At 38.9% G+C, this 72,089-nt stretch overlaps 4 protein-coding genes and 1 long non-coding RNA gene across 5 annotated transcripts; 1 reads left to right on the forward strand and 4 right to left on the reverse strand.

Moving 5' to 3' along the window:
- The first annotated feature begins 11,321 nt into the window (after positions 1–11,321).
- LOC107776238 (uncharacterized) lies at positions 11,322–38,255 on the forward strand. Its single transcript, XM_075240206.1, has 5 exons — positions 11,322–11,500; positions 34,914–35,025; positions 35,132–35,248; positions 37,480–37,587; positions 37,709–38,255. Exons 1-5 carry the CDS (start codon positions 11,322–11,324, stop codon positions 38,144–38,146), a joined length of 954 nt encoding a protein of 317 aa, XP_075096307.1. The 3' UTR covers positions 38,147–38,255.
- Positions 38,256–42,889: 4,634 nt separating this feature from the next.
- On the reverse strand, positions 42,890–43,267 carry LOC142174415 (putative mitochondrial protein AtMg00860). Its single transcript, XM_075240207.1, has one exon. The coding sequence runs from the start codon at positions 43,265–43,267 to the stop codon at positions 42,890–42,892; it is 378 nt and encodes a 125-aa protein (XP_075096308.1).
- A 5,614-nt stretch (positions 43,268–48,881) lies between these two features.
- Positions 48,882–53,055, reverse strand: LOC107776237 (uncharacterized). Its single transcript, XR_001645907.2, has 2 exons — positions 51,614–53,055; positions 48,882–51,449 (listed from the first exon to the last, which is right to left on the reverse strand). It is a non-coding gene; the product is annotated as an uncharacterized LOC107776237 (long non-coding RNA).
- Positions 53,056–62,665: 9,610 nt separating this feature from the next.
- Positions 62,666–63,148, reverse strand: LOC142174416 (uncharacterized). The gene has a single exon (XM_075240208.1). It carries the CDS (start codon positions 63,146–63,148, stop codon positions 62,666–62,668), a length of 483 nt encoding a protein of 160 aa, XP_075096309.1.
- A 50-nt stretch (positions 63,149–63,198) lies between these two features.
- On the reverse strand, positions 63,199–63,951 carry LOC107761051 (uncharacterized). Its single transcript, XM_016579221.1, has 2 exons — positions 63,658–63,951; positions 63,199–63,459 (listed from the first exon to the last, which is right to left on the reverse strand). The coding sequence occupies exons 1-2, from the start codon at positions 63,949–63,951 to the stop codon at positions 63,199–63,201; spliced, it is 555 nt and encodes a 184-aa protein (XP_016434707.1).
- Positions 63,952–72,089: the final 8,138 nt, after the last annotated feature.

The following is a 72,089-nucleotide window of genomic DNA, read 5'->3' on the forward strand; positions in this document are numbered from 1 at the left end:
AGATACGAGTAGGAAGTATGAACATGAAGGCATTTGATGGGTCACAAAGGGCCATAATTGGGGAGATTAACCTTTGTCTGCAGATGGGCCCGACTTGGTTCGATGTTGAGTTCCAAGTATTAGACATATCTGCTACATACAATCTTCTGTTGGGACGACCTTAGATACATGCCGCTGGGGCTGTGGTTTCCATGCTACACCAGGCCGTGAAGTTCAAATGGAACCATCAGGAGGTAATCATTCACGGAGATGGAAGTAATCATATTTACACCAGACAAACTGTCCCGGTTGACGAGAATAGAAGAAGTCTGGGTGGAGAAACTTATCACCGCATTGAGCATGTCAACGCAATTGAGAAAGATAAGTGGTGGAGTAACAAAATAGAAAGCATAGTGGCATGGTCTGGGTATGAACCTGACAAAGGGCTTGGGAAGAAACTCCAGGGCATTACTAAACCGATACAGCTGAAACGTCACGGCACAACTTTTGGGCTGGGATATCCATACACCTGGCAAGAATATAATGATCGGTAGCCACCATGGCGTGGTTCTTATCACCCCCTCGAGCAGCCAATGCCACATCTAAGTTAGACTTTTCACCAGGCCAACATAATATGGGTGACCTGTAGAGGAGGAAGCTTTGGCTGGGTTGAGGAACTTGTTTCTAGAAGATGATAATATGTATTGCAATGCGATAGTTGAGGATAAGGAGGAAGAAGGCCTCACCATTCAGACCGTGGAGGAGGGAGCTGTTCTCAAGAATTGGACTGTCGCACCATTCCGGACCCATCGAGTTCCTGGGTAGCTTGGCAATTAGCTTGATCTATTTTAATAGTCATTTTAGGCATTAAAAATATTTTCAGTGTTATGTTTTAAAGACGCATTTTGTTTCGAAATAATTGCTCGAGTCATTGAGCCGTACCTATTTTGGATATTTTCAAAATTTTATTAAGCCATTGTTATTTAGTATTCATTATTGTCTTTTACATTTTTTTCTTCTACAACATTGTTATTACTTTTCCTGATGAACTGATGACTGTGACATGTAATGAGACAATGCAATATAAGGATAGTGACTCAAAAGAAGAGGATGAAATACCTGAGGAGGTTGTCAGAGAAGTTGAGAATTTTGAGAACAAAACTAAGTCCAACCTAGACGAAACCGAGGCATTCAATTTGGGAGACGCCGAAACCATCAAGGAGACCAGCATAAGCATTCACCTATCGTCGTCATAAAAGGATGAATATACTCGTTTCCTGAAAGAATATGAGGATATTTTTGCATGGTTGCTGATACCCAATTTTTTCCTGTATATTTTTAATATGCAAAATACTTTCAAAATAGCATGTATATGCATATATAAGTATGTCCAAAGGTTTTCTCATTTTTTCTTAATTTTTAAAGTTTTTTAAAATCAATTTATTGCCCTATTTTATCAAGAAAAACCCAATAATTATTCCCAAAATTATCTTTTTGATAATGTATTTATTGGATTCTCATATTTATACTAATATATAGTGAACATAATTTTTTCCGTATTTTCACAAATTTATTTGGCATTTTTAAAGCTAAATTGCATATAATTGCAATATTGGCCTCTTTAAAAATATAAATTGTATTTATATTTATAAAATTGACTCCAGTATTTTTCATTTGATAATTATGTATTATTAATTATTTTAGTGCTTTTAATTTATTCTCAGAAAATATTTTACTATTTTTATAAAATCAAGCAAGGGAAAAGTGGCTATTTAAATACTAGCCCCGTTTATTTCAATTATAGCCCTAAATCAACCCTAATTTGAACCCAATATCAAACTCAATTACCTAGCCCAAATCCTAAATCTACCCAACCCACGACCCTTTTAAATGACCAGCCCGGATGCCCATTCAATCCAGGTCGTTGATCGAAATGATCAACGGCCACCATTTGCCCCTTCCTTTTTTTAACCTGGACCTACCCCCAAACCCTGGTCATTTTGCACCTGCAGCCGCCCTTGAATTCCCCCTTCTCCCAACTCTCTCTCAGAAACCCTAGCCGCCACCTTCAATTACCACCTAAAATCGACCAAATCCATGGCTTCCAAAGTCATTGATGGCCTGTATCTACCCCTTACGACTCCTACATGCTCTATTATCATGGCTTCAAGGCTAGACCTTGAAGAAATTTGGTCCAGACCTCGGATGTTTTCAGTGCTATGGCTGTCTCCGGTCATCTTCGATCTTGCTCCGACCAGCTATGGCTATTCAGGCCTGATCTCGACCTCTCCTACTTAGATCGATGATTTCCAAGCCTTTCTCACCCTCTGAGTTTCTTCTGAAACCCTAACCTTCGAGGTTCTTCCGATTCTTTTAGATCCGTTATAGATCTTTGTTCTCTCTAAGCTTTTAAACGTTTTCTCAAAGTCTCTTTCAAAACATTACCTTCAAAACCTTTATCTTTTTTGATTTAGGTTTTTTTAAGATAGTTCGAAGCCTTCTCTGATTTTTAACGTGTTCTACTGTGTTTCTTATGTTGATTCTTCTACTATGTTCTTATGTTGTTCTTCTACTGTGTTTCATTATGTTAAAGTCTTTGTCATTTCTTAAGGTTTCTGATTTATTCTCTTCGTTGATATTTTGCCTGATTCTCTTGTCTTTCATCTCTATACTCGATTGATGGTAAAAACCCTAAAATTTGGGGGTTCATTCGAGTTTTGAGACTATTTGCTATGTGATTTGTTTGTTCCTCATCTCTGAACTTATTTGGTTTCAAAACCCTAATTTCTTTGGACCTATTCGAGTTCCTGAAGTCGTTTCATCTACTACTCGACTGAGTTTCGAAATCTTTGTTTCAACTTTTGTTTCTTTATATGATTCTGACTTCCTGCTAAACCCTATAAGATCTTTTACTTGACCCTTTGCATTTTATTTAATGCTCTCTCCCTTCTCCATTGCTGAGTTACTGAAACTGACCTATGTGACCACCATATTCCTATAGTCCACTACTTACTGATTTTGCAATTGCATGACACTTTTCTTTGTCCTAAATTCAGTGTCGCATGCCTAATACTTGTGTGCTCTTTATATATGTTGAGCTTCTTCTCTAAAATGACTTTCGATTTTTGACTGATTTCAGACCTTTTTTTGTAAGTCGGATTGATTCTTTCCTTGTTTTACTAATTTCCCTAATTCTTGGTTTGATTTGAAAACTTTCCTTAGCCTTTCTGACTTGGTTTATTCATGAACCAATAATTTCGAATCTCTGACTCCTTGATTTACTATGTACTGATTGATTCTTGCCTTATTTGTTTAACCGTGCATTTCAAAGATCCTTCCCTTAATTAAACTCCTATGTATTTACCCCTAATTGTCTAATCTGCACAAGATGCTTATTCGATCTCTTTCCTTAAATGATTTCTGCTCATTACCGTTAAGTTTGAACTCCTTAATTAAAGGAAGTTCTTCTGCTAATTGATTTTAATTGGTACGTGGTTATTTTCTTGCCTTATTCTCTGCCTGTTTTCAAACTATAAATACCATGCTCTTTCATTGACACTAGAAGACACGAACACTCTTAGTTTTCTGAACTCACACTCACATTCAAAAAGTACTTTCTCTTTTGTTACTTGTATTGTGGCCTGTTTTCTTTCAAGTACTGCTACTGTTGTATTTTACTTCTTTGAACTGGTATGTTCTGATTAAATTTCCAGCATCACAACAATGTGTTTACTTAATACTTTTACCTTCTTGTCTATCTACTGCTTGTGTTTAGCTCAATACTTATTTTAGCATGCTATAGTTTTCTTCTGCCTGTTCTGAATCTATCATGAATCCTAAACCTCCACTCTAATGTGTTTGATGCTATGGTTTGCTTGAAACATGACAGTACTGAATATTATTGCCCATGACTCAAGCTTGATCCCCTACTTCTATGTTTCTCTGATATTGTATGTTCTGGTAGGCTTAAAGGCATGCCAACATTATCTATTGCTATGCATGCCCAAAGCTTACCCTTGCCTAAGCACATAGGCTCTATACAACTTCCTTATTCCCCTGAACCCCTTTTGTGTACTTGTTTGTAGTTGTTTCCCTCTCCTTCATCCCTTTAGAACTCTGCTCCTCACTTGCACTCTCTTAGACTTTAAATTCTGCCCCCCTCTTGTGAGCCTTGCCTTGGGACCCCTTGAGTTCCCTCTGAACTTGGACACTTGAGGGCTGGTACTTCCACACTGCACTTGCCCCTATTCTGATAATACAATTTAGGTGTGAGCATTGCGCGGAGTCCCATTGAGGCTCTTAGGGAACTCTGAAACACTCAAATTGGAGAAAGACTTTGGATTAATGGTCCTAGAGTTGGGTTTATCTTGTAACTCAGAGAGGAAGTCAGAATCATGCTTCCTCTAGTTGTACTTTTTTACTTTTCCTGACGTAATTTTATTTGTTATGGTTTGTAATAATTTGTAATAAACATTTGGGCTGGTTAGTGAAAAGGGGTGGGTAACTATGTATGCAAAGGGTAGAAATCATGACTATATGACCACTATATTCCTGCATATTCAATCTTATATAGAAACCATGTCTATAGGATTCTGCATATTCAATTACATCTAGAAATCATGTCTATAGGGTTCTGCCTATTTAACTTCATATAGAAATTATGCCTATAAGATGTTCTGAATTCTGCATGTTCAAACATCACTCAGAAATCATTTGTATAGGATTCTGCAGATTTAATTTCATATAGAAATCATGCCCATAGAAATGTTCAATTCTGCATAAGGTTTAAAACAAGGTCCGCACTTAGACACCACGTCTACAAGGTCTTAAATCAGTAATGCCTAGAAAGCATGCCTATAGAAGTTTCTAATAAAAAATCTGATTCGCCTCACTCAGTGTTAGATATAAACCAGTAGTAATGGCTGCTATCGTTTGCAGAACTTGCAATCAATTCTTTTAAATTTTGCCTCTCTCTTTCAATAATCTAAGTCTCTCACTTAGCGAGTATGCATTCAAACGGTTCATTTCGAGTCTTACTATTTCATTGCTTTCTGAATCCAGTAGATACCATGCTCATAGGATCTTTGTCCAACACTTAGGCGAGCCTTAGGGTAATAAATATAAACTGAATCTACTTCTGTTAATAATTACAACCAGCAGGCAGGCCTGATTCAAACTTCTTATCTGAGTTATGTGATAAGCTGAAACTGTCTCAACAATTTCCTCTCACTCGTCTTTAATACCTTCTAAATCAGACCTAAATAGTATGTGTAAGTCATGCTAATTACGTGCTTCTTTGTTTAAGGAGGTATATCTGAGCCTCTGCTCGTTATATGTTTTCCTCGATTTGCAATGCGTATTTTGTATGTCGCCTAGAGTTTTACCTTTGAAACTCCAAATAAGCCCAGCATCCTTCCCTTTTAGAATTAGTAGTCCTAAATGCCTCTGGGACTGATAGGATTGGGGCGGGTAATAGCATGCAATAAGTAAACGAGACCAATCCAAGCTTTAAATACCTTAACGGGGTGGAAAGGGTAAATATGGATATGATGACCACGTGATAATGTCACGTGTAGCCCCTCATTGAGGAGTGATTACCGAGCATTGTGTGGGGTGATCCATATTGTTAATAAACATAGGACCCCCTTTCCCTTACTTCTTTGTTTCTTTTATTATTTCAACTCCTTCTTTGAGAATTGTCACACCTCCTTTTTCCGACCCCGCGAAGGGCGTAGGAGTTTTTTCCAATTAAAGGACAATCGAAACGGGATTTATTTATTTATTTCAGAGTCGCCACTTGGGAGATTTAGGGTGTCCCAAGTCACCAATTTTAATCCCGAATCGAGGAAAAGAATGACTCCATATTACAGTCTGCGTACCAGAAATTCGGATAAGGAATTCTGTTAACCCGGGAGAAGGTGTTAGGCATTCCCGAGTTCCGTGGTTCTAGCACGGTCGCTCAATTGTCATATTGGCTTATTTATCTGATTTTAATACAATTATGAAACGATGTGCCAATTTTAACTTTTTACCACTTTATTATTATTATTATTTTAAAAAAAAAAAGAATTGTGAACATCGTTTAAAACATGTCTTTGGATTACGTCACATGAAATGCACCCGCAATTCGGAACACATTTTTATTCAATGTTTTAGGATTTAGATTTGGGTCGCATGAAATGCGCATCCGAGTTTAAGAAGGTAAAATTAATTAAATCGCGCCTAAAGAGTCTACCGCATCATTATCTTTGGGAAGGAAGTGAAATTCACTAAACAATCCATCCCAAATTCTAAGTAATTTTTTTAAAATAATTAAATAAATAAATGAGATTGGAGAATCCTGTAAATTTTTGTATTATTTACATCTATTTATTTTTAGCGAAATCCTTCTTTATTTTAAGAATATCCTTTAATGACTACCTTTTTATTATTACTAAGTTTGTCTATAAATATAAAATCAATATCTACATTCTTGAAAATAACATATTAAATAGAAGAGAAAAACAAATATTAACAGAAAGTAATAAAAATTATAATCATAAATACAACATGGAATTGTCAAAAAATAAAATAAAAAAAAATAAAAAATAAAAACTAATTATCCCATAGTTGGATTAAAATTCAAATTGTTAGTAAGACTTAAGCTTATTGAAACTAATTATTTACAAATACTGAAAATTGAAAGAAAACAAAAACTTGATTACTAAACCATATTTCTAAAAAATTAAACAATTTAACCTTAACTAACTTTGTTTTAATTCACATCATGTCCTAATACTTGATTCGCAAACTAATTCATGTTTTAACTAAAATTAACTACATGATTCCGATTAACTTATCGTTGACGAAAAACCTTATGAATAAGGAACTTAGTCAATTTTTGCCAAACTGATTCAATAACGCCATTTTTTACGTTATTTCTTCTATTTTTTATTATTAAACAGTTTTAATTAGTAATCAGGCTTAAATATATTTCCTAATAATCTGGTTAAGGCGTTATTTAATATGTCGCTATAATATGCCTAGTTATTCCAAATGACAGTGATTTACAGAATAATAATACATGAATAACCTAAATACAATACAAAAAAAAATTAAACTAAATTAAAAATTTAACACTCCATTCTTCATTTCAGCTTACAAAATGCCAAAATTACAGTTGTGTACCTGATATTGTCAATATAAGAAGAAGAAAGTCAGCAACGTAATACGTAACACAGCAACAGCAACAATAACCAGCAATAACCAGTCAACGAAAATCCCAGTGACAGATTTGAAAAATTCAAAATAAAATCCAGGAATGCCAAAAATAACGGACAGAAACCAAGGGAAATTTTCAGATTTTTGAAAGGCTAGTTAATCTTCAACCCTTAATTTCTACACCTGTATACCAGAATATTTATCAGGTGTGTACTACTTTCTCTTCTAATTTTCAACTTTTTTTTTATTTTCTTTGTAGGTTTTTTTTCTTTTCTTGAGAGTTTCAATATTTTTTCGGAATAAATGTTCAGCTCCTTTTTTTCTCTAATCTCTCTGTCCCCTTTTTTTTCTGTCTGTCTCTATATCTGATTTCAAGACTTCTACTTATATCCCATCCCATAAATCTTTTAATCAATTAAAATCAACCCATTTTCTCTACCAAACCCATTATCTTTCCACTCATCCCCATTTCATTAAATAAACATATCACACCACCCCATTATATTTTGTCCCCCATGCCTAACATAAAATAATGCAAGATTCCCCCCACTAAATTTTATCTTGTCCCCCCTTTATATTAAATAACCATATCACAACCCACCCCATTTCATTTTGTCCCACATGCTTCAAATAAACAATTACAAAATGTACAATTCCTAAACTACCCCTCCGACCCTATTGCAAATTACTATTTTACCCCCGAAAGTACTATAAATTACCAAACTACCCATCAGCTATAACACATCAATTAATCAAACTTAACCAAAATATAGACAATATGATTAATTTCTAACAATGTTCAAACAACAAATTTCATGAACATGAATTCTTCAACATTTCAACAACAAATCACATGAACATGATTTCTTCAACATTTCAACAACAAATCACATGAACATAAATTGAACAACAAAAAACAACTAAAATTTGATTGAACAATATTTTAGCAACAAACAATCCTATTTTCGGATTCAACAACAACAACAAACAAGTATATTTAGATTTCTAAATTCAATCATATTGAACTTAAAATCCACTCTAACAACATTACAACAAACAATTCTTATATTAAACTTTAAACAAGATTATGAGACCAATTCAAGAAATAATCACAAATGGTAAACAAGAAATCAAACTATACACATTTCGGATTCAAAATCAAACAAACATAATATGAACATGAATTAAATCTAAAAATAAAAACGACGGATTCAAATGACTAAAACCAACATACTTCCCTTATTACAACTAAATTCTTTTAGGCAAATGACAAAACAAAAACTAAGAAGAAACAATTATGAATTTAAACTTGAACTTAACAATATTAACAATTTCCGGAAAATACATCAAATACATGAAACAAATTGAAGAAACAATTAATTAAATTTCAATTTGAATCTAACAAATATTAAACTAACAAATATTCACTTAAACAATAATACAAACATGAAATAAACATGAAAACAACTAATTAAACTTCTATTTTGAAATCTGAAAATTAATTTTAACAAAGCACATGAACATGAACAAACTAGAAAAACGATTTCAACGATGAACAAACAAAACAAGAATCGAATCATTTAACGATTTTGGGTCCGACAAATATCAAACAAAAAATATGTACAAAATTTGAAACATAAACCAACTAACCGATTCAAAAACAACGACGAAGACGAAGATGATGAAGCGGCATGAAGCAGTGATGGGAATTGCTGCGACGAGCAGCAGCAACAAATGGAGCAGCAGCTGCGGCAACCATGGCAGCAGCTGTCTGTCGAGGAGGACGACGGGGAGAAGAAGAAACATCGGCAGAAGCAACGTGGGCTGAAACGAGCAGCAGTGGCGCGTTTGAACGATGAGGAGACAGCTGCGGCGAGCAGAAAGAGTAGAAGAAACAGCCGCGACAGTAGTACGAGCAGTTGACGCAGCAGCGTGGAGAAGATGGCGACGCTCAAGCTTTGAGGAAGACGAAGTGAGGCAGCAACTCGTCGATGACAGAAGCAGCTGGAGCGAGGTGGAGGAGTCGATGGATGCTGGACGAAGAAGAAGAAATAACGAAGGTGTTCGGCGAATGGGTCATCGCTTTGTTTGAAGGGGACGGAGGCAACGGGGTCGTAGCAGCCATGAACGGCTGCTGCGTGCGCTGTGTGTGTGCAGTGAGGGTGAGGAGGATGGAGGGGCAGCCATTGATGTGTGCTTGAGGAAGCTTGAGGAAGAAGAAGAAGATAGGGAAGGGGGGGGGTGGCGGATTGTTTAGAAATTTTTTAGGGGTTTTTGTCTTCTTTTTGTTTTGTTTTGTTTTGTAAAATGTAAGACAAAGGGGTTTGGGTCTTTTGGGTTATGGACTGGGTCGACCCAGTTCGAAATGGACTGGATTGTAGGGAAGATTGGGCCATTTTTTGGGCCTGTGGCCTGAAATCGAAGAAGAGGCCCAATTCCAATTTTCTTTATATTTTCGCTCTCTTTTCTTCTTTTATTTTTTTAAAACTAAAATACTTAAACTATTATTAAGAACTAAATTAAGTTATAAAAGCGCAAATTAACTCCAAATAACAATTAACGTACAATTAAGTAATAATTAAGCATAAAATTGTATATTCGGACATTAAATGCTAAAAATGCAAACGATGCCTATTTTTGTAATTTTTTATTTTTTTGTAAACAAACTTAATTACTAACAAATTGTAGAATTAAATCCTACATGCAAAATGCGACATATTTTTGTATTTTTTATTAATTTAGCAAATAAACATGCACAGACAAATACAAATAATTATTCAAAATATCACAAAATTGCACACCAAGGAAAATTATTTTATTTTTTGAATTTTTTGGGAGTAATTCTCATATAGGGCAAAAATCACGTGCTTACAAGAATCAGCTTCCTTGGCTCTTTCAAGCTTTGTTTGCTTGCAAACTATTATATGAAACCCTCTCTTATTTGAGCCTTATTTGTCTACATGATAATTTCACCCCAAATTTACAATCGGGAACCACACTAGTGGATTCTGAGGGGTGCCTAATACCTTCTCCTTGGAATAATTTCAAGCTCTTACCCTAATCTCTGGTTATTCAAAATCAAACTCTTTTGGTGTCCTAATGCACCTTAAATCATTAGGTGGCGACTCTTCAAATGCAAACCCAATTCCCAAAAGGAATGAGTTGTCCCTCCAAATGTCATAAACCCGATTTTGCTTTAGAAAAAAGGGGCGCGACAGCATGGCGACTCTGCTGGGGACTTTTAGGGTTTTACCATTTCAGACTATTATTGTGAATTTATGCTTCTTTATGCGCAATTAGCCGTTTATTTCTTTCAAGAATTCAATTTTTTTTTCGATTGCAGAATTGACTTGTCTTTTTGTTTCTTTCCTTTATTGCCTTCCTTTACTACCGCTTTAAATTATGAAGGACTGTTGTATTTACTGCTTTCCTAACGTGCAAATATGTGACAACCTGCTTTAATTATTGCATAATCATGCTCAACATCATACTCCACTCGTGCCAAACAAAATACCATAGAAACGCTTATAATGAGTGGTTGCGCTCTTTCGATATTATCACCTACTAAATCCGAAAAAGGCGTATTTATGATAAAACCAGTCGATCAACGGTGTAGTCGATGGTTCCGTGCCTTTCCCCCTTGAGTTGTCCACTTAAGGATACCAGTCTAAAACCCCATAGAAACCTTACTCTGTTTAACTGTACATGCATCATGGTCAAACCTAGCCGAGTCAGTTATGTTGTCTGCATAATGACTCTTTAAGATAGCCTTGTCCAAAGTCCACTAGGTTTCCCTAAAACCCAAACGGACGTTACCACGTTCTGTGCATTTATTTGAAGAATTAAATGCTTTTATGCTAATTGTTGATATTGAATAGTCAAGTCTGGTGGGGGTAAGGGCCTAACCCTTTTGTCTTGCAGAAATATGAGGCACTAAGTCCCCAGATTTGGCATGGTAACCAACATCCACCCAAAATTGCTAAGCTGGTGGGAGGATCTTCACTCTAGTGATCAAACCCTTGTCCGTAAATATCTGGGCAGCCTACCTTCTCTCTTGTAATCCAACCCAACAACAAGATCATAGAAGCTACCACGTTATACTGGGATTGTGAGAGGTCCGTGTTTCACTTTGGGACATTGAAATGACACCCTTTCTAGAAGAAATAGGAGGATTGACCGGTATACCATGGGAAACACTGGGATTGTTAATGCCTGAGAACCGCAAGGGCAGGGGTTTTCTCAAAATAATGGGTCTGAAGAAGAATCCAGAATTGACATGTCTGAAGGAATCTTATATTCCCTTCGACTATTTGTATGAGAGGTATGGTCACAGCAAGTCCTACCATACCTATCCTGACGAATTTGCCATCACATCATTAGGGCATATTCACCAAAGGGTCTTTGTATTTATGTTTTGTTTCCTGGGGTTGATAGTGTTTCCAATGAAGAAAGCAAAGATCCATACCAGGCTGGCTATGGTAACTAAAACTCTGATGGAGGGCATTAGTGGGCAACCTTTCAGTATTGTGCCCATGATTATTGCGGAGATATACCGAGCTTTGGAGAAGTATCAATAAGGAGCCAAACACTTTGAGGGCAGCAATTTGCTACTTCAGCTCTGGCTCATAGAGCATCTCTAAAGGGGTGAATACCGACAGGAAATTCAGCGAAGCGACTGGGATGATCATATCGCTTTCCATCATCCGAAGCGAATGAACTATATGCCCAACATGTTTGCCCAGCCGGAAGATGCTAGAGGATGGGTAGGCTTATTTGATAAACTTACCGAGGACCGGGTACAATGGATGTTCGAATGGTTCCCTACTGAGGAGTTCATCGCCTAATCCAGGGATGCGCCATTTCTGATATTAATCGGTCTGAGAGGAACCTACCCTTATGTCCCTCTCCGAGTTATGAGACAGGCTGGTAGGAAGCAGGTTATACAAAGGGTCGACAAGATGAATCACTTCCGGGCTGACTTCCAAGCTGATGACAGTCCTTATAAGTGCCAAGCTCAACATATGTGGCATTGCAAGATCAACATGGGAAGATATACTATCGAACCAGACAGATACCACTCTGGTTGCCCTCCTTACTATTCAGGCTAGTTAGAATCTAGTCACGATGGTCTGGGTCAGCCAGGACTTGCTAGGGGCCACAAGATCAAAGATGAGAGGGCCGAGGCACAGGTCAAATACAATCGACTGCGCAAGAGGATTCGGGAATGTGAAAACGAGCACTGTGAGATACAAGAAACCAACCAAAAGCTGATCGAGGAGTGGAAAGACATGGATGTCAGTGCCAACAAGCGACTGGGGTACTTGGAGCGGGGCATAGTAGAGCTGGAAAGGAAATTTCTCAAAAGAATTGAGGATTGCCAGAATGCTGAGGGAAATGATGGCGGACATCTAGCTAGAGCCTACCAATTGTTGGAACTTCGCAAGTTGGGAAAGCTGTTCGACGGAGCCAAAGATGCCGAGTCTGGGGAAGGTCCTTCTGGGACCAAGTAGATAGGAATTTACTTTTTTGTTTTATGAATGTAATAAGGCCAATGGCCACTAGTGATATTTTATTTCTTGTTATTTAGTGTCGATTTGGGATTAGTCTTACTTTCTATCAATAAAATGAGCATTTAGCATTCTAAGTTCTCCAAATCAACTTGTCGCCAGGCCTACCTCGGGCACAAAGAGGTTCCCAAATAGGACACGATTTACATTCTTGCAATATATTTAAATATCACAACATTTTATTATAATCCTCACTAACTTGTTACCTTTTTTATTTTAATTTTGTTTTATTATTCCCCTCCCCAAAGGTTAGTTTGTGCATTCTGGTAACATCATCTTATTACATGAGATCTAGGGGCCCTCCACCCACTCCTCCTTTTAGTTCTGTCAAAAACAAGAACAAAAGGAAGATAGAAGATTTGAACAACGCCAGAAAGGAGAACTCAACTGAACGGGTAGAGGTCACTGACGGCCATGGTACTCAGGTTTCCTAAGAAAATGCATCCCAACTCGAACAAAAGCTGCTGAAATTCCAAGAGAAACTTGATCAGGTTCGAAATCTGGCAAATCTGTCATTTTTCCTCACTACTCCAGATGTCAATTTCCCCAATGCTCAGAACCCCACTCCTCCACAAAATATCCCGAAGCCACAGAACCATCCCGCTCATCACCACCACTGTAACACCTGCCATACTTCCAACAATACCCCACTGCTCATCCTGGAACCCCAAAACTCCACAAATGACCACTTACACACCCATCATAACACCCCCATCTACGTGGAGACCATGCCACACTCAACCCAACCCATCTCAAGCACACTTGGGTCTGATGATAAGGACTTGCTCATCAGGAATCTGGTTGAAGAACTTAAGAAATTAACTAGCCGGATTCAAGGCGTCAAAGGAAGCAAAGGAATTTAGGGGTTGAACTATGAAGATCTCTGCATAGCCCGATGTTGAACTACCCAAAGGGTACAAACCTCCGAAGTTCGAAATGTTCGATGGTACAGGAGATCCAATGGTCCATCTGAGAACATACTGTGACAAGATAGTTGGAGTAGGGAAAGATGAGAGAATCCGCATGAAGCTTTTCATGAGAAGTTTGAAAGGAGATGCTTTGTCTTGGTACATCAGCCAGGATCCAAAGAAGTGGTCAATCTGGGTAAGCATGGCGTCCGACTTTATGGACAGGTTCAGGTTCAATACAGAAAATGCTCTGAACGTGTTCTATATTCAAAATCTAAAGAAGAAACCTATAGAAACATTTCACGAGTATGCTACTCGCTGGAGGTCCGAAGCTACTAAGGTCAGGCCTGCCTTAGAAGAGGAACAAATGAACAAATTCTTTGTTCGGGCTTAGGACCCGCAGTATTATGAAAGATCGATGATGGTTGAGAGCCACAAATTTTATGAAATTATCAAGTTGGGTTAAAGGATTGAAGAGGGCATCAAAAGCAGTATGGTTACAAACTTCGAGGCCTTGCAAGCCACAAATAAGGCCTTACAGTCCGGTGGTGTGTCCAAGAAAAGGGACGTAGGAGCCGTCATGGTGGCATAGAGAACCAAATCTCCTATAAATACCAAACCTACCCAATGAATCCACTCACATATCAGCCTACTCCAAACTACCAAGCACCCTCACCCGCTTACCAAACTCCACCATCCACTCATCAGTCATCTCCACCTCCCATATATTAGCCTACTTCACCCAGATATTCCCAACCTGCACATGTTTACCAAGCCTACAATACTCAACCATCCCACTATCAATCACCTCCTGCACGCCAAAACCTCCTTAGACCTCGACCAAATTTTGACCACAGACCTCCTAAACAATATACAGCAATTGCTGAACCTATTGACCAGTTGTACGAGAAACTCAAAGCCACTAATTATGTCACCCTTATCCCTGCTGCAACTCCTGAGAACCCTTCTCAGTGGGTTAACCCAAACAAATCATGTGCATACCATTCCGGCATGAAGGGGTACACCATCAACGAATGTCGTTCTTTGAAGAACAAGATCCAGGCTTTGATTGACAACAAGATTATTGTGGAAAAGGAACCCACTCTGAATGTCCGCAATAACCCGCTTCCAGACCATAAGGGTGGAGATGTTCACATGATTGAAATAGAGGATGATTGGGATACCGAGGGGTCTATCGGGTTGATCGCAGAAGGTGATGACCCAAAGAAGCCAATAGTTACCCTTAATCTAATCATAGTCCAGATTCAGCCCTATGGGGATGCCGAGGTAAATATGCCTGTGCCACTTGAGTTTGAAACAACGTCATCTGCAAAGACAGCAGCACCAATTGAGGTCGAATTCATGTCTCCGACAAATGCACCTATACCATTCGAAGTTTCAGTTTTACCACCCAAGGGACATGCTCTGTTCGGGTTGAAGGTAGCCACGCCGATCCCAGTGATGATGTCGGCCATGATGCAATTCCACACAAAGGCTATACCATAGGACTAGATAGCTGAGGCAAGGAGGAAGGGCTAGGTCAGGTTCGAGGAAACTGTTGCCGCACAGGGTATGACGAGAACGGGTAGGGTCTATACCCCAGAACATCTAGCTGAGTCAAGCAAGTAGGCCTTCAATCGGCCGCCCATCATTGAGACAGGTCCACACGATCTTTGGAGAAAGATACAGGCCAAGGAATACTCAGTCATATACCAATTGAACAAAACACTGGCACAAATCTCCATACTTGCTTTGCTACAAAATTCTGAGGCACACAAGAATGCTCTGTTGAGGGAGCTGAGTGAAGCATACGTGCCAAGTAACATCACTGGCGGGGAAATGGCCAACATGGTAGGACAGGTATTGGAAAGTCACAAAATTACTTTTCATGAGGACGAACTACCGCCTGAAGGGCTGGGACACAACAAAGCACTACACATCACTGTGCAATACGAAGACTAGAGCCATCAACGTGAAAGCTTTCAACGGTTCCCAAAGGTCCACCATTGGGGAAATTAGTCTGTGCTTACAGATAGGGCCAACTTGGTTCGATGTTGATTTCCAAGTGATAGACGTGCCAGCATCTTACAATCTTCTATTGGGACGGCCATGGATCTATGCTGCTGGGGCCGTAGCATCAATACTACATCAGGCGGTGAAGTTTGAATGGAATCACCAGGAAGTGATCATTCACGGTGATGGTAGCAACCCCATATACAGTCGCCAGACCATTCCATCAATCAAGGGGAGAAAAAAGTTGGGAGAAGAGACTTACCATCACATCGAATGGGTGAATGTTGTTGACAAAGACAAATGTTGGGATAACAAAATCGAGAACATGCTGAATTGGAGTGGGTACGAACCTAGCAAGGGACTCGGAAAAATCCTCCAAGGAATCGTTAAGCCCATAAAACTCAAGAAACATGGCACCACTTTCGGTCTGGGATATGAGTACACCTGGGAAGAATTCAACAACTGGTCGCCACTATGGCGCGGTCCTTACTATCCACTGGAGTAGCCAATACCAAATTTAGAGCAGATTTTCCAGCAGGCTGACATTGTTTATGGGTCAGAAGAAGAAGAAGCACTTGTAGCGGTAAAGAATTTGTTCCTAGAAGATAATGACATGGTCTGTTGTGTTGTTCTCGAGAAGGAGGGGGAGGAAGGCCCTTCCATATAGGTCGTAAGCAGAGGGGCACACCTCAATAATTGGACAATCAGGACAACCAGAGCCCGTCGAGCCTCGAGGTAGCAAGGCTAAAACATGCATCATGCACTGTTTTTATTTATTGAATGATTTTCCTTTCGCATTTTAATTCCTGCAATAAGATCTCCAATGTTCAAAACGATTATGTGATTTATTAAAGCATTTTGACTTTTCTTATGAATCAATACTCATTATTTTTCTCTCATTACTTTACTTATATAGCATTACTATTACTTATCTTGATGAACCAATGACTGTGACATGCAATGAGACAATGCAACAAACGGACATTGATTTAGAGGAAGACGACATACCAGAAGATATTGTAAAGGAATTTGAGAATTTTGAGAACAGACCTAAGTCCAACCTGGATGAGACCAAGATTGTTAACTTGGGAGATGCAAAGAACGTCAAAGAAATGAGAATCAGTGTCCACTTATCGCCATTAGAAAAGAAGGAATACACAGAATTTATAAGGGAATATGAAGACATATTCACTTGGTCGTATGATGTCATGACTGGTCTGAGTACATCTATTATGGCTCACAAACTACCAATCGATCCAACATGTCCACCGATAAAGCAAAAGCTCAAAAAGTTTAAGTCTGGCATGAGTCTGAAAATCAAGAAAGAAGTCACTAAGCAAGTCAAAGCCAAGGTTCTCAGGGTAGTAGAATACCCAACATGGTTAGCCAACATTGTGCCAGTACCAAAGAAGGATGGGAAGGTCAGAGTTTGTGTCGACTACCATGATTTCAATTGGGCCAGCTCGAAAGATGACTTCCCCTTGCCAAACATACACATCCTGATCGACAATTGCACCAAGCATGAATTGCAGTCATTTGTGGATTGTTTCGCTGGGTATCATCAGATTTGGATGGATGAAGAAGATGCTGAAAAAACGGATTTCATTACGCCATGGGGAATGTACTGTTACATGATGATGTTGTTTGGCTTGAAGAATGCAGGGGCCACCTACATGAGGGCCATGACTACCATCTTCCATGATATGATACACAAGGAGATAGAGGTGTACGTAGATGATGTTATTATCAAGTCCATGAAAGCCATTGACCACATGGAAGATTTGAGGAAGATCTTCAAGAGATTACGAAGGTACAACCTGAAACTGAATCTCGCGAAGTATGCATTTGGGGTTCCTGCCGGAAAACTACTTGGGTTTATTATGAGTCGTCGAAGAATAGAACTGGATCCATCAAAGGTTAAAGCTATTTAAGAATTGTCACCGCCAAAGAATAAGAAGGACGTGATGAGTTTCTTGGGGAGACTTAACTACATTAGCCAGTTCATAACACAATCTACAGTTATCTGTGAGCCAATCTTTAAGATGTTAAAGAAAGACGTTGCTACAAAATGGATTGATGACTGCCAAAAAGTTTTTGACATAATCAAGGAGTACCTGTCAACACCACCGGTTTTGGTCCCGCCCGAGCTAGGAAGACCTCTATTACTCTACCTTGCAGTATTAGATGGAGCTTTCGGTTACGTTCTGGGGCAGCATGATGAGACAGGAAGGAAGGAGCAGGCCATCTATTATCTCCGTAAGAAGTTCACCCCGTACGAGGCCCGGTATTCTCTTTTAGAATGCACCTGTAGTGTTTTGACTTGGGTAGCTCAGAAGCTGAGGCACTACTTCTGTGCCTATACTACATATCTCATATCAAGGATGGATCCCTTGAAGTACATCTTTCAGAAGCCCATGCCCACTGGCAAGCTAACCAAGTGGCAAATCCTGTTAAATGAGTTAGACATTGTTTGCCTAACTCATAAAGCGATCAAGGGACAGGCATTGGCATATCACCTTACTGAAAATCCTGTGGGTGGAGAGTACAAATCCCTGAAAACATATTTTCCTGAAAAAGAGGTATCGTTCATAGGAGAGGACATTGCAGAATCCTATGATGGTTGGAGAATGTTTTTCGATGAAGCAACAAATTTCAAAGGAGTTGGCATAGGAGCAGTCCTAGTATCAGAAACTGGTCAGTATTATCCGGTGTCTTCCAAACTCAAGTTCCCGTGCACCAACAACATGGCCAAGTATGAAGCCTGCATCTTAGGGCTCAAGATGGCCATTGACATGAACATTCAAGAGTTGCTAGTGATCGGAGATTCAGACCTACTTATACATCAGGTCCGAGAATAATGGGCAACAAAAAACTCCAAGATACTCATGTATCTGCATCATGTACAATAATTAAGAAAGAGGTTCACAAAGAAAGAATTCCAACATATTCCCAGAATCCAGAATGAGTTCGCCGATGCATTGGCTACCCTATCTTCCATGATACAACATCCAAACAAAAACTTCATTGACCCCATTCCGGTAAAGATCCATGATCATCCAGCTTATTATGCTCATATTGAGGAAGAAGCAGACGGAAAACCTTGGTTTCATGATATCAAAGAATATTTGACGAAAGAAGAATACCTAGAGCTCGCAAATCCTACTCAGAAGCACACACTTCGGAGGTTATCCAACAATTTCTTTTATAGCGGAGGAATCCTGTATAGCAGGACTCCTGATTAGGGATTGCTAAGGTGTATCAACACAAAAGAAGCATCCAGGCTACTCGAGGAAATTCATGTTGGGACCTGCGGTCCACATATGAATGGTTTTGTTTTAGCAAAGAAGATACTCCATGCTAGTTACTTTTGGATGACTATGGAGACGGACTGCATCCAGTATGTCCGGAAATGCCACCACTGCCAGATACATGCCGACATGATAAAGGTATCTCCAAGCAAGCTTAATGCAACAAGCTCACCATGGTCATTCGCCGCTTGGGGAATGGATGTTATTGGACCAATCGAGCCTACCGCCTCCAACGGGCATAGGTTTATCCTAGTAACAATTAACTATTTCACCAAATGGGTCGAAGAAGAATCTTACAGAGCAGTGACCAAGAAAGTCATGGCAGACTTTGTCTGCGACCATATCGTTTATCGATTTGGGACTCCAGAATCAATTATTACTGATAATGGCTCCAACCTCAACAGTGACTTAATGAAAGCTATGTGTGAAACCTTCAAGATCAGACACAAGAATTCTACAGCCTACAGACCTTAGATGAACGGAGCAGTAGAAGCTGCCAATAAGAATATCAATAATATATTGAGGAAAATGATAGAGAAGCATAAACAGTGGCACGAGAATTTATCGTTCGCCTTACTGGGATATTGCACCACAGTCTACACATCAACCGGGGCAACCCCCTATATGATAGTTTACGGTACAGAGGTCGTCATTCTCGCTGAGGTAGAAATTCCCTCCCTAAGGATCATACAAGAAGCTGAGCTCGACGATGCAGAGTGGGTAAAGAGTTGTTATGAGCAGCTAGCTCTTATCGATGAAAAGAGAATGAATGTAGTTTGCCATGGTCAACTTTATCAGAACAAAATGTCCAGAGCTTTCAATAAAAGAGTCAAGCCGAGACAGTTCACACCGGGGCAGCTGGCGTTAAATAAAATCTTTCCACATCAAGATGAAGCCAAAGGGAAATTTTCTCCCAATTGGCAGGGTCCGTACATGGTTCACCGGGTTCTAACATGAGGAACCCTCATACTTGCAGAAATGGACAGAGAAGTCTGTACATAGCCGATCAATTCAGATGCAGTCAAGTGTTACTATGTGTAATCTTTATGCTTTCCTATAAGATATAAGTTGAACTACGCCTGACCTGATTCCCGTTTAAGAGGGGATACGTAGGCAGCCCAATGGGTTCGGTCACAATTTAATAAAACTTTTATTTCCCCCCGCAATTGGAAACTGGGGCAGAATTTTGAGGAAGGCTCTCAAAATTCTGAAGTTAATTTCAGCCAATCATTGCTAGCAGTAGTCAAAAGCATCAATCCATTAAACTGGGGCAGAATTTTGAGGAGGACCCTCAAAATTCCATAACAAGAAGGGTTGCAATGTCTTGAACCACGTCGCAATCGATGGTTCATCTAAAGAAAACTATTCTTAATTATGTATTTATTGTTACATTTTCTTTACTAAATCATGCATGTTTAATTCTGAAATCGCTCTGTTTAGAAACACTACCCCCAACAATACGTACAACGTCACCATATCAAAGCGAGTAGGTCAAGCAGAGCCAGCGGGGATACGAACTAACCTCCCCTCTTTACAAAACTCACGATTTTTTACTTGAGTTGCAAAATCATCAAATATACTATACACTCACGAGACTCACATCACTCAGAAATACAACTCTCAAAACCGTTGCACTTACTCAAAACTGCTATCCGCACACAGTGTCCCCAGCAGACATAGTATCCCCAGCAGTCGCAATAACGCAATCCGCAATCAGCTAAGAAATTCTATTGTCATTTTTGCCCTTTTACTTCTTGCATAAGGCTACCATTCTGCCTTTCGAGACTAAGCTCTGTCTCCATCTGCATTTCTACATTGTATAAGGCTACCATTCTGCCTTCCGAGACTAAGCTCTGTCTCCATCCGCATTTTTGCATTGCATAAGGCTACCATTTTGTCTTCTGAGACTAAGCTCTGTCTCCATCTGCATTTATGCATTGCATAAGGCTACCATTCTGCCTTCCGAGACTAAGCTCTGTCTCTATATGCATACTTGCATTGCATAAGGCTACCATTCTACCTTCCGAGGTTAAGCTCTACCTCAATTTGCATGGCTGAAAGATCGCCACCTTATTTACATTTGCATGGCTGAAAGATCGCCGCCTTATTTACATTTGCAGTGGCTGAAATATTGCCACCTTATTTACATTTGCATGCCTGAAAGATCGCCGCCTTATTTACATTTGTAGTGGCTGAAAGATCGCCACCTTATTTACATTTGCATGGCTGAAAGATCGCTGCCTTATTTACATTTGCATGGGCTGAAAGATCGTCACCTCTACATTTGCATGGGCTAAAAGATCGCCACCTTATTTACGTTTGCATTGGCTAAAAGATTGCCACCTCTACATTTGCATGACTGAAAGATCGCCATCCATTACATCTCATCGGCTGAAAGATCGCCACCTACTGCATCTCATGGGCTGAAAGATTGCCAAATTATCCGAAGGCGTCATTGTTCGGAGGCACCATTTTCATAGCCTGAGAACACCATATCATGGCCTGAGGACCCCTTTTAATCTTTTGCATATCATTATTCAAAGGCATCATCATCATAGCCCGAGAGCATCATTTCATTGCCTGCAAATCCTTTATTATACGCTTTATGGCCCAATAAAACATGGTCTAAGGACGTCATCCTAAACGTTCGAGGACAAAAATTCATGGTCGTGGGAATTTGCATCATGTTTAAATTTACGCACAATATATGCTTGTGTTGCTTATTTGCAGGTAAGACGGCAAGCAATGGCCATCTCAGCAGGAGCAATCCCGCTCCAGTTCCCGCAGCCCTGTTAGACTTTGACTATTCACCTCGTCCTCAATATCACATTCGTTCTTGAAAAGTCTCCATCGGCATACTCTTCCGGCGGATCCTGAACTACATATGGCCTGATTCCTGTAAGACCAGGGATACGTAGGCAGCTCAGCCAGAGCACGGCCAAACCTCTTCAAATCATTTCGTTCAGTCAAAATTGGTCATTATATCTTTACTCGACAACTCTTTCATCCTTTCCGGGTAAAGAGGGGCAGCTGTTGATACCCAATTTTTTCTTGTATATTTTTTAATATGCAAAATACTTTCACAATAGCATGTATATGCATATATAAGTATTTCCAAAGGTTTTCTCATTTTTCCTTAATTTTTAAAGATTTTCAAAAATTAATTTATTGCCCTATTTTATCACGAAAAACCCAATAATTATTCCCAAAATTATCTTTTTGGTAATTCATTTATTGAATTCTCATATTTATTCTACAATATACCTAACATAATTTTTTGCATATTTTCACAAATTTATTTTGCATTTTTAAAGCTAAATTGTATATAATTGCAATATTGGCCTCTTTTAAAATATAAATCGTATTTATATTTATTAAATTGACTCCAGTATTTTTCATTTGATAATTATGTATTATTAATCATTTTAGTGCTTTTAATTTATTCTCATAAATTATTTTATTATTTTTATAAAATCAAGCAAATGAAAAGTGACTATTTAAATACTAGCCCCGTTTATTTCAATTATATCCCTAAATCAACCCCAATTTGAACCCAATCTCAAACTCAATTACCCAGCCCAAATCCTAAGTCTACCCGACCCATGACCCTTTTAAATGACCCGCTCGGATCCCCATTCAATCCAGGCCGTTGATCGAAATGATCAAAATTTGCCCCTTCCTTTTTTAACCTGGACCTACCCCCAAACCCTGGTCATTTTGCACTTGCAGCCGCCCTTGAATTCCCCCTTCTCCCAACTCTCTCTCAAAAACCCTAGCAGCCACCTTCAATTACCACCTAAAATCGACCAAATCCATGGCTTCCAAACACATTGATGGCCTGTATCTACCCCCTACGACTCCTACATGCTCGATTATCATGGCTTCAAGGCCAGACCTTGAAGAAATTTGGTCTAGATCTCAGATGTTCTCAGTGCTATGGCTGTCTCCGCCATCTTCGACCTTGCTCCGACCAGCTATGGCCATTCAGGCCTGATCTTGACCTCTCCTGCTTAGATCGATGATTTCCAAGCCTTTTTCACCCTCTGAGTTTCTTCTGAAACCCTAACCTTCGAGGTTCTTCTGATTCTTTTAGATCCGTTGTATATCTCTGTTCTCTCTATGCTTTAAAACATTTTCTCAAAGTCTCTTTCAAAAATTTACCTTCAAAACCTTTATCTTTTCCGATTTAGGGTTTTGTTAAGATAGTTCGAAGCCTTCTCTAATTTTTAGCGTGTTCTACTGTGTTTCATATGTTGATTTTTCTACTGTGTTTCTTATATTGATTCTTCTACTGTGTTCTTATGTTGTTCTTCTATTGTGTTTCTTTATGTTAAAGTCTTAGTCATTTCTTAAGGTTTCTGATTTGTTCTCTTCGTTGATATTTTGCCTGATTCTCTTGTCTTTCATCTCTATACTCGATTGATGGTAAAAACCCTAAAATTTGGGGGTTCATTCGAGTTTTGAGACTATTTGCTATGTGATTTGTTTGTTCCTCATCTCTGAACTTATTTGGTTTCAAAACCCTAATTTCTTTGGACCTATTCGAGTTCCTGAAGTCGTTTCATCTACTACTCGACTGAGTTTCGAAATCTTTGTTTCAACTTTTGTTTCTTTATATGATTCTGACTTCCTGCTAAACCCTATAAGATCTTTTACTTGACCCTTTGCATGCTATTTGATGCTCTCTCCCTTCTCCATTGCTGAGTTACTGAAACTGACCTATGTAACCACTATGTTCTTATAGTCCACTACTTACTGATTTTGCAATTGCATGACACTTTTCTTTGTCCTAAATTTAGCGTCGCATGCCTAATACTTGTGTGCTCTTTATATATGCTGAGCTTCTCCTCTAAAATGACTTTCAATTTTTGACTGATTTCAGACCTTTTTTTGTAAGTCGGATTGATTCTTTCCTTGTTTCTAATTTCCCTAATTCTTGGTTTGATTTGAAAACTTTCCTTAGCCTTTCTGACTTGGTTTATTCATGAACCAATAATTTCGAATCTCTGACTCCTTGATTTACTATGTACTGATTGATTCTTGCCTTATTTGTTTAACCGTGCATTTCAAAGATCCTTCCCTTAATTAAACTCCTATGTATTTACCTCTAATTGTCTAATTTGCACAAGATGCTTATTCGATCTCTTTCCTTAAATGATTTCTGCTCATTATCGTTAAGTTTGAACTCCTTAATTAAAGGAAGTTCTTCTGCTAATTGATTTTAATTGGTACGTGGTTATTTTCTTGCCTTATTCTCTGCCTGTTTTCAAACTATAAATACCATGCTCTTTCATTGACACAAGAAGACACGAACACTCTTAGTTTTCTGAACTCACACTCACATTCAAAAAGCACTGTCTCTTTTGTTACTTGTATTGTGGCCTGTTTTCTTTCAAGTATTGCTACTGTTGTATTTTGCTTCTTTGAACTGGTATGTTCTGATTAAATTTCCAGCATCACAACATTGTGTTTACTTAATACTTTTACCTTCTTGTCTGTCTACTGCTTGTGTTTAGTTCAGTACTTATTTTAGCATGCTATAGTTTTCTTCTGCCTGTTCTGAATCTATCATGAATCACAAACCCCCACCCCCAATATGTTTGATGCTATGGTTTGCTTGAGGCATGACAGTACTGAATATTACTGCCCATGACTCAAGCTTGATCCCTGGGATCCTAGCCTCTCTGATATTATATGTTCTGGTAGGCTTATAGGCATGCCAGCATTATCTATTGATGTGCATGCCCAAAGCTTACCCTTGCCTAAGCACATAGGCTCTTTACAACTTCCCTATTCCCCTGAACCCCTTTTGTGTACTTGTTTGTAGATGTTTCCCTCTCCTTCAACCCTTTAGAACTCAGCTCCTCACTTGCACTCTCTCTTAGACTTTAAGTTCTGTCCCTTCTTGTGAGCCCTGCCTTGGGACCCCTTGAGTTCCCTCTGAACTTGGTCACTTGAGGGCTAGTACTTCCACACTGCACTTGCCCCTATTCTGATAATACAATTTAGGTGTGACCACTGCCCGGAGTCCCATTGAGGCTCTTAGGAAACTCTGACACACTCAAATTGGAGAAAGGCTTTGGATCAATGGTCCTTGAGTTAGGTTTATCTTGTAACTCAGAGAGGAAGTTAGAATCAGGCTTCCTCTAGTTGTACTTTTTTACTTTTCCTGATGTAATTTTATTTATTATGGTTTGTAATAATTTGTAATAAACATTTGGGGCTGGTTAGTGAAAAAGTGTGGGTAACCATGTATGCAAAGGGTAGAAATCATGACTATATGACTACTATATTCCTGCATATTCAATCTCATATAGAAACCATGTCTATAGGATTCTGCATATTCAATTACATCTAGAAATCATGTTTATAGGGTTTTCCTATTTAACTTCATATAGAAATTATGCCTATAAGATGTTTTGAATTCTGCATGTTCAAACATCACTTAAAAATCATGTCTATAGGATTCTGCATATTTAATTTCATATAGAAATCATGCCTATAGAAATTTTCAATTTTGCATAAGGTTTAAAACAAGGTCTGCACCTAGACACCACGTCTACAAGGTCTTAAATCAGTAACTCCTAGAAAGCATGCCTATAGAAGTTTCTAATAAAAAATCTGATTTGCTTCACTTAGTGTTAGATATAAAACCAGTAGTAATGGCTGCCATCATTTGCAAAACTTGCAATCAATTCGTTTAAATTTTGCCTCTCTCTTTCAATAATTTGAGTCCTTCACTTAGCGAGTATGCATTCAAATGGTTCATTTCGAGTCTTACTGTTTCATTGCTTTCTGAATCCAGTAGATACCATGCTCATAGGATCTTTGTCCAACACTTAGGCGAGCCTTAGGGTAATAAATATAAACTGAATCTGCTTGTGTTAATAATTACAACCAGCAGGCAGTCCTGATTCAGACTTCTTATCTGAGTTATGTGATAAGCTGAAACAGTCTCAACAATTTTCTCACTCGTCTTTAATACCTTCTAAATCAGACCTAAACAGTATGTGTAAGTCATGCTAATTACGTGCTTCTTTGTTTAAGGAGGTATATTTGGGCCTCTGCTTGTTATATGTTTTCCTCGATTTGCAATGCGTGTTTTGTATGTCGCCTAGAGTTTTACCTTTGAAACTCCAAAAAAGTCCAACATCCTTCCCTTTTAGGATTAGTAGTCCTAAATGACTCTGGGACTGATAGGATTGGGACGAATAATAGCATGCAATAAGTAAACGAGACCAATCCTTGCTTTAAACGGGGTAGGAAGGGTAGATATGGATATGATGACCACGCAATAATGTCACGTGTAGACCCTCATTGAGGAGTGATTATCGGGAATTGTGTGGGGTGATCCATATTGTTAATAAACCTAGGACCCCCTTTCCCTTACTTCTTTATTTCTTTTATCATTTCAACTCCTCTTTTGAGAATCAGCTTCCTTGGCTCTTTCAAGCTTTGTTTGCTTGCAAAATATTATATGAAACCCCCTCTTATTTGAGCCTTATTTGTCTACATGATAATTGCACCCCAAATTCACAATAATTGTCTAGCCAGGAATCACACTAGTGGATTCTGAGGGGTGCCTAACACCTTCCCTTTGAAATAATTTCAAGCCCTTACCCTAATTTCTGGTTATTCAAAATCAAACTCTTTTGGTGTCCTAATGCACCTTAAATCATTAGGTGGCGACTCTTCAAATGTAAACTCAATTCCCAAAAGGAATGAGTTGTTCCTCCAAATGTCATAAACCCGATTTTGCTCTAGAAAAGGGGGCACGACAATGCTCATACTATGAAATAACAGGCCTGAGTACATCCATAGTAGCTTATAAATTGCCCACCAATCCAATGTGTCCGCCGGCAGAAGCTCAGAAAGTTCAAACCAGACATGAGCCTAAAAATTAAGGAAGAATTCACTAAGCAGATCAAAGCCAAAGTCCTCAGGATAGTTGAGTACCCAACCTGGTTAGCCAATATCGTACCGGTTCCGAAGAAAGATGGTAAAGTCAGGGTATGTGTCGACTATCGGGATTTAAACAGAGTAAGTCCCAAGGATGATTTCCCACTACCAAATATACATATCCTGATTAGCAATTGCGCCAAGCATGAACTCCAATCCTTTGTAGATTGTTTCGCGAGTTATCATCAGATTTGGATGGATGAAGAAGACGTAGAGAAAACAAACTTCATTACACCGTGGGGAGGGTACTGCTACAAAATAATGTCATTCGGTCTAAAGAATGCTGGGGCTACCTATATGAGAGATGTGATGACCATCTTCCATGATATGATACACAAGGAAATAGAGGTGTATGTTGACGACGTCATCATCAAATCCAAGAGGGCCACAAATCACATAGCAGACTTGAAGAAGTTCTTTGATAGGCTACGAAGGTACAATTTAAAACTGAACCCTGCAAAATGTGCATTCGGGGTTCCTGCAGGAAAATTATTGGGATTCATCGTCAGCAGGCGAGGAATCGAGTTGGACCCGTCAAAAGTTAAGGCTATCCAAGAGCTACAACCACCAAAGAGCAAAAAGGACATGATGAGCTTCCTGGGACGCCTCAACTACATCAGCCGCTTCTTAGCGCAATCCACAGTAATATGCGAACCCATCTTCAAAATATTGAGGAAGGATGCTGAAACCAGTTGGACTGAAGATTGTCAAAGGGCTTTTGACAAAATTAAGGAATACCTGTCCACGCCACCAGTCCTAGTCCCGCTGGAACTTGGAAGACCTTTGCTACTCTATCTATCCATATTAGATGGGGATTTCGGCTGTGTTTTGGGACAACATAACGAGACAAAAAGAAAGGAGCAAGCCATATATTACTTGTGTAAGAAGTTAACACCTTACGAAGCACGATATTCTCTGCTAGAATGCACTTGCTGTGCTTTGACATGGACAACTCAGAAATTGAGGCATTACTTTTGTGCCTATCACATACCTCATATCTAGAATGGACCTTATGAAGTACATCTTTCAGAAGCCCATGCCTACAGGGAAGTTAGCAAAATGGCAAATACTGTTAAGTAAGTTTGATATCGTCTATATAACTCAGAAGGCAGTCAAAGGACAAGCATTGGCAGACCATCTTGCTGAAAATCCTGTGGGAGGAGAATACGAACCACTAAAAACGTATTTTTCCTGCCGAAGAAGTGTCATTCATAGGAAAAGACATTGCTGAAGCTTATGACGGTTGGAGGATGTTCTTCGACGGAGCTGCCAATTTCAAAGGAATGGGTATTGGAGCAATTTTAGTATTAGAGATAGGTCAACATTATCTGGTATCTGCAAAGCTTAGGTTTTCGTGCACCAACAATATGGCAGAATATGAGGCTTGCATCATGGGGCTCAATTTGGCCATTGATATGAATATACAAAAGTTGTTGATAATTGGTGATTTAGATCTTCTGGTACATCAGGTTCAAGAATAATGGGCTATGTAAAACACTAAGATACTAACATACTTGTATCATGTGCAAGAATTGATGAAGAGGTTCACAAAGATAGAATTCAAATATGTGCCCATAATTCAAAACGAATTTGCAGACGCACTGTCCACCTTGTCATCAGTGATACAACATCCAAACAAGAATTTCATCGATCCCATCCTGGTGAGGATCCATAATCAACCGGCTTACTATGCTCATGTTGAAGAAGAAACGGATGGAAAACCTTGGTTTCACGATATCAAATAATATTTGGCAAAGGGAGAATACCCAGAATAGGCGAACCATACTCAGAAATGCACACTGTGGAGGGTGTCCAATCACTTCTTCCAAAGCGGAGGAACCCTGCATAGAAGAACTCCTGATCTGGTATTTTTGAGGTGTGTTGACGCAAAAGAGGCTTCCAAATTGCTCGAGGAGATACATGCCAAAACTTGTGGACCACATATGAACGATTTTGTTCTAGCCAAAAAGATACTCAGAGCGGGATATTTTTGGATGACTATGGAAACAGATTGTATGCAGTACGTCCAGAAATGCCACCAATGCTGATACATGCAGATATGATAAAGGTACCACCAAATGGACTCAATGCAACAAGTGCACCTTGGCCTGTTGTTGCCTGGGGAATGGATGTCATCGTTCTGATCGAGCCCACTACTTCAAACGGACACCGGTTCATTTTAGTGGCCATCGATTACTTCACAAAATGGGTAGAGGATGCATCTTACAAAGCTATAACCAAGAAAGTCATCGCAGATTATGTCAGGGATCGTATTGTTTGTCGATTCGGGGTTCCCGAGTCCATCATCACTGATAATGCCACCAATCTCAATAGTGATCTAATGAAAACCATGGGTGAAACCTTCAAAATCAAGAACAAAAACTATACAACATATAAGCCTCAAATGAACGGAGTTGTGGAAGGTGCCAACAAGAACATCAAAAGATACTAAAGAAAATGGTAGAAAATCACAAACAATGGCACGAGAAGTTACCCTTTGCCCTATTGGGGTACCGTACCACAATTCGCACATCAACTGGGCAACTCCCTATTTACTGGTTTATGGTACCGAAGCTGTCATTCCAGCTGAGGTAGAAATTCCTTCTTTAAGGATCATACAAGAAGCCGAACTCAGTGATGTAGAATGGATAAGGAGCCACTATGAAAAACTAGCCCTTATATATGGAAAAGAATGAATGCAGTATGTCACGGTCAGCTTTATCAGAATAGAATATCCAGAGCTTTCAACAAAAGGGTCAAACCAAGATAATTTACACTGGGGTAGCTGATGCTGAAGCGGATCTTCCCATATCAGGATGACGCCAAAGGGAAATTTTCATCCGACTAGAAAGGTCCCTACATAGTTCACAGGATACTGACAGGAGGAGCACTCATACTTGCAGAAATGGACGGAGAAGTTTGGCCAAAACCTATTAATTCAGATGCATAGATACTGTTTTTAGATTGTTTACATTTCCTCCTCTGATGTAACTGAACTACGCTTGACTTAATTCCCGTTTAAGAGGGAATACGTAGGTAGCCCTGTGGGTTCAGTCATATCTTAATAAATCTTCATTTCCCCCAGAACTAGAAACTGGGACAGAATTTTGAGGAGGACACTCAAAATTCCGGAACAAGTCTAGCCGACACCATCATATACAAGATAGTCAAAAATTGGTTAAGTAATTGGGGCAGAATTTTGAGGAGGACCCTCAAAATTCTAATACAAAGAAGCCGCAATGTCTCTAAAAGTGTCACAGTCATTAGTTCATCTAATTTACTTGATATTATACACTACTATGTTTTATAAAGTGATTATATTTCATCAATAAATTTACATTTTCGAAAAATTTATTTCTGTGACAGCCAGGTGTTACCCAAGGCAACTTGAACAGGGCCTCCAGAGTGAAGCAAAGCAGAACAAGCAGACAAAGGCACGAACCAACCTCCCCGCAAAACTCACGATTTTTCTTTAAATGTAGGGACAAGGAATAACCACAAGTACATGCGCCTTAAAATCATTACCTTCATAACAACTGGACCGCCAAACGTAAATATATCTCCAGCTAAGAAATATTTTGCTCCTATTTGCTATTTGTCCACTACATAAGGCTAAGCTTTGCCTTCTCTTTGCATGAGACTAAGCCCTATCTCAAATCTTGCATAAGGCTAAGCCTTGCCTCCATATTTGTATAAGACTAAGCATTGCCTTCTCTCTGCATGAGACTAAGCCCTGTCTCAAATATTGCATGAGGCTAAGCCCTGCCTCCATATTTGCATAAGGCTAAGCATTGCCTTCTCTCTACATGAGACTAAGCCCTGTCTCAAATCTTGCATGAGGCTAAGCCCTGCCTCCATATTTGTATAAGGCTAACCATTGCCTTCTCTCTGCGTGAGACTAAGCCCTGTCTCAAATCTTCCATGAGGCGAAGCCCTACCTCCATATTTATATAAGGCTAAGCATTGCCTTCTCTCTGTATGAGACTAAGCTTTGTCTCAAATCTTGCACGAGGCTAAGCCCTGCCTCCATATTTGCATAAGGCTAAGCATTTCCTTCTCTCTGCATGAGACTAAGCCCTGTCTCAAATCTTGCATGAGGCTAAGCCTTGCCTCCTTTTTCTTGCATGAGACTAAGCATTGTCTCCCTTATTTGCATGAGGCTAAGCCCTGCCTCACTATTTGCATAAGGATAAGCACTTCCCTCCCTTGCAAGAGACTAAGCATTGTCTCCCTTCCTGGCATGAGGCTAAGCGTTGCCTCCCTATTTGCGTAAGGCTAAGCACTGCCTTCCCTTGCATGAGACTAAGCATTGTCTCCCTTTTCTTGCATGAGACTAAGCATTGTCTCCCTTTTCTTGCATGAGACTAAACATTGTCTCCCTTTCTTACATGAGGCTAAGCCCTTCCTCGCTATTTGCATAAGGCTAAGCACTGCCTTCTACTGCATGAGACTAAGCATTGTCTCCTCTCCTACATGAGACTAAGCATTGTCTCTTCTCCTTGCATGAGGCTAAGCCCTGCCTCCCCAACTTCATAAGGCTAAGATCTGCCTTTCCTTGTCTAATGCTGAATGTTACACTATTTGAAACCTAGCACTATTTTGCCTTTTCAGGGACTAAGCTATGTTTCGATTCTATGCAAGACTAAGCACTGTCTTGTTTGCTCATATGTTCCATCATCATGTCTCTATCCGAAGGCGTCATAGTCCGAAGGCATCATCCTTATAGCCTGAAGACACCATGTCATGGCTTGAAGATCTCTCAATATTGCACATCATTATTCAAAGGCGTCATGGTTCAGAGGCACCATTCTCATGGCCCGAGAACATCATTTCATGGTCTGCGAATCCCTTATCTCATGATTTATGGCCCGCGACGTCATGGTCTAAGGACATCATCTTCACTGTCCAAAGACAACCTTCATAGTCCAAAGGGAATTTGCATCATGTTTAAGTTCTCACAGTAATCTATATATTTGCATGCATCATGTTTTAACTTTTGCAGGAAATCTAGGAGGTAACCGTTCTTCGAACATGAGCAACTTTTGCTCCGGTTTCCACTCATAATATTTTTATCTTGTTGTTATCTAAAACATAATCGATTCTCACAAATTACTTGCTTTTACCCCATGAACGTTTAGATACCTGCCCTGTAATACATCTATTACACTTCAGACTCATATTTATAACTCCGCATAAACCCATCTGATACTATCCTTCCCAAAAGGAACCATTTCCAAAACATACGACCGATCCTATAACAATTCCATCAGTTTCATTCACCGCTGGGTCCAGAACTACACATGGCTTGATTCCTGTAAAACCAGGGATATGTAGGCAGCTCAGGACCAGGGTGCAGCCTATATTTTGCAAAACATCCCATTCGATCAAAATCGGACATCATTTCTTTACCTCATAACTCTTTCATCCTTTCCGGGTAAAGAAGGGCAGCTGTTTATACCCAATTTTTTCCTCATATATTTTTAATATGCATATATATTTTTTAAAATAGTACACATGCATTTACAAACATGCACAAGTATTTCTATAATTTTTCTATAATTGTTAAAGCTTTATATCAATTATTTCTGCATTTTTATTATATAAATATCCAAAATTATCCCTCATAACATTTTTATGATTATTTAATCATCTAAATTTATCATTTAAGCCCATATAATGTTTAAATATTTTCATTGTATTTTTTATAATTATATTTGCATTTTAAGGCTAGAATTGCACATTTTGCAATAGCAGCCCATATATATGCATAATTATATTATCTATATAGAAAATGACTTTTTATATTTTTATAATATTAAGTAATTATTTTAAATCATTTTCATGCACAAATGACATCTTTATCATTTATAAATTATTTTATTAAATTAAATGGGCATTTAAAACATAGCCCCTCTTCAATTGAATTTTCGGACCCCCATCCCAATAATATAGTAAGCCCAATTACCCTACCCATCCATAACCCGCCCCAGCCTAAATTTTATCCTAGCCGTCGATCTCAGAAGATCAACGGTCCAGGATCTACCTTCCTTTTTAATTATACTAAAGCTCCTAACCCTACCCGCAATTTCCCCAACCCGCTGCCTCTGGATCCCTTCTTTACTCTCTTCTCTCTTACTCCCCTTCTAACCCTAGCCCCCCGTCACTGATATCCCTCTTGATTCATGGGGGTTTCCTTCAATTTCACACCCTATCCTGCCTCATCTCTCTATTGGTTGTATGATTTTCATGTTACTTGAGGATAATCTCAAGAGATTCGAACCAGATTTGGTTCAAAGTCTCTCATTTCTCGATTAATCCGTCTATGTTCACTCTGATATCTGCGAGTACAGATAATTTTTGTGTTTTTATTGTTTCAAATCTCTGGTTCAAACCAGCTTTGATTCACTTCTATTTATTTCCATGAACCTAGATATTTCTGGTTGAATCCGTCTAGATCTCTTTAGATCTGAAGTGGTTTTGAGTTTGTTTGGTATCTTTCCCTTAAGATTTTCTATTTTTAATATTATTATTAACCGATTTTATTTTACCCTAAAAGCTAGGGTTTTGATTTCTTATGGGTTTTCTGCAAAAATGCTTAAACGTTTAAATGTTTCCAACTCTGGTTTTCTTATTTACTTTTTTGACTATTTTTTCTTGAGTTTCATTTCTATGCCTTTGATATGTCTTAGGGTTTCAATTATTCGACTATTTATCATACTATTTTGCCTGTTTATTTTCAACTCTATCAATTAAGTACTAATTGATTCACTTACCTAAATTAGGGCTTGAATTTAGTACTCGTGTTTCCTTATTAAGTTCTTACTTCTTCTTACCTTATTTATGTAACTGTATTACTGGCTGATTTTGTGTTCTGACTCTTAATTGATTGTGGAGTTAGTTCTTACTTTATTTAACCTCATTCTTAGACACTGATTAACACTACAAAAAAAACAGCGTTTAGCGACGGAATTTAGCGACAAGCGATATTCCGTAGCTAAATAACGACGGATTAGCGACGCATTTTGTACTTTGTCGCCAATTAAGCTAAAAAAGAATCCGTATAAAATATAGCGACGGAATAGCGACAAAAACTTAAATTCGTCGCTAAAATTGGCGCTAAATGTTAGCGCCTTTATTTTACCTACAAAATTAGCGATGAAAGTGAGGCGACAAAAATTACTAAAACCTAGCGACGGATGTAACGTCAAAAAATCCGTTGCTGCAGTGATTTTACTTATCAAGACATTCCACAGTTGATTGCGACGAAATATTCTGTCGCTAGTTTCCTTAAAATATTAGATATTATTAGCAACAGAAATTAGGTCCGTCGCTATTTCCGTTGCTAAAAATCTAGTTCCACTAAAATAAAATTTCATTAGCTATTATAAGCGAAAGAAATTCGATTTGTCACCGATTCTGTTGCTAAATATTTGTCCTAAAAATGAAATTAGGAAAACATGCCCACTCCTCTCTATCAGACTCTCACACTCAATACAATTAGGGCAACACGCCCACTTTCTTTCCTCTCTATCAGACAGACTCCTACTCTCAATATTCTTCAATAATGTGAGTTTTTTACTTCAAATACAAAAAATTGGGCGTGAATCTAGGGTTAATATCTGAAAAATAGAAGAAAACTTTTGAAATTGCAAGATTTTTGTTGCAGAACTCTGAAATTCTTCAATTTCGGAGCCTCGATCTTGTTGGTGTCAGTAGTGCTTAGTGTATTATTTTCTTGTGTGGCACAGGCTATTAGGTCAAGCCTTACATAGGAGCTTTGGAGAGTTCTGAATGTTACTCACGCCATATCACTCAATTTTTTATTTTTTTTATCTGAATCTTGGGCTTGTTTAGATTCCTCTCCCATATAAGTTTAGGGTTTCGGCAAATTGGCCTTTAAATCCATTAACTTGTTATGCATAAAATTAATCTGCAATTGAAAAATTTATCACTTAGGATCTCTTTTCGTAATATCTTAGTGTACATCACCCCAATACATATGGCCTTGTTGCACTGGAATCTAACATTCTTAGTGATGGGTTGATTCCTGTTGACATATTCATCAATTTGGTCAATAGGGATGATGAATGGGTGAACTAATTAGATACTTTGAAGTGCAAGTTTGATATTGTCTTTGAATTGCACCTTTCCTTGTCTTCGCTGCTTGAATTTTGCTTTGACTTTGTCTGTCAATTAGCTGGTCTTACATTTCTTGTATTGTCAACTTTCAGGGCTTTTCCTTCCTGCAGTTGTAAGGCCAATTCTAGATTCTTTTAAATCATCAAACCAAGTCCCCCAACCTTCTCTAAGTGATGTGAGTTAATCGTCACTTTGATACCAATTTCGCTGCACCTTTTTATTTATCCTTTAATCGAAAATATATGTACTTTACCTTCTCCTTCAAAGTTGGTTTTTATGGATCTCGGTGGTATTTTTTGGGGCTTCCCATGGTTATCATTATCTAAGTATTTGCTTAAATGTCTTCTTCGTACTTGGTTGGTAAATGTTGCGCGTCCCATGCATCTGTAATTGAGGGTTTTGTTTTTTAAATTTCTCAATTTTTGTTCCAAGTTATCTGTGGTGTGCGCTTTATTTTGTTCAGTTTTGGTGATTTTTTCTCTATTCTTGCTTTCATTCAATGTAATTTGTTATTGCTACCGTAGTTTTGGTGTTGGTGGGTATCGGGTACTAGCTATGTTCTTTTGGATAGTGTGCTATTGGATTTTTCTTACTTGGTGTTGCTCCGTTTTGGATCCACAATATCACTGTTTAACCATTCAACGAAACTAGTTACCACATATAAACTCCTTTTTTTTATAAGTGTAACAATCATTAATATTCCAATTACCACAAAAGTAAAAGGAAAAAGATCATTATAACTAGCACATAAACACCATTGAACTCAGTTCTATACTATGTTTTCTTTTGTTTGTTGTAGTATTTCAGAAATGGAAGGTAAAAGAGGGATACCAAAATGGTTCATATTAACATATCAATGGCCATTATTTAAACCCCACAAGTAAATATTTTAAATTTTTTTTTTGACAAATGAACTAAGAAGATTATGTTTATGTGAATTTGAAAGAAATAATTCTAACTAAATGAAGAAGAATACTGATAGTGAAATGATAAAGCATGACCAACATTCTTTTAGCTAGTTTATTAGACAATAGTAAGAGTCTGCTTCCAGATTACAAATAATAGTAATACAAAAACTTAGATGATTTCTCTATAATTCTCCATTCAAATATTCACCATATACTTCAAAATTCAATTAACCCAACAGTACTTATTGCTAAAACTACAGGACCAAAGTGCAACATATACTATTTTTAACTTTATTATCTTCTGAATGATTACACTGGCGGCGCTCAATGTTATCCGGTGTATTTTGTTAACGGATACAAATTTCACACAGAATGTCATGGTAGTGCAAGATCAACAATTAATAGTGGAGTTTGTATCTCGGGTCCAAATGTTGGTGACTATTATGGACGAATACAAGAGATTATACAATTGGAATACCGCGAAGAACCTTTAAAGCAAACTGTGTTATTCAAGTATGAATGGTTTGATCCAACTGTGAATGTTGGTGTCAAGGAGAATAACCAATACAAATTAGTCGATGTGAACCATCGCCGTCGTTATAGAAAGTACGAACCTTTTATTCTTGCGATGCAAGCAACTCAAGTGTGTTATGTGCCTTATCCTAGCACGAAAAAGGACAATGATGACTGGGTAGCTGTTTTGAAAGTTAAGCCTCGGGATGTTATTGAACTTCCTGATGAGGCAATAAAAACATGTCCCGTTCTTTCTTGTTTAATTCTTTCACCTTCTTGGAATTCTTGTCTGCCTTTGCTTCTGATAAAAATAAGTTGTTTTTTCTCAATGGAGTTATGTTGGTCTCTTCCCTTCTTGTAAGTCATTCGACTCTTCTAAAATAAAAATAAAAAGACAATCTTTTTGTGGTCTTAAATCTTAGCCATTTCAGTTGTTTAGCCTGGGACTGTTTATTTGTCTCATAAATTAGTTTTCTTTGTGTACTTTTATGCCTTTAAATTCCAATCTTATACTATGTATATGAGGCATAAAAATGCACTTACCTCTGTTAGTTTATATAAGTGTCCTCAATTTTGCAATGAAGGATTGAACTAAAAAGAGAAGATATTTTGGTTTTATCTGTAAACTTTGTGTGAAGATTCTTTCTCTAATGTTTATTATTCTAATATTCTCCATGTCATTGCACATTTCTATCTCTTTATTTGTTTTTGTTGGATACAAGTAAGTTGGCTACTCGGGATTGAGGTTTCTTATAAAATGAGACGTGGTTGAAGTATAACATCACTGTTGATCTTTCATAAAAGTAGGTGCATTGAATTTATTCATGCTGCTGTATTGAGCAATAGTATTTTGTAATAGCACAACCTGACATAGGTCTTGTGATACATGGTCGTGTGATACATCTCTTACTTAGAGAGAATGCACCATAGTGAAAATTCTGGCACAATTATTGAGAAGCTGCTTAATTGAATAACTTTTGTATAGGCTGTTAAATATGGTCGAGATCCAACACCAAGTGAGTTGCATTTGCACGTCCATACACATGGTAATGATGGAACATCTTTTGTTGCTGAGAAATCCCGAATCGTACATGTAAGATAACTTTTTAAATAATTTTATTGACTTTACTTTCATATATATTTTTTCATTTTGTAAATTGAATGCTCAATATTAATTAGTTTTTTTAGAGCACTAATTATTTACATTTCTACAGGAAAAATATCAGGAGATATTACAACAACAAACACAAACTCAATCTGATATTGATCAGTGTAAAGCATTTTATCAAGCTGCGGGAGGAGAAAAGAAAAGAAGAGTATATGGTCTTGGATCTCAAGCAAAATGCTACTACGGGCCAGATCTTCATGGCTCTTTTGGATCTGATGCTACATCGTCAGCAACACCTCGAAATGCTCAATCAACACCGATAGGGAATCTGGATGAGTTAGTGATGCGATTGATTCCTGCACTGACAGATCATATAGTTCCTGTAATCGTTGAGCGGGTACGCGAATTAGTTTCCTTACCCTCGCATCAGCCAAATACTGATGTGGCACCTACAGTTCCTACATCCTCTACTGCTGCTAACATTGATGAGGTTCATCCATTGGGTTCTGATGATGACCATAACTCTCCAGCCTCACATAGTTAGCCTACTTTATTTGGACTTTATTGTTGGTCCTTATGGATTTTTGTACTTAATTATACGATTATATGCATTATGCTATATATTTTGGACCATGTTAAATATATTGTTAATTTATATTAATATCAGTGACTTTTTATTAAATGTATTTAATTAATAGCTTTTATATAATATGCTTGAACAGATTACATTTAAAATAATAAATAAAAAGAATTTTTAAAAACAACAATATATTAAAAATAAATTAGCGACGGATGCTTTTCGTAGCTACAATTATCGCGTAAAATTAAATCTTGCGACGAATTGGCGACGAAAGATTTTTATTGCAAAATGCCGGGAGAATTAGCTATAACACGTCTAGCGACGGACGATTTCGTTGCTATAGGAACAAACGACGAATTTTGTTATGTATTGCAGCGACGAAAGGCGTCAAAATTGCGACAGAAACAAGCAATACAGCGACGCTTATTTCCCTCGCAAAACTTTGCTACAAATATATTCCGTCGCTAATCCGTCGCCAATTCTGCGACGGTTTGGTTTTTTTCGTCGCTATGAGCTTAGCTACAAGCATTTTAGGGACAAACTTGAATCCGTCGCTAATTCGTCGCTAAACAACTGTAGCGACGGAAAACATTGATTTAGCGACGGAATATGGCCTTCGCTAAACGCTGTTTTTTTGTAGTGTGATTCCATGTGAGATTTTTCTTAAATTAAGTGGTACTTATTTGATTTTGTCCTCTTAATTAATTCATGTTGACCGTAATTTATTGATTAACTAATTTTTATACCTTATTTGTGTGTAATTGATTTTACACCTTATTCGTTTTACTCTATTGTGTGTTATAAAATCCCTTCCCTTGACCTGATTTTAGACACTCAGACAATGAGACACTTACACATTTACAACTTCCCCACTGAACAACTTTTACAACTTAAAAAACTCTCAACCTTTCCGTTCTCTCAAAAACTAAGTTCTCTCTTACTATTATTCTAATTTGCTACACTGTCTGGCCGGCTGAAAGCCAAGGCTAGATTCTCTGAATTCAAATTGCTATTGTATTCCTATTTGCTTTCTTCTCAATTGGTATGTTTTAACTCCTGTTATCCTATTATGTTCTATGTGCTTACTTGGCTAGTTTATTTCAAAACCTCAGCATGATTCTGTTTGCTATATGACTATATGATTCCTTAATGATAATGATAAACTAAGTTATCTCTAATAATGTGAAACCCTGTCTAAATCGGTTGTATGTTCCATGTTCTAAACATGGCTGGATAGTGCAAGCATGTAATTAATATGTGGCTAATTCTGTCTATTAATTCAAGTGTCCTTGCTTTTGTGATTACTCATATGAGTATCCAGTTTGATCAAATACCAATCTGCATGAATCATGTGCTGAATATGGATTCTGTTTGTTCCTTGGTACAACTTTGTTTGCAACCCTGTAACCTGAATCTATTTGCTTCTGAAGATTAAATTGTTTTTCTAAAACTATCCCCCTTACCCTCTATGTACTGGTTTTTAAATTGCTACTCTTAGTCCTTTAGATTCCTACCACCCCCAGTATGAGCACTGCCTAGGGTCCTTGAGACTCCTCTGAACTCTGACACATTGGGGCTGGTCTTCCAATCTTTTATGAACTATTTCTTTAAGTGTGGTACTAGTGTAAGCATTGCTCGGGGTCCTTAAGGCCCTTGGGAACTTTGACACACTAGGAACCTAATCCTGTGTGCCATGGATGGATCCTCCTTTACGCTTCAAAGTTGCTATGTTTGAAGGCCTGGTTCCCAGGTTTATATTGGGCATGCTAAGGCTTCCTATAGTGTAATAGATACCGTTATATAATTTATTCATTCTGGGCTGTAATAATCTCTGTAATAAACAGATCTGGGGTTTATTAGTGAAAGTTGGGGATGGGGGTTTCTATATCTTTGGGTTGAAATCATGCCTATAGGTTTATTATGTTGATTGAATCATGTGAATGCTACTACTTGTTTAGGGATCCTGCCTATAGGATTTTCTAATTGTTTTGTTCTTTATTTTTCTCGCATACTAGAAATCCTATTTATAGACCCCTTGCATTAGAAATCCCGTCCATAGGATCCATGCACATTTTATAACTTACATGCGTTAGTGACCATGTCTATAAGATTTTACCTATTTGATTAACAAACTTTCCTGTCAACTTGCTTAAAAATTCTGCCCACATGTGATTAATAGATACCATGCCTATAGGAAATAAAAATCAATTTCAACTTAGATACCATACCTATAGGAATAAAATGAACCAGTTTCAAAACTTAGAAATCATGTCTATAGGAGTTAAATTAATTCTGCGACCTAGAAAGCATGGCTATTGGATCTAAAGATATAAAACCTGTCTTTACGAGTTAAAATCAGTAATTCGCTTAGAAATCATGCCTATAGGTCTATCATTAACAAACTCATAGAAATCATGCCTATATGATCCTGTTAGTCTATTCTGAATTCAAACGCTCTTATAAATCACTTAGCAATGTATCCACAGGACTCACTATTGATTCTGGGTTTAAAACTGTGATATTTTACTGCCTGGAAGTACCCAGATTCAAAGCTTCATAAAATCAGTAGGCAAACCAATAGGTCCCGATGCTCGCCTTAATAAAATTGATGTCTTACATTCTATTTTTGCTCATCTAGATATCCTACCTATAGGATCCTAAATTAATGAAATCTGCTGATTTAATTGCATGCATTTGTCGTCTACTTGTGGAGGTTAATATGAGCCCTTATTTGTTCTTTACATGAAGTCCTATCTGAATTTTTGTTTGTCGCCTAGCTTTTCTCATTTTAAGCAACATAGGTCAGTTTAGAAGCACCCTAAATAGAGGTCCTAAATACCTCCAGGACCATAAGTAAGGGACGAGTAGTGCACGCATAGGGTACGGTTTAGAATCAATTAGTGCGCTTAGGTAACAACTGAAAGACAGTAATTGGGTAGTAAAGGAAATGATATCTCATGCGCTAATGCTATGAGTAAAACCCTGACTTGAGGGAGTTGCAAAGCATTGCATGGAATGATCCTATAGGCTAAAAAACTTAGGACCACCCCTATACTCCTGTGTAAAAAAATAAGTTAAATATTATATCAGTCCAAATTGCTTTCTTCCCTTTTAATACTAATTTGCTTAATTTAAGTTCGGCCAAGACCCACCGTTGTGGACCTCAAGGGGTGCCTAACACCTTCCCCTCAAGGTAATTTCGAGCCCTTACCCGATCTCTGGTGATGTAAACTGGTTATATGAGTTAATTGCTCTAGGTGCCCTAACGCACCTTAATCCGTTAGGTGGTGACTCTTCAAATCCAATTCCCTACCCTCACGAAAAGAGTTGTCCCAGAAAATGTCGAAACCCAATTTCGCGAGAAAAAAGGGGGCGCGACACTCAAGTTAGCAGCTTCGGCCTAGTCAAGATTCAACTTTTTCAGAGCCCACATGGCTTTTTGTTCAAGCTCCACTGGCAAGTGACACGTCTTACCAAAAACCAACTGGTACGGTGAGGTGCCAATGGGAGTCTTAAATGGTGTGTGATATGCCCATAATGCATCATCTAGCTTCCTTGATCAGTCAGTCCTATTTGCATTGATAGTTTTTGCTAGGATGATTTTGTTCTCCCTGTTGGAGACTTCAACTTGATCACTCGATTGAGGATGATAAGGTGTGGCCACCTTGTGCTTTATTCCATACTTTTCGAGCATCCCGGTGAAAGCCTTGTTGCAAAAGTGAGAACCACCATCACTAAGGAAGGCCCTGGGGGTACCAAACCGCGTAAATATGCTCTTCTTCAAGAATACGATCACACTCCTTGCTTCATTGTTGGGCTAGGCAATTTCCTCGACCCATTTGGAGACGTAGTCCACATCCACCTGGATATATGTCATGCCATAAGAACTCACGAAGGGGCCCATGAAGTCTATCCCCCACACATCAAATATTTAGACCTCCATTACAAAATTCATAGGCATATCATGTCTTTTAGATATTGACCCTTATCTTTGACATTGATCGCATGCCCTGACCATTTGATTTGCGTCTTGGTAGATCGATGGACAATAGTAACTACATTCAAGCACTTTTGCCGTCGTCCGATTTCTTCCATGGTGTCCCCCAACCGGGGAGTCATGGCATGCCTTGGGAATTGGCATTACCTCATCTTTCGGAACACATCACCGAATGATGTTGTCGGCACAAATACGGAACAAAAAGGATTCCTCCCAATAGTATTGCCTACTCTCCTGTAAGAACTTTTTCTTTTGATAAGCTTCCAATCCATCAGAAACAAGGTCACTAACCAAAAAGTTAGCGATGTAAGCATACCAAGGAGCAAATGTGCTAGACAATGCCAATATGTGCTAATCTAGAAAGACATCATTTATTTCAAGGTTTTTTTTGGTCTCCCTGCCTCTTCAAGCCTAGATAGGTGATCAACAACTTGATTTTCTATCCTTTTACGATCCTTGACTTCAAAGTCAAACTCTTGCAACAAAAGGACCCACCTAATCAATCTTGGTTTGGCATCCTTCTTCGCCATAAGATAGCGAAGAGCAACATGATCAATGTAAACTATCACTTTAGACCCCACCAAATAAGCCCGAAATTTTTCAAAAGCATAGACAATGGCAAGAAGTTCTTGCTCAGTCACAGTGTAATTCATTTGAGCGCCATTTAGTGTCTTGCTTGCATAGTAGACATGGTGAAGGATTTTGTTATGCTATTGACCAAGCACCTCCCCAAAAGCTAAACCACTAGCGTTATACATGAGTTCAAATGGAAGGGACCAATCGGGTGTGACAATAATAGGTGTCGTGGTGAGATTTTCTTTCAATTCCTCGAAAGCTTTGAGACACTTCTCATCAAATATAAAATTTGCATCTTTTTCAAGGAGCTTGCGCATGGGATTTGTAATTTTTGAGAAGTCCTTGATGAAACGCCTATAGAAGTCGGCATGCCCCAAAAAGCTTTGGACACCTTTTACTGAAGTGGGTGGAGGAAGCTTGGAAGTGATTTTGATCTTTGCCCGATCAACCTCTATGCCTTGTTTGGAAATTTGTGGCCCAAAACAATGCCCTCGTCCACCATGAAGTAGCATTTCTCCATGAATCCTCTACATGAGGCTGTCATCATAAGGCAGTGTGAGGCGTAGAGGAGTGATTATATAGCCAAGGCATTTGTATAACAATACCGGTGCTATTGTCCCCTTTATTTCTACTCTTCCTAATTGTTGTATTTTTATTTTTATTTTATTAATAAAAAATTAGCCCTAGGCGCTTGCCTAGCGGATTGCTAAAAAAAGGTAGCATTTCTCCCAGCTTAGCACAAGGCTTGTTTCTTCACATCTTTTGAGCACTTGTCTAAGGTTGTCAAGACAATACCCAAAGGAATAACACACTACAGAGAAGTCATCCATAAACACCTCTAAGAAATCTTCCACCATGTCCGAGAAGATTGATATCATGCACCATTGAAAAGTAGTCGGGGCGTTGCATAGCCCAAATGGCATACGACTAAAGGAAAAAGTCCCATATGAGCATGTGAATATTGTCTTCTCTTGATCTTCCAAGGCGATATTGATTTTGTTATTGCCGGAATATCCATCCAAGAAGCAGTAGAATGACCTTCCCCCTAGCCGATCAAGCATTTGATCAATAAAAGGCATAGGGAAATGGACCTTGCAAGTAGCACTGTTTAGCTTTCGGTGGTCCATGCAAACTCTCCACTCGGTCACTTTTCTCGTTGGGATGAGCTCATTTTTGTCTTTTTGGATCATGGTCATGCCTCATTTCTTTGGCACACATTGCACTGGACTCACCCCAAAACTATCGGCAATGGGGTAGACCACCCCGTCATCTAACCATTGGATGATTTCTTTCTTTACCACCTCTTGTATGGAAGGGTTTAACCTTCTTTGATGCTCCATGCTTGGTTTGCTCTCTTGCTCCAATTATATCTTGTGCTCACAAATTCCGGCGGGAATCCCTGGATGTTCGCTATTGTCCACCCAATGGCTTGCATGTGCTCCCTCAGGACATTCAATAAGTGTTCTACCTGCACATCATTCAACAAAGAAGAAACGATTACCAGTAGAATTTCATTAGAGCCAAGAAATTTATACCTCAAGTCACGTAGAAGTGGCTCAAGCTCAAGTTGTGGAGGCTCAATAATTGAAGGCTTGGCGGGGGTAGTGACTCTATTCTCTAAGAAAAGATAAAATTTCTTTGGTTCATAAGTGTAGGACCCAAGTCCTTTTAATGCATTCACCAATTCTATGTACCCATCTATGTCTTCACCATCAAAATTCACCAAAATAGCTGCCAACGCCTCACCAAGGCATTGTTATTCCATCTTCATCTCGATTGCATCTTCTACCTCACCAATAACATCAATGACTGAGATGTTTTCATATGCATGTGGCAACTTCATACCCTTACTCACTTGAAAGATAACCTCTTCGTCGTTAACTCGGAACTTGACCTCATTTCATTCCGAATTCATAAGTACTCTTCCGGTAGCAAGGAATGGTCTCCCCAAGATGACAGGTATTTCTTTGTCAGTAGCGCAATCAAGGATCACAAAGTTAGCGGGGAATAGGAACTTTTCCACTTTCACAAGAACATCATCAACAATCCCCACCGGTCTCTTTATCGAGTGATCAGCCATTTGCAACCTCATACTTGTAGGCCTCGGCATACCTAACCCTGCTTGCTTGTAAATATCAAGAGGCATTATATTTATTCTAGCCCCATTATCACAAAGAGCTCTCGCAAAATCGTGCAACCCAATGGTTCATAGAATGGTAAAAGCTCAGGGGTCTTCTTTCTTTTGAACGGTGGTTGTTGCAATAATGGAACTAACCCAGTGAGTCGCATTCACCACTTCATTCTTGGTGGTTTTATTCTTGGTGATCAAGTCTTTCAAATACTTAGCAAAATTCGGCATCTCTTGAAATGCTTCCACGAATGGAATATTCACTGATAATTGCTTGAGAATGTCATAGAACTTCTTGAGTTTGTTATCATCAACCTTTCTAGCAAGTCTTTGAGGAAAAGGAGGAGGAGGTCTAGGAATTGGTGCTAAAGTTTTTGCAATCTCTTTTACCTCTTCCTTAACCTCTTCCCAGTTCACTTCTTGAATTTTCACCTCTTCTAGAACTTTCTCAACTTCAACAACAATTGGCACTTCAACTTGTGCCTCAACTTCTTGTTCGGAATCTTCCACTTCGACCACTTGTTCATTCTCTCCTTGAAGTATTTTCCCATTCCGAGTTGTGATTGCCATACAATGAGAAGTTGGACTGCTCCCACTACCTTTTGGGTTTGCAATTGTGTCACTTGGGAGTGTGCCCTTTTGCTTCGAATTTTGCTCTTTTGAGAGATCCCTCATTTGCATCTCTAACCTTTGAATAGATGCGGTATGAGAACCCACAAGCTCGGTCATATTCCTCATTGAAGTGTCGGATCTTTCTTGATTTTGCAATACACGTTCAAGCATGTTTTCCAACTTGGAATCACTTGAAGAACTTTCCTTCCAATGTGGGGAGTTGGAATATAGCCCCTTTGGTGGAACATAGGGGTTTGAACTCCGATTTGAAAAGTTGTTGTTGTTGTTACTCCAATTCCCTTGATTTGAACTACCTTGGTCATTTCGCCATTGTTGGTTGCCTTGCCCTTGCGAGTTAGGCCTCCATTGATTTTGTTATCCTGAACCTTGGTAGGGCTGCCTTTGATAACCTCCTTGAGAGTTGTTGACACAATTTGCTTCCTCGTAATCCTCATTTGATGTGGATTGAACATCTTCCACCACATTTACCTTTTTTGTTTGGCTTTCGGTGTACATCTTCGTCAACACATTGACGTTGGTGGAAAGCACGACAATTACTTGATCACTTTCTTGGTTCTCCTTAATCATGTTGGTCAGGGAAGGAGTACTGTATGCAATTCCACCCGTGGTGTCCTCTGAGTGCCAAACTTGGTTAAGTTTTGCCATTTTGTCAAGGATTTGTGTGATCCTCGCAATTGTTTTATCCATAAAAGATCCATCAACTGCATTTTTGGCTATAGATTGATTCATAGGATCCGTGCCCATGTAAAATTTCTCCAACAAGATAGATTCCAGAAAACCATGATTCGGCAACCTCACTAAATATAGCTTGAATCGATCTCATTCCTCATGTAGGTGTTCTCCCGGTAGTTGCTTGAAAAAGAAAATTTTATACCGGAGCTCAGACTTCTTGCTTTACGGGAACCATTTAGCTAGGAAAGCTCGGACGAGTTTAGGCTAAGAATGAATAGAATTTGGTGGTAGATTTTGGATCATTTTCCTTGCCTCTCCAGCTAGTAAGTACTTGAACACCCTCAGTCTTAGGGCATCATCTGAAATGTTGTTCTGCTTGTGCATCGCACACACACCCAAACAGTTTCTGAGATGTTGTGTCGGATCATCATTGGTGGAATTTCTAAAAAATCCCTCTACTTTGAGCATTAAGATTAAACCGTGTTCCACCTTAAAAGTGGCAGCATCAACTTTTGGAGGGACAATGGCATTGGTATCCTCAATGTACTAATCTATATCCACAAAAGGGTTCACTTCTTCGTCATACTCGGCCATGTTTTTTTATTAACACCTAGCAAAGCAAGCAAAGTGTGATGAAATAGAAGAAGACGTAAAGTAAAGCACACACTAATTAGTAATTGCAAAATCGTATTTCCCGACAACGGCGACAAAATTTGATACGCTCAAATTATACTTAAATAAATAGTGTAAGGCGGTTGGTGTCAAATATAATAACCCAACAAAGTTGGAGAATATGTGTGAAAAGGTTACTTGAACAGTGTGAAACTTGACTTAAGTCGTAATTCTATTCTTTTAGCTTAAAAAGAGAATGATATGATTGTGAATTAACAAGAGAACTATTTTGTTGTGAGAATGTAATTAATTTGGTTAAGGAAACCAAGGTTATGTCCTCATCAATGAAATGTAATGCTATCGGTGTTAATATGATATATTTCTAATGGAAGGTCCTTTGATATGCAAACGGTTTCTAAATAACTACCCAATATTTTCCAATAGTTGGGTAGTATTTTCCCTTTATAATTTTCTCAAATATAAAAGAGTTACAATTAAGAATAACTAAAGTATGCCAAGTAGGACCCACTTATTCCTAAGCGATCCTATTAAACAAGGTTTAAAGCCTTGAGTTCTTGATATTCACTTCTACCAAACCCTAACCCACTTTTCCAAGTAAAGATAGAGTAAAATGGAATAAGTCAATGTTTGCAACCACCAACAATAAATAAAGCATAAGAATGAATAAATATCAACCAACCATTATATATATATATATTCAATGTTAAACACCCACTAACATTACACCCGTTTAGGGTCCACAACCTTAGTATTTAAAGTTAGCTTCATACTAGAATACAAAAATAAAGTAATAAATAAAGTCATAAAGCTTACAAAGGTACAAGATTCTCTCTTCAAAAGTTTTAAAAATAATGGTATATTTGATTCCTTTAATGTAGTCCTTCAGACTCAATGACCCATAAAAATCCTAGTAAATCTATTTATAGTGGACTACAAGTTGGGGTCAAGATTGGACAAAAATGCCCCGGCAGAGCCCTTCTGCAACCGCATAATGGTCGCAGACCATGTATGCAGTCTGCATAATTGACAATTGTATCGCAGAATTTCAGATCTTCAAGCCCAGATTTCCACTACATTTTCGCATATTAGTTATGCGACTGCATTTTTCATCGCAGAAGTGCTACGCAAGTTTTTCAATTGCAATTGTGCGGTCACTATGTGGTTCGTAGAATTGTTATGCGGCTCGCAAAAGTGTTATGCAACTGCATAATGGACCGCACATCCTTCTCTTCAGTTGGCCAAAAACCTACTTCAGTTTGCGGTGATTATGCGGTCCACATATTACTTCTGCGGTCGCATACTTGCAGCATTCCTAACCTTTTATGGCTTTTTGACTTCTTTTCTATATTTTTGGGTCTTCAAGTCTCATGCACTATAAAACACCAAAATTTTATAAGAATTAACTACAGATGCATTGAAAGACGAGCTAAAGTCTATGTAATTGGTATCAAAAGTACCGAAATTCTACGGCACATCAAGTTGACTTATTACATCTTCAACGTCAGCACTACCGAGCTAGTGAAGTACTTAGAGAGATAAGGAACAAGGTTAGGTGGTGAAAGGAGGTGAGAAAGGACCCAAATAAGCATAGCCAGGAATTCTTGTGCGAGTTCCATAATGATCACGACCACACAATTTCGACTGCAGAGTCTTACAAAACAAAAATGGTTAGATATTGAAAAATATTAATATAATATGCTTCATGCTATGTACACTTAGTTGTGAAGAAAGTTGTATAATTACATTTTTGAGCTTGCTTCCATGAGAATTCAATTACATTCTTGAGCTTGCTTCCAAAAGAATTCAAATTATTCTCATGTTGCTGATCCAACTAATACAAAAGTTGATACTACATTGTGATAAAATCTGAATTTTCATAGCTGACAACACATACTTTCATCTTGATACACATTGAACGAAAGTAATATCGAGCATTAGAATCAGAACAATGTATACCAAGCCAAGCTAATCACTCTTTTTGTTTCTGATTGCAATTCAAATCTAGAATATATTGATAAAATAAACACATGTATTTCAAAATCCACCTAGAAACATGGAGATAGTGGAAAAAACAGATAAGTATAAATCAAATATTCAAAATCATACATGTTATACCAAAAAGAAAAATAAAGAAAAAAATACAAAAAAAAAAATTCATAGTCAAATGAAGATCAATAATCTTTAAAAATAGAATCAAAGATTTACACACTGACGGAAAGAATAGAGGAAAACTGAGCATTCCTAAAATAGGGGTACCTCACCGAGCGCTTTAGTGAATAGGGAAAAAATCGTACATGCAAAAACGAAAAAAGGAGGAACCATTGCGGGCCCCCATCTCAAAAGTGTTTGGTTAATGTCATCTTTGGAGACAAAATAGTGAATGTTGTCACATACACGGCCTTGAAGAAGCTCTCCAAGGTACCCATCACTCGTGAGAAGCGTACCTGGCAGACCCTGGTCGAGGAAGAAATCACATTCAGTGACAAGGACGCAGATGGAATGCCCATGGCACATAACGATGCGCTGGTAATTATTTTACAAATTTTTTATACTGATGTTAGACATATTTTCGTTGACCCAAGTAGCTCGGCCAACATCATTCAAATGCGAGTGATCAAGGAGATACATATTGAGGACATGATCATCACAAAAGCACTACTACTCTCCGGATTCAATAACTTTAGTGAAATGACTAAAGGCGAAATCACCTTGAGGACCTTCCTGGAATAGGTAACTCGAGATACTCCATTCCAAGTCGTGGTTGGGGACATGACCTACAATGCCGTCCTCAGACGACCGTAGATACACGATATGGATGGGGTACTGTCAACCTTTCACCAAGTTATAAAATTCTCTTCACCATATAGGATCAGAGAAATCCAAGGAGAACAAAGAATATCCCGAGAGGTCAATTCAATCATAGGCACCAGTACCCTTCCCAAATGGGAGAGAGATAAATAGAAACAACAACAACCTATCCCAGTGCAAGATGCATCAGTTCCTGGGGACCAAATCATCCATCCAAAAAAACTATTACCACCGAGTCAACCATTGAAGAACTGGAAGAAGTGATCTTATTCTATTGACCAGAAAGGAAGGTCTACATTAGTTCGAGGCTGACCCTCGAACATAAGCGTAAATTAATTGAATTTTTACGTGATAACTCTGATTATTTTGATTGGTCTCATGTAGACATAGAAAGAATCCCATCGGAAGTAGTGAATCATAAACTTAATGCCAATCCTAATTGTCGCATCATTAAGTAAAAGAAGAGAAACATTGGATCCGTAAAAAATAAAACCGTGGAAGAAGAAGTAGCCAAATTACTTAACAATGGGTTCATCCGAGATGTGAAGTACCTAGACTGGTTAGTCAACATTGTATTTCCCAAGAAAAATGGCAAATGGAGGGTGTTCTTCGACTATAAAGACCTCAACAAGGCTTGCTCGGAAGATTCTTTTCCAGTGCCAAACATTGATCAACTCGTAGAATCGACAACTAAACATGAACTATTGAGTTTTTTGGATGCATACTTCGGGTACGACCAGATAAAAATAGACTCGGGGGACTAGGAAAAAGATATCCTTCATAATTGATCGGAGGACATATTGCTACAACGTTATTCCAGTTGGGTTAAAAATGAAGAGCTACATACCAAAGGCTCGTCACCCAAATATTTGCAGATTACATCAAAAAATTGATGGAAGTCTATATTGATGAGATACTGGTAAAATCAGTCCAAGCAGATGACCATTTGGATCAGCTACAGGAAGCATTTACCGTTCTTTAAAGTATAACATGAAGTTGAACCCGGAGAAATGCGCCTTCAGAGTAGTCTCAAATAAGATTCTTAGTCTCAAATAGAGGAATACAAGATAACCCCATGTAGATAAAACCCATTACAAGATCTCAATAATATTGAAAAACTAGAAAGAGGTGATGAGGCTGACCGGATAGATAACATCCCTTAGCCAATTCATATCCTGTTACTCACAAAGATATAACAATCTTCACATCATTAAAAGAAGAATAAAGACTTTGAGCGCACTCCCAAATGTCAACAAGCACCCCGGGATCTAAAAAGGTACCTGTCGAATCCATCGTTCCTATCCAAGCCACAACCAGTAGAGCAATTTTTGGTGTATCCAGTCATGTCTAAAACTGTTGTAAGTGTCGTGTTGGTATGAGAAGAAAAAGGTATGCAATCCTCTATCTACTATGTTAATAAGGCACGTAAAGATTCTGAAACTAGGCATCCTCTCCTAGAGAAACTAGTCTTAGCACTTGTAATGGCCTCCCTGAAACTAAGGCCTTACTTCTAATGTTACCCTGTCTTCATGGTGACCACCTTTCCACCACAAAATATTCTTCATAAGCTGGATCTTTTCGAGAGGCTTGCCAAATGGGCAATCAAATTAATTGCATTTGATATAACATATCAACCTCGCACCGCCATCAAGTCACAAGTCCTAATTAACTTTGTTGCTGACTTTAGTGCGATCATACTCCCAGAGGCCGAGAAGGAAGTGATAACTTTCAGAACAAAGCCAAGGCTCTGTACCTTATACAATGACGACCCTTGAGTACCAAAGGATCCGGGTTAGGAAATGTAGTTATTACCCCGACCACTGAAATAGTACGATAAACCATTAAATACAATTTTATAACTAACAATGCAACAGAGTATGAGGCAGTGATCGCAGGTCTCGAACTAGCAAGAGAGCTAGGAGCAGAATATATAGAATTGAAAATCGACTCACAACTAGCAGTCAACCAAGTATAGGAGACTTACAAGGCATGAGACTTGCGAATAATGCAGTTCTTGAACAGAGTCATTTCCCTCTTTGGTCAATTTCGTGAATGTAAGGCCACTCAAATACCTTGGGAAGAACAAGTCAAAGTTGATGCCCTAGACACGCTAGGGGAAACTTTAAGCATCATTGATCAAGAGAAAATTCGGTGGTTCATCTATTCTACTCAAACATAAATCAACAACAAGATGAGGTGAATATAGTTCACCTGGTTCAGGATTAGCATGGTGCAATCATCGACTATTTTGAGAATGAAGCATTGCCGAAAGATAATCAAAGATTTCTGAAGCTCGAAAACAAAACATCCAAATATTGCCTTGTATCAGACAATTTGTACCGAAAAACCTACATCGGCCCACTGGCCAAGTATTTGGGCCCAGATATGTTGATTATGTGATACAAGAAGTTCACAAAGAAAACTAAATAAACCATTTGTGGGATGTCAAAAGCTATAGGGCCGGTTACCTTTGACCCTAGATGAAACGATATGTTGCAGATTTCATAAAAGAATGTGGGAAATACAGTGGTTCGCTCGACGATTACACCAACTGTGGAGCTTTTTAACTCAATTCTAGATCCATGGTCCTTCATGAAATGAGGGATGGATATTGTGAGACCATTACCACAAGCCCCGGGAAAAGTAATATTTCTCCTAGTACTCATAGACTATAGACTATTTCTCCATATGTATAGAAGCTGGCACATTCGGCCAGATCAGAGAAAAGGAAGTCATAGGCTTCATATGAAGGAACATTATTTACAGATTTAGACTTCCAAAGGAAATAACCTCTGCTAATGGACCTCAGTTTAGCGGAGGCAAAATAGTAGAATTCTTCCAGGATTGGAGGATGAAGAGAGTTACCTCCAAATCGTACCATCCCGGAGCAAACAAACATGCGAAATTATTGAATAGGGCCTTGCTAAATTCGTTAAATAAAAGATTGAAAGTAGCTAGGGGCAACTAGATAGATGAGTTGGCTGTAGTACTTTGGCCTACAGAATAACAACGAAGTCCAGCACGGAAAACCCCCTCTTTTCCTTGGTATATGGTGTCAAAGCACTCATTTCGGCAGAAATAGAGGAACCTAGCCTAAGGCTTGCTCACGCTACGGAAGAAGGCAATAACGAAACACTGATTGCACAATTGGATTTACTTGAGGGACGCTGAGAGTTGGCCCTAATCCGAATGGCCACCTAGAAGTAGAAGATTGAGAAATATTACAATAAAGAAACCAACCTCCAACACTTCCAGATCGGGGACTACGTACTCCAAAGTGTATTCTCGACAACACAGGAACCAAACGTAGGAAAGCTTGGACCCAACTAGGAATGATCGTTCCAAACATAGAGATAACGGGGAAAGGATCTTACAAGCTCGAAGATATGGATGTAGGGCTGTCAAATTTGGCCCAAGTCCTGCCCAACCCGCCCAAGGTTGGGTTGGTTATTGACCCGCCCATTTATTGAACTTAACTCATCTTGACCCAATTCATTTCAAATCATTTAAAGTTGGGCTAATTTTTAGCCCAAATTGATCTATGAGTAAGTTTGTCAAAATATCTTAGAAATAATTTTATTTTTTGTTTAATATTTTAAATATGACTATAACAAAAGCAGAAAAGCCTTATTTAGTAATTATACAATTTATAAGAAAATAACACATATTAATTAAAGTTTAATAAGAGTTGGGCGGGTTGGGTTATGACCCGAATTTTAACACATCTTGACTCAACCCATCTTAGCCCAAGTAACTTTTGGGCGGGTCATTTGACCCGCCCAATTATTGACTCAACCCATGTTGACCCACCCAAAATTGACCCAACAAGCCCATTTGACACCCCTATATGGATGGAACACCCGTGAAATCAAATTGGAATGCAATTCATCTCAAACAATTATATTTCTAGAATCAAGAGGGTTTTTGTATTCTCCTTATGCACGCATTACAAACTATATTTCTTATATCCGTACTAATATTTTTAGATGACATGCAAAAAGGCTACATAGTATAATAATGACTACACTAACTATAAGTAAAATTGCGGAACCTCAATGACTTGATCAGCATTTGAATAAAATGGGTTTCGGCGCTGTCTTCATCTAAAAAGAACACCCCTCGTCCTTTTTACTTTGTTCTATAAGAACAGGACCACAGGAGGGAGAAAAATTACAAAAGTCTCAATGCCAACAGAAGATAATCAAACTGTCAATGACAGATACCACCCGCACACTAAGGGATTGTGTCAGGCGAAGCTTAAAGCTAAAAAGGCAAAGTCGAAACCAAGAACAGACGTCATAAAAAGTCTCTAAGAACACAAGTACGATAAGAAGGCATCCACCAAGATTCGAGGAGCGAGATAGCCCTACCTCATAACATGGATCCAAATAAGTCGTGCCTAGGAAGCTATGTAAAATGGTCATCGCCCCTAAAAATCTATCCCTACATCAGGGTTGGGTTATCCCTTCGTCTAACCTTTGTACTTGGACCCTAAAGCCCCTACAAGCTTATAATAATACCATTGCACTTGTTCTCATGCTAAGGGTTTGTTCTACAGATCAATTATACATCCGAAATGGGAACAGTAAGACATTTTAGTTTCAATCAATCACGTTGAAACCCACTCACATTGTTGGAAAAGCAACATTGCCTCAATGAATCAAATAAGGAAAAACAACAAGAGATGTTTATGCATAATGGCCAATTATTGCCCGAAGGTTTCAAATATAGCATCTCGGAACCTTGAAGGGATTTTCAACAAACAATCAAAATGTCCAAAAACTCAGAGATATTCCTAAAAATAGACTTCTAAGAAACCTAAAAGAAAAGGAAAAGAAGTACCGAAACAAATTAGTCACTAATCATTACAGGGGTTCATCAATAGCCACTAGAGGAGGAAGAGTCTGGTGTATCTGCATGGGCATTTGCCGAAGAAGAAGCAACTGAAGGATCCAATGGAGCGATGAAAGATGTCCCGGGGGGGGGGGAGGGGAGGGGGTACCCGGAAGGAGGGAAGCCTGTGAGGTTGAAGGGATTTTGGTGGCCCTTTTACCCATATTGTAGTATGGCTCGGTAGGATCCAAATCATCCCCGGAGGAATAGTTGTCAATGTCATCCAAGTCCAGCTCCAATTGAGCAGCTCCATGCTTTTTTGGACTCTACTACCTCCTTATCCAGGTCCAGATCGTCACTGTCCCGAACCACCTGAGCGTTTTGAGTCGGCTAGAAATATGGCTTGCTCAGTAAGCTCAGCATGAATTTCAAGGTCCCTCAAGTCAAAAATAAAATTATCTTTCTCGCATCTAAGCCTCTACACCTCAAAGCCTTTCTCCTTTCTTCTATACTCCGAAGACGAGATGTAAGGATGTCACGCTGCCCTTAGACTTGATCCAAGAGGGACAACTTCTCACCAATTATTACTTCAAGCCAAGACACCTCTCAACAGACTGGGTAAGCTCAGACCTCATCCGCTCAAATTCTTCGTTCATCCTCTTCGCTCGGGGTTCATGAGCCACCCTCTCAATGAGCTCTTTCTAAACCTCAACCACGATCGTCTCTACTATACTCCTTAACTCTAAAATCTTCCCTTCATCGTGACTGACCCTCTTTGAAACTTGTGAATATATTAAGTGGCCCAACATAAACAAAAGGGGAAAAACGCTTTAACTTAAAAAGTGGAAGGAATTATAGCATTTTTTGCAGTGAGAAAAAGCATATCTGGAGAGTGTAACTCGTCATATCATTCATGAGAGCTGAATGTGCATCCTCTCCAAACCCCGCGCATCTACTCCTTCAGAAACCTCCTCTATAGCGAGAAGCCTACCGACGCTCGTGGAAGGTCCAGCCCGAGAAGGAGTCAGAGCTGGCGAGACGACAGACAAACCGAGGACTACCGCAGTCATAACATGAGTCGATGATACCGGAACCGTAGGAATTTTTGGGGAAACTTCCGCCTTGAGGAAACTACTCTCCAAGCCCACTGAGGATTCCACCTCCTCAACATCAATAAGAATGGGGCCAATAGCTTGGGACTGCGGAAGGTCTCTTCGCGAAATTGGACCGAGTCCCCCTCCGAGGAAAGATGGAAAGAGCGCTCATTGAAGCATTAGCTTGAGAGATTTTCTTGCTACGCTGAGCTGCTGAGAGCTCCTTAGTTTTTTCTTGAACGACACAGGGAGGGATATACACTAATATATCGCAAAAAAGAAATTCAAACAAGGGTTTATAAGAAAACCAAGAACATACCGGGACTTTGTCCCTCAACCCGAAAACCTTATAAATATACCTCTAGAACCTCTCCGACATAGGGGAGCAAGATAAAATCTTCCCAAAGAATTCCTCAATGTCGGGTGCCTCCGCAAGTAAAGTAAGAACAGTTGTAGTTCGAAATTCAAGTAAGGCCGAAAGCAACAAAGAAAGTTTCAAAAGAAAAGTAACATTCTTGCGTATCATTTCATTTTCCCTAGAATAGCTTCCTGGTGAACCGAAGCAATCATGGGTAGACACGAGCATAAAGCGGTCATGCCAGCCTCTGTCATGGTCATCCTCAGGGTCCACTACTTTTCGAGTACTCTGGCTAGAAAGCACAATGATGTTGCCCCGGTACAACTTTATAGAATAGGAATGAAGGAGATATAGAAGAGTAAAGCCTACACCAGCCAAGTTTGATTAATGGCGGAAGCAAGCCACTTACCACTAAATTGTCGGTCCAACCTGGGCTAGGCAGACGTTGAAGTGCCTGTAGAGATCCCAAAATATGGAGTCAATCGGAAGGTTAAACTTCAAAGTGAAGGGGTAGATATACTTGAATTTAAAACCTTCTCTAGAACTTGATATACGCTCAAAGCCCAATGGCACTTGACATTCAAATCTTCCCAGCCACATTCGTCCTTCAGTAGAAGGAGATGTTCGGGGCGCACCAAGGAGGAAAGCGTATCCACAGGATATGTGGTGCTGTTCAATACACCACCATCTGTCCAAGTGTTAACTCCCCTAGATAAAACATCGGATATTGTAGGCTCAACTTCCATTTTTGCACTTTTGCTTGAAGAAGCTTTAACAACATTCTTCCAGTTACTTTGCGTGGACTCCGCTGCTCCGCAGAGGACCCCAATGCCAAAGAGAATAAAGCCTCTAACACAGTAGCATTACTAGGATTTATCTCTTGTTTATCCATAGACTTTTGTAAAACAAAGAAAGATAAACATAGAGAAAATACAAAGAGGATAAAACAAAGATGCAACTAAAGAAAGATAAAAGCAATGACATCAATTGCATATATTTAAAACAAAGATGCAACTAAAGAAAGATAAAAGCAATGACATCAATGTCAGTAGAGAATGAGGCTCGCATCAATCACTATAAGTAGCTATCATTGCCAGGGAAATTGCTATTGGCAACAGAGCGTATGATATTTGGCCACATGTCAAGAACATTAATAAGAGATTGGACACGTTTCTCATCAATCACATGTCAAATCATCGCTATTTTGGGTATATAAAAGAGCAATCTTTCCCGCTAAGAATTCCTGTCAAGATTTATCCTATTAGAGGTTTCCCATTTCCCCGGAACTTCCTATGAAGCACCCGAAACTTGGGGAGGGGGTTTACAATATCTGAAAATAAGCTTATTTGATGGCTAAACTTACAATGTTAGTATTAGGGGTGTTCATAAAAACCCGAAAAACTGAACCAAACCGAAAACCAAACCAAATCGACCAAAAAAATCGATACTTTTTGGTTTGGTTTAGTTTTAGTTTTGAATTTTAAAAACCGATCAAATTTAATTTGGTTTTGGTTTTATTCCGAAAAAAACCGAACCAAACCGACTGTAGGATTAGCTATTTCAAATTTATTATTACATTTATATATATGTATATTTTTATACAAAGTTTCAAAAAATTTATGGTAAATGTTAATAGTTTGCACTTTTAGTATAGTGTTTTACCTTTACATTCTAGTTTGATTGGTAGATTTCTTTTGTTAAGTGTAAGAATCTATTTCGTGTTAAAAATAATATATTTTTAATAGAGTCCTTAAATTATTCATCACTATTTGATTAAATTATCATCAATATATCTTGGTAAATAGTAAATTTCTCAAAGGGCAATTGAATTGATAGTGTTACGTTGAAAATGTGGTCGCTGGAATATGTGTTTGGTAGTGTGTGTCTTATATTTAAGAAAAAACCGACAAATAACCGAAAAAACTGAAAAACCGACAAAACCCGACATAAACCGAATCGAGGAAAAACAGACTTAATTGGTTTGATTTGGTTCTAACATTTGGGAAACCGACTTACTTACTTTGGTATTTTTTTTAGAGAAAAACCGATTCAAACCGAACCATAAACACCCTTAGTTAGTATAATCGGCTCAATTGATGGCTCAACAGGTATAGCTTGGTAGAAGAATCTTTTGATAAGTTACCATACCCAACACCTAAGACTAGGGACTATTCAAAATGATTACAGTCAGCACCAGACCTTTTCTATAAGTTGCCATGCCCGGCACCTATGATCGTGGACTGTTCAAAAAGATCACAGTTGGCAACAGACTCTTTCAATAAGTTGTAAATTTGTAATACTCGGCACCCAAGACCGGGAATTGTGCAACAAACTCTATATTTAAGTAGCCATATCCAACACCTAAGACCAGGCACTGTTCAAAAAATTGCAGTTAGCACATATATCTACAAAGCTACAAGTCTTTTGACTCGGGTAGACATTCTCGAATGGCAAAAACTTATTGATATTTCTGAATAACTCATGTCCTAAAACAAAGAGGAGACGTCCTCTTGATAGGCGGCGGAAAAATGTATAAAGCAATATAAGATATTCTTAATTGATTTTTCACAAGTACGCGATAAATTCACTTAGGCTTAGCCTATAAGACTATAGCAGTCATGACACACAAGTATGTGAAAATTAAAACAAAAGGTATAAATAAATTTTCTAATATAAAAGGCACAAAAGGCCCATCATTCATAAAACTATTACAAGGGAGATCTTGGAGAAGCCCCTTACTCCCGGCTAGGATGATTGGGAGGAAGAAGGGAGAGATGGGGAGGGATCATTTGCAAGATCTTGGGACAAAGCTTGCGCTTCAGCACCCTCGTCCCCGGGGACTTCAGCAAGGGTCTCCCTCATCCTCTTCATTCCCTTCTGCGTATCCATCAGAGTCACCATAGGCAGAGGAACTTGAAGGCTTTGCTTCATCCACAAGGGCATCCACCCCAACAATTTCTTCATCCAAGGAGAAAGCCTCGGAAGGAGGGCCTTCTGGTGAGCTAGCAGGTAGGCTAACTTGTTGTCTTCTCCCGCCTCCTCTTTAATCTCCTTTAGCTCTGAGGTTACATCAGTCCATTGGGCCCAGAACATGTTCCTCTCGAGTCCGGAACCAAAATGTGGTTCTTTTGGACTTAAACTACACAAATAGGTGGTAAAAAAAATGACTTTTTTACATATAGCGCCATAATACCTGGCGCTATATACTAACAGTAACGGAACCGTTAAGGTATAGCGCCAGGTATTGTGGCGCTATACTGTAAAAGCTGACATGGCCAGGTATAGCGCCACAATACCTGGCGCTATATATACAGCATTAATGTATAGCGCCAGGTATAGTGGCGCTATACATAGATATTTTATACCCCTCCGTCTTCTTCTCCAATTCATCCATCCACCATTATTTTAAAACTCTTCCCCACTTCTTGGTCCCCCACCGATTCTGCTAGCCATTTCCTATATAAAGAGGTTAGGATTGTATAGAAATTTATTCAAAAATTTTGTTACATCTTGTTGAAACATTTATTATTCTTAAATTCTCCAGCATTTTTTCATTATGTCAGAAGAGCGTAGAATAAGAGTTTCATTATATTGGTGGGGTGAGGTTGTGATGGAGAATAACTCTGTGGGCTACAGTTTACCTGCTCAGTGTCATGTTAAATTGTCACTTACAATAGAGTACGATAAATTGATATCGTTGTTATGCAAAAAACTGAGTGTGAGGAAACGTTCAGTGATACTTAAAGTAATCGGAAGATATCCGTATTCCGTCACTCCGCAAGGGGTTGCTTTTTACTCGGAGTTTAACATCGACGATGATGAAACTTTGAGTGATTTTCAGAGGACTCCGGACGAATGTCGGGAATTTCTTGTAATCACAATGTTGGAGATGTATGTGAAGGTCGAAGACGTTCCAAAAAACGAGGTTGTGTGTAGCAGAGATAACCCCCAGTCATCGGGTGGTTATTATGGAGCAGTTTTTGCCGGACAGGTTTCGGATGAAAGAGATTTCCTTGATTTAAACTTATCACCGCCGGCGAATGAGTAGCGAGAAAATAATTTATACCTTGTTTTCCATAATTCACAAGACGAGTGGTAAACTTCAATTTTCATTTGTGTTAATTATGTAATTTTTGGCGTATTGAATTTGTATTAACGCTCATATATTTAATAGGGGGTACCGGCCGGATATGAATTTTACAAGTGGCTCATCTGGTAGTCATCACTTAATTGAAAACGCCCATCATGAAATTTCATCACATAACGACTTGTAAGTGAAGTGATATAGCCATATGAAAATCATTTATTAATTCAGTAGCTTATATTTTTGTTGGTTGTGCAGTGAAAACATGCAAGTTGAACCACCCGTACTCACTCAATTGACCGAAAACGATGTATTACATCGGGATCTGGCAGATGCACAGAGTGAGGAACATAACAGTGATTACAATAACAATGTCGATGAATCCGGAGACGAGACACCCTTTTTCGTGAGGATGATGATGAGCAGGATGAGGAGGAAGGACCTGATTTGAAGAGAGACCCCCTAGACGAAGAGTGTATGAGTCTGAAGTGCCGTTTCATTCAAGGGAGATTTCTTACATTGATAACTTGTCAACCGTCGGATGTGGAAGCTCTAATAAGGGATTTTGATGAAATTCGGACAGCAATGTGGGATGAGTCTAGACCAACTGTGCTTGCAAAGGGGATGCTTTTTCTTGATAAAATGCGCTTAAGCAGGGCTTGTAAAATGCACAACGTAAAAGAGTGTCGTGAGATGCAGGTATGGGAGTCAAGTCCGATGGTATACAAGGTTGCTTGCCGCAGGTGGTTTTGGCAATTGGATGTTGCGTGCGACCAAGAAAAAGACAGGTATGTAGAAAGTGGGTAAATACATTCTCACCCACACATGCGAAATGGACACATTCAACGGGAATCACTTCAACTTGGATATTGACTTGATTTCTCTTGTACTTATTCCGCATATCGAAGCGTCCATAAGGTATACAATCAAAGAGTGCATTACATTGATCCACCAGGAATATGGCCATACCATTACGAAAAGAAAGGCATTTCTCGGGCGCAAACGAGCGTTTGAAATTGTCTACGGTAATTGGGATAAGTCATTTGCATCTCTGCCAAAGTACATGGACACATTGTAGCACTTTAACCCTGGGACAGTTGTTGAATGGAAGCTTGAGCAGAGTCCGAGAACACCAGAATACATATTCAATTACGTGTTCTAGGCGTTTAAGCCAGCAATTGATGGTTTTTCGCATTGTCGGCCAGTAATATCCATAGACGGAACTCATGTCTATGGAAAGTACGATATCAAGCTATTGATAGTTGTGGCAGTAGATGCTAATAGACAGATATTTCCTCTAGCTTTTGTTGTTTGTGCCAATGAAAGCACAGAGACGTGGACGCTATTTTTGAACCACATGAAAGAGCACGTTGTCAAACAGCGTTCAGGTATTTGTCTAATATCTGATCGGCACGGTGGTATATTAAGTTCTGTGGAGAACTTGCCTGCATGGAAAGAACCTTATGCATACCACCATTACTGTGTGAGGCACTTTAAGGCCAATTTCCAGAAGGCACATCCCAACAAGGATCTACATGATTTGATGTGGATGGCAGTAACAGACCACCAACAGCATAAATTCCGGAGGCATATGGATTCTATCAGGCAAAAAGACGAGGCAGCCTATCGTTGGTTAATGCGATATGACCCTGAAAAGTGGACATTGCATGCGGATAGTGGCAGACGATGGGGAATTCTTACTACAAACGTGTCAAAGTCCTTCAACGGATTATTGAAGTCGGCAAGAAGATTGCCCGTCACAGCCATGGTGCGGATGTCGTTCAAGCAGATGGCGGAAAGGTTTGTTCAACGGTCTGCAACTACAACGGAATTGATGGAGAGGGGTGTTGAATTTATGCCAGTGTCTAGGAAGAGATTTGAGAAATACAGACGGCGAGCACATTGGCATTCATTTTTACAGTATGATAACGAAAGAGGTGTTTTTGAAGTTCGCACCGCTATCCATAACAATCGGGGTAATAATGTACATACTGTAAATGAATCTGTAAGGTTTTGCTCCTGTGAATGGTCCATCTACCACATGCCTTGCTCACATGCCATCAAGTGTTTTTAACGTGTTGGTTATGCGGAGACCAATTATGTTGATCAATAATATAGTGTTTCCAAGTACCTAAACACATATAGTGGTCAGTTGCAGCCAGTGGGTGCTGAGCATTATTGGCCTCCGGAACCATTTAAAATGGTGTGTAACAAGTCCTATTTGCGTAAAAGACAAGTGCAGAAAACACGTATACGGAACCAAATGGATGTTAGTGACACCGTTTATGCGCACAAATATGGTATATGCTCGCAAACAGGACACGACCGCCGTAAATGTCCTTCAGCTGGTTTTGGTGGCAAAACTAATCAAGCTCGTGGTGGGTGTTCTTCTAGTGTACCTAACTACCCATGAGTTGATGTTGTAATAATTGTTTTTTGGTAATTAAACTTGTATTACCAGGGAAAATATTTACAAGTAAGTCAAAAAAACCTTACAAGATAACCTTCTTTCCTATACTTCACCCCCTCCCCATATGCTGTTATATACACTTATATCTAACTATTACGCTGGGTACCAATCTAGTCTATGTAGTATCCCCGCTGTATGTTTGGTACTTCGACAATGTATCTCTTGAATGATCTTCTTACTCATTGCTTCCCAACCTGTCACCTTTGCTTGAAAAATTCTAGTATTCCTTTTTTCCATACATGGTATACTGTTGTTGCTACTGCCATTTTATACAACTCTGCAGCAGCTGTATTTCTTTTAGTCTTCTTTTCAGCCCATCGTAGTTCCTCATCCCAACCAGCTACAGGTCTTCTAATTCCTTGCCATGTTAACAGCGCGCTCCACAATGCTTTCGCATATGTGCATTCAAAAAATAAGTGTTGTATAGTTTCATTGGCTTGGTTGCACAATACACACTTCTGATCCACCTGTAATCCCCACTTTTGCAATCTATCCTTTGTGTATAGCTTCCCATGAGCTGCCACAGTTAGAATAAATGTCCATCGTGGGCATCCTGTATTATGACAGACTATCCTTCTCCAACTAACTTTTTCAAATCTTCCACGCAACCTGTGATATATGTTTTTGATTGAGCAACTTTGCATATTCATGATGTCTTCATAGCTGAGTCCTGCATCCATGAATGTCTCCTTTGCTTTTAAGATCTTATTCACTATCCACGATGCTTGTTTTAGTTGAATATCCCATATGTGTCTTCCTTTGATGTAGTAGCTATGTATCCACTGGATCCACAGTTCTTTTTCTCCTTGCACAAATTCCAGAATTGCTTACAGATGGCAGCCTTGTTCCACACAGCTATATTCATAATGTTGAAGCCTCCTGCAGATTTAGGCAAGCAGACTTTCTCCCATGCCAGTAGAGCCTTCTTCGATATACTTCCTTCGCCAGTCCACAAAAAACTTCTACACATTGCTTCAATTAACTTTGTAATCTTTTTAGGCAACATAAAAACTTATGCCCAGTATGTCTGTATAGAGAACATCACACTTTTTATCAGTTGGACTCTGCCATCATAAGATAGAAATTTGGCAGTCCATGACTTTATTCTTCCCATTATCTTGTCGATTAGAGGTTGGCACTGGGCTGTGGATACTCTTTTTTAACTTAGTGGGGCACCTAGGTACCTTACTGGCAGCTTATCCTTTTGAATTCCTAGAAACTCTAGGATTTCCTCCTGATCAGCTTGTGATACTCCACCAAAGAAGATGGAACTCTTGTGTTTATTGATCATCAGGCCAGAAGCATTTGAGAACTCCATGAAGCATTGGAACAAGAGCTTTATTGAGCCTATATCACCCCTGCAAAACAATAAAAGGTCATCAGCAAATCCAAGCTGCAAGATTTTCATCTTTGCACACTTAGGATGGTAGTTGAAATCTGGTATCTGGTTCAGTGTTTTGAGGTTTCTTGTTAAGTACTCCATTGCCAGCACAAACAAAAATGGAGACATAGGGTCTCCTTGCCTTAACCCCTTCTTGGCCTCAAATGGTTTTGTCAGGTGTCACACCTCCTTTTTCCGCTCCCGGGGGCGCAGGGGAGTTTTTTCCAATTAAAGGACAATCGAAATGGGATTTATTTGTTTATTTCAGAGTCGCCACTTGGGAGATTTAGGGTGTCCCAAGTCACCAATTTTAATCCCGAATCGAGGAAAATAATGACTCTATATTACAGTCTGCGTACCAGAAATCTAGATAAGGAATTCTGTTAACCCGGGAGAAGGTGTTAGGCATTCCCGAGTTCCGTGGTTCTAGCACGGTCGCTCAACTGTTATATTTGGCTTATTTATCTGATTTTTAATACAATATGAACTTATGTGCAAATTTTATCTTTTAACCGCTTTTATCATTCACTGTTATTTTTATAGGACTTTCAATATCGTGAAAACATGTCTCGAACCACGTTACATCAATGCACCCGTGGTTATTGACATATCTCGACTCGGTTGAGATTTGGATTTGGGTCACATAAATGTGCACCCGAATTAAGAAAAATAAATTATTAAGACGCGCCTAAGGCAACTAACGCATTGTTATTTTGGGGAAGGCCGTCAAATTTGCTAAACGGCATGTCCCGAATTCTAAGTATTTTTAATATATATGCATTTAGAGGGCCCCGCAGCTTCTACATTTTTGTTTGTCGAGGCTCGTCTCATTTATTATTAAAAGGAATTTACAACGTCATGGAAATGCATCTCGGGCCACGCCACAATCAATGCGCCCGTGACTAAAGACATATTTCGACTCCGTTGAGATTTGGATTTGGGTCACATAAGTGTGCACCCGAGTTTAGGGAGATAACATTATTAAAGGCGCGCCTAAAGCAACTAGCGCATTATTATTTTAGGTGGGGCCGTGAAATTTCTAAACGGCCCGTCCCGAAATCTAAGTGTTTAATACATACATTTAGAGGGCCCCGCAATTTGTGCGTTTTCATTTGGCGAGGCTCGTCTCATTTTTATTATTATTTTTTTTTATATATATAAAAAGGGTAAGCCTAAACCAACTACAATTCGCTAATTTGTTTGTCTCTAAAAGGAAATACTAATTCATTAATTTAACAATGGATGGCTAGTAGGATGTATGGCTAATAGAGAGTGTTTTAAGCTTGACCAACTATAATTAATTATGAGCATACGTTAGAACTAACCCATGTGGCAACCAACAGAATAATGACTAGCAAAATCATGATAGGACTTATTAAATCAATCCGGCTACAAATTCGGCAAATTAGTCTCGATCATGAAAAAAAAACTTTTTGCACAACTTTTCGTCTAGCACGCCAATTTGAGATAGCAGTAGCATAAACACAAAAAAAACTAAAACTCGATAGATTTAAACAAAAATTTCATCATAACATGTATTCGAGCTCGGACATGATAGTAACCGATATCTACTCAAATAAAGATTAGAAACTAACCTCTAATGGCAAACACTGCTGGAGGTTTACAATTCATTTATCGAACCGAAACGGAACCATAGTCAGCGAGATGACAGCAAACGAAACCAACGAACTAGAACCTCACATCGGCACTCGAACGGACTTCAAACGGGAAGCCATAGAAACAGTTATCAAAGCTCAAACGGAATAGCTCACACCATAGACTCGAACGCGAAGGGACGGAGGATGGGTCATGGCTGCTGTTGACGTTTCCAGGTGATCGTTTGGACATGAAGGGTTGGACGACGCAATGCAGCAGCCGCGATAGCGCTGCTCGCCGGGCTGGGGTATGAACGGAGGTTTGATGGTTGCGTTTTCGACTGGTGGAGTTTGACGACGGGTGAGTAGGGGAAGCTGAACGGGATGGAGGGAGTTGGTGGCGCGACGGACAGTGACGACGCAGCAGCAACAGCTGCTGCTCGTCCGGCTGGGTTATGGCGGTTTGGACAATAGGGTGGTGGTGTTTGGACGATGAGGGGGGAGCTGTTGGTCGTGGTCAGTAGGGTCGTTGATGCTGCAGCTGTTCCGGCGAGGAAGCAATAGCTGCTGCGTGATAGCAGTGGACGTGGGGGTGTGACCGGTTCAGTTGACGACGCAGTAGGGTTTTTGGACGGGTTTTTTGAAGAAGACGGAGGAACAGTGGTCGTTTGGGCAGCTGGGAGGTTGTCGATGGTTTGGGGTCTGTTTGGTGGTGACAGGGAGATGAACGGAAGGCTGTGTGGTTGTTCACGGAGGGAGCTGCTAGGGCTTCTTCTTCTTCTCGTTGAAGAAGAAGACGATGAACACTAGTTCCTCTTTTTCAAATCCGAAAAAAATCCTTTTCTGTTGGCTTTCGTCCGTGTTTTGTATTGGAATGCCCATGAAAATGAGCCCCACGCGTGGTGGGGTTCGAGGCATATGTCCCCGAAAATTAGGCCTAAAACCGGGTAGTTTGAACCAGAATATTATTCTTTTGCCCGGACCCGAGAAATAGGAACACGTTGCTTAACTAGTCCTATGTAAGCAAAATAACTACCAAAAATAAGACTAGTATTTAAACAAAACTATATCTTTATAAATATTTTTCAAGGTTTTAAAATAGCTACAAAATATTGATAAAACTATTTTTTATAATTTTCGTTTTTAAATATTAAGATAAAATATGAGGTAATATTTTTGTATTTTTTCAAAGTTAAAATGACTATAGAATATTAATAAAACTATTTTTTTTTTAATTTTCGTTTTTAATAAAGACAAAATATAAAGTAATATTTTTTTTTGTATTTTTCCAAAATTAAAACGACTACAAAACATTAATAGAATTATATTTTTGTAATTTTCGAATTTTATATAAAGTACCAAAATAAAGTACAATTTTTTTTTGTATTTTTCAAGTTTATGAGAAATACATAAACTAAAATTTATATATATATTTTGTGATTTTTTCTTTTTGCAACAAAATAAGGTAAAATAGTTAAAATAGCTATACTAGACCCAATTTCACATATTCACGCTAAAAATGTGAAAATTCTCGGGGAGGGTCAAAAATCACGTGCTTACAGCTGCCCCTCTTTGACTGGAAACACGAAGAGTTTTCCGACAAAGAACGACTAGCCGTGTTTTTGACCCGACTATTACTTGGACGGACTACACTTCAGGAAAGGGAGGGAATGTGACCGAGCCCTGGTATCTGAGCTGCCTACATATCCTTGGTTATACAGGAATCAGGCCACGTGTAGTTCGGAAATGAGAGAGATGGTAGAGTGTACCGAGGTGAAGAGCCGATCGAGGTTCCGTTCCGTTGAGGTTCCGGTCCGCGGTCCTGTCATTACAACAAAAATGAAAACTGAAAAAGACTAACTAAACCTATCAGCTACTAGTTACAAGGATTCCTATCTCTTAAGTCTTCTGAAACTTGGTCTTGAGTCTTGAATGGTGCTTCATACAGACTTTGGATTTGAACCTTGATACTTGCTAGTTGTAGGCGCTAGTTCTTGAGCAGATCACATTTGTTCTCCTCATCCGTGCTTCGGATTCATTCATTTTTCTCTTTTTCCTTTTTCTTCTCTTTTTTTTCTTTTTGTTTTTGTGACTAGCTTTTGTTGACCCTCTCAGACTGTTGGCTCGCATTCTTGGGGCGAGCTTCTTGTTGCTTCTATCTTGGATTGAGTGCTGGGGATTTTTGTTGTAGCCTTATGCCTTCCAATGGGTTATGGCTTGACTTTGAACGATCCCGCTGTTCTACAGGCGGACCCCTAACTTCTTCAATCTTTGACATATAACAATCATCTGCTCTACAGGCAGGCCCCTGACAATCAAAACAAACAAAACAAACAAAATTTCCTAACCCAGTTTGTACTGGGAAGGTTTGTGAGTCGTTAGCAAAATCGTAGCCCACTGATACTACTGATGCAGTGCTGAGAGTGAACTAAACACTAGATTAGGATGTATTCCCTTGTTATACAGGTGGGCGCCTAACTTCAATGACTGAAACGTATTCCTCTGTTATCTGGGCGGGCTCCCAATTTCTACACCTGAAAAGTAAAGACTGAAAGTATGCCTCTATTATCTGGGCGGGCTCCCAACTTCGACACTTAAAAATAAAAAGACTGAATTTATGCCTCTGTTATCTGGGCGGGCTCCCAATTTCAACACTTAAAATAAAAGACTGAAATGTATGTCTCTCGTTATACAGGTGGGCGCCTGGATTTAGGAAAATGACTTTTTTTCAAAATGTTTTTTTTAGTATCTTAGGAGAAAGATTCATCGGACTAAGATTTTTTATTTTTGGTTATCTTAGGAGAAAGATTCATCAGACTAAGATTTTGATCCTAGGAGAAGGTTCGTCAGGCTAGGTCTCTATCTTAGGAGAAAAATTCGTCGGACTAAGATTTTGATCCTAGGAGAAGGTTCATCAGACTAGGTCATTTTTTTTTTGTTTTTGGTTATCTTAGGAGAAAGATTCATCAGACTAAGATTTGGATCCTAGGAGAAGGTTCGTCAGACTAGGTCTCTATCTTAGGAGAAAAATTCATCGGACTAAGATTTTGATCCTAGGAGAAGGTTCATCAGACTAGGTCTCTATCTTAGGAGAAAAATTCATCGGACTAAGATTTTGATCATAGAAGAAGGTTCATCAGACTAGGTCATCATTTTTTTTGTTTTTGGTTATCTTAGGAGAAAGATTCATCAGACTAAGATTTTGATCCTAGGAGAAGGTTCGTCAGGCTAGGTCTCTATCTTAGGAGAAAAATTCGTCGGACTAAGATTTTGATCCTAGGAGAAGGTTCATCAGACTAGGTCATTTTTTTTTGTTTTTGGTTATCTTAGGAGAAAGATTCATCAGACTAAGATTTGGATCCTAGGAGAAGGTTCGTCAGACTAGGTCTCTATCTTAGGAGAAAAATTCATCGGACTAAGATTTTGATCCTAGGAGAAGGTTCATCAGACTAGGTCATCATTTTTTTTTGTTTTTGGTTATCTTAGGAGAAAGATTCATCAGACTAAGATTTGGATCCTAGGAGAAGGTTCGTCAGACTAGGTCTCTATCTTAGGAGAAAAATTCATCGGACTAAGATTTTGATCCTAGGAGAAGGTTCATCAGACTAGGTCATTTTTTTTTGTTTTTGGTTATCTTAGGAGAAAGATTCATCAGACTAAGATTTCCTATGGGTAAAACATAAACTTAGGAGGAAATGCGTCTCCTATGGGTAAAAACAAACTTAGGAGGAAATGCATCTCCTATGGGTGAAACTTAAACTTAGGAGGAAATGCGTCTCCTATGGGTAAAACTTAAACTTAGGAGGAAATGCGTCTCCTATGGGTAAAACTTAAACTTAGGAGGAAATGCGTCTCCTATGGGTAACACTTAAACTTAGGAGGAAATGCGTCTCCTATGGGTAAAACTCAAACTTAGGAGGAAATGCATCTCCTATGGGTGAAACTAAACAAACCTAGGAGGAAATGCATCTCCTATGGGTAAAACTAAAACTTAGGAGGAAATGCATCTCCTATGGGTAAAGACACAAAATGTATTCCCTTGTTATATAGGTGGGAGCCTAAAATATGAAATGCACAGACAAAAGTATTCCTCTCGTTATTCAGGTGGGCGCCTGTTTAAACTAAGACATAAAAGTATTCCTCTCGTTATACAGGTGGGCGCCTGGTTTTAAAACTTGAAATAAAAGACTGAAACCAACATATCCTATTTGAGGGCGGATGAACCCAATAGATCCTATTTGAGGGCGGATGAACCCGACATATCCTATTTGAGGGCGGATGAACCCGACAGATCCTATTTGAGGGCGGATGGACCCAACAGATCCTATTTGAGGGCGGATGAACCCGACATATCCTATTTGAGGGCGGATGAACCCGACAGATCCTATTTGAGGGCGGATTAACCCAACAGATCCTATTTGAGGGCGGATGAACCCAACATATCCTATTTGAGGGCGGATGAACCCGACAGATCCTATTTGAGGGCGGATTAACCCAAAATATCTTTAAGACTTGAAAATGTCTTACCTCGAATACTTGCTGGGGGTTGGGATGAATTTTCCTTTTCTACCTTCCCCATTTTTATTATTATTCTTTTTTTTAATATCTTTTTATTCTTTTTGTTTTTCTTTTTATTATGTTTTTGCATAGCCTCTTCCTTCGAAGACTACCTCCCTTGATTTACTTACCTGTTGGGGGGTAAAACGTTATCAGCTGGGGGTACCTGACTTCCACAAAATTTTCTAAATGGAAGGAAAATTTTCTGCCCCAGTTTGATAATATCCCTTGTGGCATGCAGTTCTGGCATCAATGCCATTTCCTTTACCTGTTTCAAATCAAACAAAATTGTTAGTTTAAAACGCGGTGGTTGGTTGTGATACTCCCAACGGGATGGCTTTTCCTCTTTTCCTTCCTTGCTTTGCGTTGCACAACTTGTTGGGGACGATTTTATTTGCTGGGTACAATCCCTTTCTGATGGGGATATCCCTCTTCTTTTGTGGCATAGCTCGGAAACTGGCATTTCCCCGACCTTTTAGTCTAGTATGGATTTCGCCAAATCATGCTCACTGCTTTCCTTGCTTTGTCCATGGGCCTTGGCCTTGAGGTTTATAACGCTTGTCAATCCTTCTGTCAATTCCCTTTTGCTGGGGATATCTGTATTGACACTGGCCTCGCGTTTGTTCCCTGCTGACTATACCCCTTGGATGTACTAGTCAGATCTCATTTTTGGAAAGCTGATGGCCTATTCGAAGTCACTTCATACTTGTTCTGACCAGACAGACTCTATTGGGGATTTTTCTATGAAAGGAAAAAGATAAAAGGGAACAGAATAAAAAGACAAAGGAAAAAACATGACTCTTTTAACAAAAGAAACTATAAATAAAAACCCTATCAAATGCAGATGCCGACTCTAATGGCCATGACATTCATATGGGGCCTATCCTTTACCGTCAATCCTCTTTCAAGATCTTCAATTGGCGATTCCCCATCTGATTCTCACTCTTATTCGACTTGTAGTGCCCGAAGGGTTTTCACTATCAAGCCTCTCTCATTTTGGTTTTCTCTCAGCTTTTATCGCCTTATGGTGTCTGTGAAGGTTTTCACCAATAAGACTCTCTCATTTGTATCACTTTCCAGCTGGGAATTTGGAGTGTTGCCGGCATGACTCTTTTTGTTGGAGATTAGAGTCCATTCTGTTGTGGAAACAGAATGTTATGTTCGCCGGTAAGAATCTTATTTGTCTGACTTGGCATCTTTTGAAGACTGGTCAGAAGGTCTTTCTTTGGACCATAATGTGGGTTTTGGATAGGGCTAGAAAGAAAGGGTATTAAAGGCTCAAAAATGAATCGATTTTGGGTTATTAATTACAACCTTCGGAATTAGATTTATTTACAACAAACGCAACTTTTGCCCCAGTTTCTTGCTTGGGGATATTTTGATTGTTTTTTTTTTCATTTTTCAAAACTATGACCGAGCCGTGAAGCGCCTACGTATCCTCTTTGAGGAATCAGGTCAAACGTAGTTCCCAATTCCTCTTTTTCATTTGATTTTTTTTTTTTTGTTATCAATTTTCTTTTCTTTTCTTTTCTTTTTTTTTTTTCTCTTTCTCTCTTTTTCTTTTATTCTTCTTTTTCCATTTTGTTGTTTTCTTTTCTTTCTTTTCTCTTACCTGCCATGCTTGCGTATTTTATTCGTTGCTACTAATTCCGAACGAGGGGTATGAAAGAAAATAAATAAGGCTCAAAGGGCTAACGAAGGATAAAGTGTTTGGGTAGCAGAACAAAATGCCTTCGTCATTCCAGTCTTCAAAACATGCCAAGTGCAAACAACACACTTTAAATTTGTAGTCTCTTCTGATGGTGCTGGACTTGACAATTATGTTAAACATTTTATTTTTCCTTTGTCATTTCTAAGCACCGTTGGGCGACACTCTCATTATCATGACCGACCTTCATGCCAATTTGGCGAACCATGCTTTTAACGGTTTTCTTTGTGCTTAACTTGCCCCAGTTCCATATGACTCGGGATCCAAATAATCTCAAACCGTTCTTATTTCCTTTAAATGCTTTGATCACCTTCCCAGGGTTTTATGATTAACTTTTAAGATTAGGCCCAAACTGGGTGCGCATGTCATGTCCCTAGAAT

The sequence above is a fragment of the Nicotiana tabacum genome, chromosome 20 (assembly GCF_000715075.1).
Source record: "Nicotiana tabacum cultivar K326 chromosome 20, ASM71507v2, whole genome shotgun sequence".
NCBI lineage: Eukaryota > Viridiplantae > Streptophyta > Magnoliopsida > Solanales > Solanaceae > Nicotiana > Nicotiana tabacum.

What these genes read in the sequence shown, in the direction of transcription:
- LOC107776238 (XM_075240206.1), top strand. Translation starts at nt 11,322, where the DNA reads ATGACACCCTTTCTAGAAGAAATAGGAGGATTGACCGGTATACCATGG. An exon ending in TTCGACTATTTGTATGAGAG is followed by an intron (nt 11,501 to 34,913) that starts GTATGGTCACAG and finishes GTAATATCTTAG; the next exon opens with TGTACATCACCCCAATACAT. An exon ending in TCAATAGGGATGATGAATGG is followed by an intron (nt 35,026 to 35,131) that starts GTGAACTAATTA and finishes TCTGTCAATTAG; the next exon opens with CTGGTCTTACATTTCTTGTA.
- LOC142174415 (XM_075240207.1), bottom strand. Translation starts at nt 43,267, where the DNA reads ATGCTACTTCATGGTGGACGAGGGCATTGTTTTGGGCCACAAATTTCC.
- LOC142174416 (XM_075240208.1), bottom strand. Translation starts at nt 63,148, where the DNA reads ATGGATGCAGGACTCAGCTATGAAGACATCATGAATATGCAAAGTTGC.
- LOC107761051 (XM_016579221.1), bottom strand. Translation starts at nt 63,951, where the DNA reads ATGGAGTACTTAACAAGAAACCTCAAAACACTGAACCAGATACCAGAT. An exon ending in TTCAAAAGGATAAGCTGCCA is followed by an intron (nt 63,460 to 63,657) that starts GTAAGGTACCTA and finishes TTGCCTAAAAAG; the next exon opens with ATTACAAAGTTAATTGAAGC.